The sequence below is a fragment of the Mytilus edulis genome, chromosome 9 (genome assembly GCF_963676685.1).
Source record: "Mytilus edulis chromosome 9, xbMytEdul2.2, whole genome shotgun sequence".
In the NCBI taxonomy this organism is placed as follows: Eukaryota; Metazoa; Mollusca; class Bivalvia; order Mytilida; family Mytilidae; genus Mytilus; species Mytilus edulis.
Window position 1 is genome coordinate 76590946 of NC_092352.1, and position 72089 is coordinate 76663034.

A 72089-nucleotide genomic window follows, 5' to 3' on the forward strand; every position below is an offset into this window, starting at 1 on the left:
TAACAATGTAAAAATCAGTACCAACCATAACTTTCCCAAATTGAAGAAAACTCTGTAGATTTATAGCATATTGAAACGTATGTCAAAATTACAAAAGAATTTGTTTTAGAGGAATCTCGCAATGACTAAATAAACTTTTAATGTTTTCTGTTGATATGGTTATATAATTCAATTTAGAATGTAAAGCGTCTTCTGATTGGCTGACGTTATTTTGTTATCATCCCATAGACATAATTTAGTCATGTGACCGTGACGTCATTAACGTTTTTTCATGGTTTTCTACGATTTAAAATGGAATTTAGAATTAAATTATAAGAAAAGACTGTAATATTTTTTCTGTCTTTTCGAAATAACATAACAAATGTGGTGCATACTGTTAAATAACCTGCTACGCGCGTTATTCAGTGTGCACCAATTTTTTTATGTTATTTCTTCATAGACAGAAAAAATATTACAGTCATTTCTTAAGTAACTTTGCTTTAGGTTCTTTTAAATGTGCAATTATATAATCTGTGTATTCCCTAAATCGATGTGTTTTAATTGACTTTAGACTCTGATGCATGATTTTTATTGTTCGTTGTTGTTGGTTTTTATCTATCTATCTATCTATAAGTAACTGCGAGTACTCTCAAATGGTAAGTTCATCTTAATTTGACTTCTTAATAAAATATTGATTCTTTAATTCAATCTTCACTTGTTTGTGGGGTATATAGTTTCAATATTTTGAGTATGTACCACCTTTGATACGTGTTTAGCATGACGGTAAGTTTTACTTCTGTACTCGTACTCTGAACAACAAATTTATTTATTTAGTAATTGTTCTCCTAGCAACAAAACTATTATATTTAAATTAACCATTTTATGATGTTAAAATTTAACGCAATTTTGTTCCAGATAAGAGTTGTTTCACTAACACTCTTCCGACATATTTTTTATTTATATTGTGTCATAGATAAAAGTTATTCGTTCAGTGAATGTTTGTATAATTTTTATTTTATCGAGTTAAGTCATTCAATTTATATTTTGTATTGGTATTTTTTATGTTGTAATGTAACAATAACAACGTACACACATGTTGGCGTATGAATACACAACGTCAGAGTGGGCGTGTCACCATAAAAATTGACAACATTGAAAATAAACTAATAATTTTAACCAATCAGAAGACAGTAAAAACACCTAATTTATTTATATGTGCATGATGTGTGGGTAGATTTTCTGTACAATTTTGTTTCCAAAAAAAGAATGGTAATTAGCCCACTTTTTTTTGGATTTTTTTATCATTCAGTAAAAGATTAATTTAGTTCAACACATGGTATAATTTCTTATAAACTCTATGCTGATAACATTTAAATTCGTTTGTTACAAGCCCCAGACTATTTACCAGACAGCATCCTATTTCTGTTTTGATTGCATCTTTTAACAATTCACTATAACTATTATATAAATAAAGAACTAACATAATCTGTCAAGATATAGTTGGCAGTGATTTTAGTTGTACAGTATATTATTACAGTGGTTCAAATAAGACTATGACATCACTAGAGTAAAGTCTGAGGCCACAGTGGAAAATTTATCCTGACATCATCATATCGAGTGTCACAGAATCTTAAATACCACTAAGGTCTGTTTCAACTAGATATGCTGAACCCATATTGTACATTGTATTAAAACAATGATATAACAAATTTGAACTAACCATTGCTAACAAACAATTCCTCAAAGTTGTTTAAAGATAATTGTCGTAGGTTTATGTTTCATGTTATTTTTACAATGGAAGTCAAAAAGAAAGGAAGAATGATTCACTACTGTTTCATGTTAAGGTGAAGGTTGGCACCCGTATTAACGTTTATACCAGCTGTATGTTTATGTACCTGTCTTATGTCAGAAGCCTATTGTCCAGTAGTTGTCGTTTCTTAGTGTGGTGTATATGTGTTTCTCGTTGCTCGTTTATATATAGATTAAACCGTTGATTTTCCTGATTGAATTGTTTACACTAGTCATTTTATTAAAATTGAGAAAGGAAATGGTGAATATGTCAAAGCGACAACCACCCGACCATAGAGCAAACAACAGCCGAAGGCAACCAATGGGTCTTCAATGTAGCGAGAATTCCCGCACCCGTAGGTGTCCTTCAGCTGGCCCCTAAAATATGCATAATAGTACAGTGATAATGGACGTCATACGAAACTCCGAATTATACACAAGAAACTAAAATTTAAAATCATACAAGACTAACAAAGGCCAGAGGCTCCTGACTTGGGACAGGCGCAAAATTGCGGCGGGGTTAAACATGTTTATGAGATCTCAACCCTCCCCCTATACCTCTAGCCAATGTAGAAAAGTAAAAGAATAACAATACGCACATTAAAATTCAGTTCAAGAGAAGTCCGAGTCTGATGTCAAAAGATGTAACAAAAGAAAATAAATAAAATGACAATAATACATAAATAACAACAGACTACTAGCAGTTAGCTGACATGCCAGCTCCAGACCTCAATTAAACTGATTGAAAGATTATGTCTTCATCATATGAATATCAGGTACAATCCCTCCCGTTAGGGGTTTAGTATCATACTATCATAAAATATATGAGAAGAACATAACCCGTGTCATGCCAACAACTGTTTTTTTAGAAATAAATGTGTTTAGTTCCGATGCAAAGACCCTATCAGTGAATCAATGTTAAAGCCAAAATATGCAATCTTTAATGACCTGACAACAGTATCGTAACTATATCCCCTTTTAATAAGTCTATTTAAAGGTTTTGTTAGTTTCTGAGGAGAATACTGACATTTTTGTGCTTTATAAAGAATATTTCCATAAAATTTTGGATGTGAAATACCTGAACGTATAAGATGTCTGCATGTTGAGTTATATTTACGAATTATTTCCTTATACCGGTGATAAAATTTAGTAAATGTTTTGACCAGTTTGTGATATCGAAAACCCTGGTGTAATAATTTTTCAGTAATACATAAATTTCTCTCGCTAAAATTAATACTCTCTATAGCTTGCTGTTCGGTGTAAGCCAAGGCTCAGTGTTGAAGGCCGTACTTAGACCAATAGTGTTTAGTTTTTATACATTTTGACTTGGATAAAGGAATGTCTCATTGGCCCTCATACCACATCTTCGTATTTTCAATATACCTGTCAAGAGCACTATAAAAAGGGATACCATAGTTTAAATGTTTCCTGGAGGATATAGACAAATTTAGATATAATGTGTTCATTGATACGATTACAGTTTGTTAAAACCTTCTCTGTTATCTTTAATGTGACTTAACAATTCTTTTAATAAAATGTATGTTTGTCGTTTTGAAGTTTAAAGTATTTGTACTCTGCCTCGAGTTATTTAAATCGGAAAACTACTGTACACATATAACAAAGGTTTATGATGGTGAAGATCTAGAAGTAGAAAGGTTTCATTTCAGATTCATTGAAGTAAACACAGAATAAAAAACAAAGTAAAGGAAACGTTTATCTTTATTTTGAACAGACTACACAGTTGACCTGGACGTTGTCCTTATATGGAGGACAAGGCAATGAATCACATGTCATTGTTGTCACGTAGAGCAAGTGTACATCATTGTTTCGTTTGCCTCCTTTTACATACGTTGGATTGATATCTACGCATATATATGGGGAGGGTGTGTGACTTTTTGCACTGGCAGCCAGTATGCCATTGTACTCTTCTTTCCATCCAGCATAGCATGATTTCCTACCAGGGATCATTACTGATGACGCAGTATTACTACTTCTACATAAGACACAGGGTACGTCTTCGTTATTAGAATCGGGGGCAAACTCATTACCTTGGAATGCTGTTCCGAAAATAAAGCTATTTCCTGATCCACCTTTATCACTTAGTTCAGGATTATTCGGGAGACAAAGCATATTTGAAGCGCCACCTCGATAATTGGAACCCCAGAGGTATTTTTCACCAGCAGCATAACCTGTTAAATATAAATTGTTTGAATGACTCTCTACATGTGCGATAAACTATTATATCCATCAAAACATGAAAATAGTGAACTCACATGGCATTGTGTGATTTTTAGAGGTTCTTTGATATGCTGAATCTGACTATGTATTTAAATTTTGATATGTCACTTTGATAGGTATATGTTCAATTTCATTTTATTTATTTCTTAGACTACATTCAGACATGACTGACATCTAACAAAACCAATTGTTCAGAGAACAATTGAAGGACTTTCCACCATTGAATTTAAAACCATTGATGAGAAGTCACTTCCAGTTTATTCTAGAAATTGACAATGAAGGTCGGTCGAAAACAAAACTTTACGACAAAAGAGATGATTTCATCTTTCCAAATGTGAACTTTCCATTTCTGAGTAGAAAAATTCTAGCAGCACCTGCATACGGAGTATATATCTCCCAGTTGATACGATATTCCCGTGCTTGCATTTCCTATCATTATTTTCTTGATAGGGGGTTGCTGCTCACAAGGAAGCTATTAAACCAAGAGTTCCAAATGGTGAAGTTGAAATCATCCCTTCGTAAATTTTACGGACGCCATCACAAGTTGGTTGACCGTTATGGAATAACCATTTCACAAATGATATCGGATATGTTCCTTACGTCGTAATTATAATCCCCTTACCTTTCATGAATGTCACCTACCGAATTAGACTATTTACCGGATTTGTTATCACATAAGCAACACGACGGGTGCCACATGTGGCGCAGGATCTGTTACCCTTCCGGAGCACCTGAGATTACCACTAGTTTTTGGTGGGGTTCACGTTTTTTATTCTTTAGTTTTCTATGTTTTGTCATGTGTACTATTATTTGTCTGTTTGTCTTTTTCATTTTTAGCCATGGTGTTGTCAGTTTATTTTAGATTTATGAGTTAGTCTGTCCCTTTGGTATCTTTTGTCCCTCTTTTATTCAAAATTACTACTGGCGTCAAAGGAGTAGGTCCAGTAAGACCCCTTTTTGGCCCCAACATATAGCAGTTTTACAAAATTGTTAAAATGTAAACTTTTAGTTATTTATTGGATAGTAGAATGGTTCTGCTACATAAATATGAGCTGTTTTTGACAATACAATACACATATATTGGGTACTAGCACCATTAAGTCATGCTAAATTACTGAAATCTTTTCAATTCCAGCATTTTAGTTAAATTTTAGACAGTTTCCGTGTAAAACGAAAGTGACAGCATTCGTGTTCATCCAAAATATTGAAATGGAAGTTGTATTTGATGATAATACATCACATAAATAAAGATTGAGGATGAACACGGATGCGACCACTTTCGTTTTTGACAAAAACCATCTGAAAAGTGACATTTTTTCGCATATTTGGTAGATTTTTCATATTTGAGCTTGAATCGGATTGTTTTTAATGATTAAATAAGTTAAAATCTTTCACATAAATTAATTGAATCCTATGAAATAGACACTTAAGTGTTTGAAAAGTGGTCAAAATCTTTCGTCAGATGAAACTGAAATTTGAGGCCAAAATCTGTCCTTACTGGACCTACTCCTTTAAGGTTTTTTATACTGATTTTAAAATTATATGCTTCGAATGATCTTTTTTCAGAAATAAGGGAGACAATTTGCTTCTTCCGGTTTAGAACACTTTCGGTTTCATATGAGTGATTTGATTTTTTTCACACCGATTGCATATATGGTTTCGACACTCTATTGCCGGATGTCAGAGAGAGAATTTGCTACGTTCGGTTTACAAAAGGTGATGTCCGGTTTCAAATGATAGTTTTAAGCAATATAATTCAAACACATAAATGATTTCTAGGTACTTTTCCATGAATGCTGTGCAAAACACGCTACTTCCGGTTGACAAAAAGTCCCTTCCCGTTGTTATTTTTTCAAGATAATATGTCTTCAAACCTTAGGATAAATCCTATGAATTTATCATGTACCAGTCTTAAATTATAGCAATAGTCAAAACCTGGAATGTTAAATTCTCAATTGACCTTGACCTGAATTTCATTTCCATAAGGAAAGGATCTCAAATCAATATACCCTGGTCAATTATGTATGTTCATGAGTTATCTCCAAACAAGTTATTAAAACTCTCAAGAAAAGAAAACTCATCAATTTATATTTAAGTACCAAATGTTTGCGTATGTTACTTATGTCTCAGTTTGTTCTTGGATGGTTATTTACATTGTATTTGTTTTATGCTTGAAAATTAAGGGGGAATGTTGAATAACCTACAACTTCGAAAATTTCAATAACTGCGGTAAAAACTCAAAACTGATATATTGATCTGAGATATACTATATGAACTATAGTTGTTAATTTCTGTGTCATTTTGGTCACTATGGACAGTTGTCTCATTGGCAATCATATATACCACATTTTCTTTTTTATGTCTTCAAATATATCATTATTTTTTTTCATTCAGAAAACAACATGCTCCATGATAATTTAAAAAAAACCTTACCAAAATAATCTGTGTTACTTAAAGATTTGACAAACATGGTGATGACGTCACTTTGAAGACGTCACAGTCAAAATGTATCATCAAGGCTTGCCTTATATTCACCTATTTGACAAGAAAAACATTTTTTGTCTGAAGCTCAGCCAATGTGAAAAATAATTTTAGTTAACTTTACTTTGTACCTTTCGTACCTTGTACCTTTCTTACCTTGTACCTTAATAAATATCGTACCTGAATAGACGATTTCTGTATTAACTCCAGAACAGTCACTTCTTCCCCATCGAATGTAGGTGGAACTCATGCCTAGAAAAGAAATTTTAAAATTGAAATTAATATATTCGTTTAGGTTTGTCTAAACCAAATACTAATAGTATATAATTAATAAGTATGCTGATTTCACACCATTTTATCTTAAATTTGAGAAAAAAAATCGCCACAACTGTGTGTTTCGACTACATATGAAGTTCGGTTTCAAAACGTATTTGTTGACTGTTCACCAGCGATGTTACAATACTATGATTTACTCATTTGAGTTTTGAATTGTCTTTTAGTTAAATGTTTCATGTGGTTTAAATAACCAGAATAATCAAACAAAATAATATTCTGTAAGATCTGGCTCGAAAAGCGAAAGCTGAAAATATCTTCACCGTTGAACAGTGTTTGATAGAAATGCTCTGGAAAATGATTTGATATTAAACTTGATTTTTGTTGGCCTTGATTAAATTTGTCCTTCTGTGTTCATTTTGCATTTTAGCTGTTTTTATGTCAAAGGGTGTATCTTTAAAGTAGTCTTAACTGTCAAAACACATAATCAAACTAATGTAGGATTTGCGTTCTAAAGTTATATCGTTGAGTATGCGGCGATGATTTGGTCATATTGCGGAACATCCTTTAAGGGCGGGGAAAGTATGTATGATAAGTAAACAAATGAATATGTAGTCGAATCGATAAATAAATGAATTAATTGATTGATAAAAGTACCCACTATATAAACAAATATATAGAAAGTAGCATAATGAAGCCAACCAAAATAATAGAAACATGAGAAAACTAACTCTTTATTGATTTGTCTATTACCAATACATGTACATAAAGGAACTTTTTTGGTCAAATAGCTTTCGTCGTTTTAACTGTTGTGATATGAGCGTCACTGGTCTTATGTAGACGAAACTCGCGTCTGGCGTATTAAATTATAATCCTGGTACATTTGAAAACTATTTTTCGTCTGTTTTGGTTCTTTGGTTTTCACTATTTCAAAGGTATAAGAGGACAAACGCTTTAGACGAATAAAATTTGAAGATTGTTTTAAATTTGCCATACAGTCATGTGCAAAAGAGGTGACACAATTAATAGCATGTTAACGTTGGTTACCATACCTACGACAAGTTGTGTATGAAAAACAATCGTAAAGTGTTCAAAATGTACCTATTAAACTATGTTATTTTAATTATATTTTTTATAAAACAAAGAATAAAAATGAAAGAGGACAACGACTTAATCCTTAATTATTATACTATAGAAATGTATCAACGTATCATATTGCAGATACAAATCAACCCCATAAAATTGAATACGAATCTCAAAACAATTGTCTGAGTAACTGGTATGTTACATAAATTATTTTGAAACCTCGAGTACGGTACCTCTATATAACGATTTAAAATATTTGAACATTTGAAACCCACTGTGTAGGATGATAGTTGTCCGTAACACAAGTTTATGTGGGGAATACATAGCAAACAAAACAAAAACAGGTGCAATACAATTGTCAGGTATTAATTAGATGTAATGAAAAGTTCACGATGTTTTAAGATAGGAAATACAGATAACATTGACAAAAGTGTAAACAGATGACATATCTGTAATTTTGTAATTCTTACTATCTATTAACAAATATATTTTATAATTTGTTAAGCATTATAATATTTATTAGACTAATGTCTTGTAGTCAATACTACTGAATTATCATTTAAATATGGCCATGATAATAAATTAAGTGTTTGCAAAACTTTGAATTTTTGAAATATTAAGGCTTTTTCTACCTCAGGAATATGAGATGTTTTACTGGGCTGATGATACCATCGGGGAATACAAAATCTCCCAGCATTGGCAACGAACCAGTGGTTGTAAATAAACTCATCATAGATACAAGGATTGAAATTTTGTATTTACGCCATATCTTAGATATTAAATTTACTTTGAGTATCATGCATACACTTTTATTCATGACTTTTAAGGACAATACGTGATAAATCTACACGTGTTCGTGCAGTTTTTCTAATATGGTCTGTCTTTGAAACCGTTTACATTTCTGTTTATCAGTACAAAATTTTAAAACAACACTTCATTGCACTATGTGGTTCATTTCTGTCCATGCTTAATACATGTAGATGGGAACATTTCGTTTGGTTGATATGGCACTGACATTTACCGTCACAACTCCTTTTTTTTATAAAAACAAATTATTCTTCGGATTGTGGAAACAGGGGATCATTTGAATGAATTATAAATTATAATCGACACAACAAATTGATAGAATGTTTGTATATTTCTTACCGTTTTCTTCGTCTACCTTGACAACCATTTCGTTAATGTAATCAGTTAGCTGATTGGTCAAGTTCCGTTCAAAGTCAGTAATTTGCGATTTCATGATCCTTTCTAGAGTTTTCATTTTCGCATCAAGTGTTTCAATAACAAACTCCTTGGATCTCATAGTCTCCTCTATATGTTGCATTTTTGCCTCAATTGCATCACTTACAAACTGCTTCACACGCTCGTCTGCTTTCGACATGTCCAAGGTTGCTACTAATGGAGCATTTTGATTATCAAGTAATCGAACCTCAACATTCCCACCAGTGTTTGGTGTGTTCGTTAATGCTATCCCGAACAACGTTAATCCATAAATCAAAATTTTGAACATCATTATTTTCTCCTAATTTTGATGCATGTGGTTGAATCTTTAAGAGTAACAATATCAACTTTTTATTTTTACATTTCTTCTAAATAATGTGTCTTTGTTAGTATGCCAAGTAAGTTGTGTTTCGCTTTCAAGCTTAATTACGCTTGTTTCATGCTTATTAAATGCTTTTGTTTAAAGTTTGATTAAAGCTAATTGCCTTTTAGCATGTTTAGATAAAAGTTTTAGTTTCGCAAAGATGTTTCCTTTCAATATGTATGCAATATTACGTTTTTAGAAATCCTTAATCAAAGGTCATAAAAGTACAATACTAATTGAATTAGTTAGAAAAATGCCCCTTTACGTTTCTTTTATATTTGTCAATAATTTTATACGTATCTGTTTTTCTAATATACAAATGTTTGAATAATTCAATGTTAAAACAAGCAATTCAACACTAGGACAACATACTCATGTTATTCGGAATACATTTTCATAAAATAAAATTTTTCCTTATTTTTACTGATTTTGGAAATAAATAGTTAATTAACAAATGTACCGAACTCACGAATAAATTCAAAATGGAAAGTCTCTTCAAAGCCAAAATGTATCAAACGAATGGAAAACAACTGTTCCATTCCTGTCTTGGAACAGGCAGTTCCTTCTGTAGGAAATTATGGATTAAATCTTGTTTTATAGCTAACCAAATCTCTATCTTGTATCCATGCAAGTCACATAAAATTCCATTATATTGACAACGGTGTGTAAACAAAAAAGAAACGTACATAAAAGGTAAAAATGTCAAATTACATATGCCTCGTATTATGAATTTGAAGAATCTGAAAGTAAAGCTGTTTACACCTAATTTTGGTCTTAGAATTATTCATTAGATATTGTCTTTGAACTAGCTGTCAGTAACTACGCGTGCTCTCAGATCTGTACGAATTGTCTGTTTGCTTTTGGGATGTACTTTTCCACGTCTATCTTTTGTTTTTTTCTGTTGGTCTAAATAGGAAAACATATCACATCTCCTGGTTTTATATAGAACTTGAAAAAAAACCAGTAGTATGCAACATAAAATTAATTAATAAATTATATTTAGAATCTTCTATGATTATTGTAATATATTTCACCGTGGCAAATACCAGGTTTAAATTGGTTAATGCAAAGGATATAGGTTGCTCCCATCAACAGTTGGACACAAATATTGAATGTCATTTTGGTCTTGCACACTGCTTTAGCCTCAATTATTTTTTTCATCTACTGTCAACTTATAATAACTGTATCATCCTCACAGCTATGCGTTTTTTATATAATGATTACTAGTTTTTCAAAAATATTTGATTTGTAAACCTTTTGTCACAAGTGCCATAGCATTGTCTTAAAATGGTATAAATTTAAATTATGTTGGTGGAGTAAACAGTTTTATTATAGGGATGCGGTAACAAACAACTGAACTAAGCTGTGCATTGTGTCGTTGTTAACAAATCCTTCTACTGTTGATATTTATTATACAAGTAAGATTTCTTCCTTTCTTAAAAAATTTAAATGTGGAATAAAATTTCAAACACAAACTAAGTTTTAAAGATCAACAATAGTGTCTTAAACAACAGAAAATTATAAAACAAATCTTCTTAACTGATACAAAAATTACAACATCTCTTTTATTACAAATACAATTTTTAAGAGAAGTACACTTTTAAATCATTAATAATAGATAAAAAAGAAATGGATATACGGAGTAGATTATAAAACATATTTGTATAATATAAATGAATCGTCGTTTGTTGATGTTGTTGTAGCCAAAACGACATCTTGTCATATTATTTTCTATTTATGACAATACAGAATGAGATTTATTTACATTGTTTACCGAATGCAACGCATGTGAACCTAGAGGGAACAGGTACTTCTATCGATCCAAAACTATTTTCGCCACTAGGTTGTGGTCTGGATCGTCTTAATCAAATTTTTTTTTAAATCTGTACACACAATAAGACATAACACAATATTCAACCAAACTTATACAGAAACATCTGTTAATAACAAGACACGTCTAATACGAATGCGAACTCAAACTCGAAAACAGTCATATGCGAGAATAGGTCACATTCTACTTATCGATTGAATTTTCCTCGGTGTTCAGTATTTATGCGATTTTACTTTTTCAGTACTTAGCAGACCAGACAGTGTAGATGACAACCACTATCTAAGCCGTGGTAAAACATGTGGTTAGTTAGTTTAGTCACAAACAAATCGCAAAGGTCCACGAATTCTTATAAAATTTACGGAGTGTCATATTTTATCTTTCCTACTCATAACTCTTTTGGAGAATTTTCTGCTAAAGCAGCACACTCCTGTAAAGAATTCCGTATATTGTAAATATGCACACGCATTAAAAGAGGGACGAACGATACCAAAGGGACAGTCAAACTCATAAATCTAAAACAAACTGACAACGCCATGGCTAAAAATGAAAAAGACAAACAGAAAAATAATAGTACACATGACACAACATAGAAAACTAAAGAATAAACAACACGAACCCCACCAAAAACTAGGGGTGATCTCAGGTGCTTCGGAAGGGTAAGCAGATCCTGCTCCACATGTGGCACCCGTCGTGTTGCTTATGTGATTACAAATCCGGTAAATAGTCTAATTCGGTAGGTCACATTCATGAAAGGGAAGGGGATTGTAGTTACGACGTAAGGAACATATCCGATATCATTATATTATTCCATAACGGTCAACCAACTCGTGATTGCGTCCGTAAAATTTACGAAGGGATGATTTCAACTTCACCATTTGGAACTCTTGGTTTAATAGCTTCCTTGTGAGCAGCAACCCTCTATCAAGAAAATCATGATAGGAAATGCAAGCACTGGAATATCGTATTAATTGGGAGATATATACCCCGTATGCAGGTGTCGACTAAAATATGTAAAAAAAAGATTACTACTGCCGAGAAATGGGAATTAGATAATTGGGAAGTTGAAATCGTCTCATTTGTCGTACACTATAGTTTAAAGTCGTCCATCTGCCGTTATTGAAGAAAAAGATGAAGATATGAAACACTCATTATAGTATCAGTAGTATCCTTTTAATATCTGAGATGTATGAACTGACTGAAATATGTAATTTAGTGATAGGGCATCATCAATATATCTGAAAGTAAAATTAAAGAATTTCGCTAGGTGCTTTTTCTTTTTGTCTTTTAAAAGGTTTTGAATGAATTCTGCTTCATACTGGTACACAAACAAATATATTCTGTTTTAAAATCCAGTACAATTTGATTGACTGTTTTCGAATATATATGTTTCATAAATGATTACGATTATGCTACAATTGTCCTTTGTTTCTCGAATTAGACTAAATACTGGATTTGTACTTACATGAGCAACAAGAGTGGTACCGGGATGCGATCAGCTCCAGTTTTTGGTATGATTCGTGTTGCTCAGTCTCTAGTTATGTGTAGAATATAGTATACTGTTGTATGTGTTTTCTAGTCTTTCTTCTGCCATGATTTTATCAGTGTGTTTTCGACTTGTTAAGTTGAGTTTCCATTTTGATATCTTTTGCCTCGCTTTGATGAATATCTTATATTTACAGTAATATCAGTACTGATACAGGTCTCATATTGCATAAGAATCGTTAGTAATTAGAGTTTAAAAATATATTTTTGTTTTTTGAATCATAAATATGGAAGCTTTAACTTTAAATTCTGTAAAGGATATAAGCCTCTTAGAGTCTATTCTGTACAATATTGAACAGGTCTGAGGCCTGCGGTCATTTGTGATGCGGCCTCAGACCTGTTCAGTATTTTACAGAATGGACTGTAAGAGGCTTCTTACTTAAAACATTTGTCATCACGTCGAAAAAGTAAAACAACAGAAAAAGCAAGCAAAGATTAATTTTCATCAAGTTTGAAAATTGTTTTGTGAATAAACTTTTTTTACATTGAAATATATCTTACGTGTTGGCCCCTTTAAACAGTACCTCAACTCAAGAAAGTACAGCTGAAGGTAAACAACGTGTATTGCTAAGTAAAGAATGAGACACAGGGTATACGTATCATGATTTTCGCGGGTGCAAGGGCTACTCATATTTTCCGCTTATAGTTTCCGTGAATACCTTAGCATGTGTTTGGTGTTTTAAAATGGATACAATGATAAAGTATATTCTTAATGCAAAAACGAAGAAAGAGATTTCGTTATTAGTGATTGTGTTGTTTAAAACTTTGGATTAAAATCAAATGTGTATTCAGAATCTATTCAGATACATTATTTCAGTGTGGATTACACAGAGGTTTTAGTCAAGGCAGCTAATAATGGCAAGTTTTATATATATTATATTTCTAAATGTAGTCCTCTCCTATTAGTTTTATGTTTCTTCTCGGGTTTTATTTTTTACTAGGTGAATGAGAGAACAAAATGGCATTCTTGTTGAACCATATCGAGTGCACCGCAGACGATTTTATTTGAAATATATTATTAATATATGAACAAATGAAGAGATAACAACATGCAATCAGTAATATTCTTTTGTTGGAATTTTCAAAAGATTTTTATTGTTTACCCAAACATTACCAACTGAATACTCCCCTTTTTTCTGTTTTTTTTTTTTGGTGGCTGCGAGTTAGTGTCGCTCTTTTTCGTTTATTTGTGCATTGAGTGAGTCCTTTTTGTTTTTTAAATGTTACCGAAACGTAATTTTGTCTCGATTTTCTTTTGAAAAAGGTATTTTTAAAAACGATCACTGCGAACAAAGTGCGAATCGGACACACTTTATTACTTTATTTGACAGATAAAGTGTTGAAATGTCTTCCTTTATTATGCTTCCCATATTCATCGTCGTTCATTAGCGAAGTGTTACTTTATATTCATATTTAAGTGATATTATCAGGCTTAAAAACCAAAAACTTGTAAATCAACGCCGAAATCTGAAAATTATCAAAACTAATATAGTCCCCTTGTTCATTAATGAGGTTCTAGAGTCGTCGCACTTTGTACACAGGATAAGGTTCAGTTGTTCATGACCATTATTGTATTGCGTCATGGTCTATCAAATTTTAGAAGCATTACTTTATTGCTTTTTTTCATTTTAAGGATGTTCGCTACTCTGTTAAAAAATAACAAGCTTTTTAAAAGACTATTATGAATTGATAGTATATTAATAAAGAAACTCAAAAAGTAGAAAAAAATGGAGGGTCCGTGTGCTCATTTTCAAGATATAAGCCATTGAAAATTTGGCGGGAAATAATTCTCTCTAGATTTTTCATATATCTAACATTGGCACCTTATTTGTTTCAAAAACTATGAAAAAATAACAAGAATTTTATAAAATTTTGAAAAATGGCTTCTTAAATTGTATGTAATAAAAATGTGAAAAGAAAAGTGGGGGTTAGTGGACAAATTTTTTTAATGTTAATACATGGATAAAAACAGAGGATTTCGAAAATCTGGCAAAAATTCAAAAAATAGAGGAGCAAACATCCTTAATTGTAGTTGAGAATGATGATAGGAAGAATAAGAGAAACACCAAAGGCCATTTTTGATAACTAAAAGACGGATGAGGATCTTTTGAAAAAAAATCTTAAAAGCATCAAAAACAAGACTTACAAAGCATAATCAACTTATTGAATAAGTGCTAAAAGAGGGACGAAAAATACCAAAGGGACAGTCAAACTCATAAATCGAAAATAAATCGACAACCCCTAGGCTTAAAATGAAGAAGACAAACAGACAAACAATAGTGAACAAAACATAGAAATCTAAAGAACAAGCAACACGAAACCAATTTAAAAACTAGAGGTGATCTCAGGTGCTCCGGAAGGGTAAGCAGATCCTGCTCCACATGTGGCACCCGTCCTGTTGCTAAAAGAGACAATCCAAATCAATTTGAAAGTGATTTTTTTCCTCAAGAAACCGTTTAGATGAGTGACAAAATTATTGTTTTAGAAGGTGACTTTAATGAAATGTTTTTTGTTAATTGTCATTTGTTCTTTGGTTGTATTTTTGTTGACATGATGAAAACAATTGGGGTAATTAATAGGTTTTATATTTCAGTGATTGAACTATGATTTACCTGTAAGAATCAGTTATGCTACCTTTAGCTGTCCAATATTTTTAAGAAAGAGGAGAGATATTCTTCAAATTATTGGACAGCTAAAGGTAACATAATGGTTGCTTACAGGTAAATGGTCGTCCAATCACTGAAATAAAGAACGGGTATCACAATATTAGAATGACGTCATAACAGTGTTTTAATTATTGATATACAGAAAAGACAAACAATTTAAAATACTAGTACACGAAATTAATATCTCTATTTTGAGCAGACTACGCAGAAGACTTGGACGTTGTCCTTATATGGAGGACAAGGCAATGAACCACATTTCATTGCTGTGGCGTACAATAAGTGTTCATCATTGTTTCGTTTGCCTCCTTTTACATACGTTGGATGGGCATCTACACAGATGTATGGGGAGGGGGTGTGACTGTATGCACTTGCAGCCAGTATTCCATTGTACTCTTCTTTCCATCCAGCATAGCATGTTTTCCTACCAGGGATCATTACTGATGATGCAGTATTACTACTCCTACATAAGGCACAGGGTACGTCTTCGTCGCTAGAATCAGACGCAAACTCATTACCTTGGAATTCTGTACCAAAGATAAAGCTACTACCTGATCCACTTTTATCACTTAGTTCTGGATTATTCGGGAGACAGAGCATATCTGAAGCACCGCCTCTATAGCTTGTACTCCAGTAGTATTTTTCACCAGCAGCATAACCTGTTAAAAATTAATTGTTTATTGCACTCTTTACATGTGTGATAAACTATTATTTCCACAAAAACATGAGAATAGCGAGACTAACATGACATTGTGTGCTTTTTGGTGGACTAAGTGTATACATTTTGAAGTGCCCTGTTATGTTATGCAAAAAAAACCAAACAAACTTTGGATATCGTTTTATCGGAGCTTTAAGTGGGTGGTCATCTCTTATCAATGTTCTAATAATCAGTATATGCTTCTAATTAGTTTCCTTACACAAATTAAAGAACTTGTAATAATACATTTGAAATTTGGGAATAAATTAGTTTCCAAATGGTAAAAAAACGTGCTTTTAATAGTCCATCTGCTTTGGCTGACAACGTATACTTTTCGGCACTCTTCATTTCACTTCACTTCACTTCAACACAATCTATTCAGATTTAATACGTCCACAATTTTTTTAGGCTTTATAAGGGTTGACGTTGTCGTCGTCGTCATTAGAATTTGGTGTCCAAATAATTACTTGAGTGTATGGTTTGCTATGAAATTGTATCACACGGTGACTTATATCAAATTGAAGTAAGGGATCGTTTTGAAATAAAGGACCAACAAGGTTCTAAAAAAGGGTTTTGTGGTTGCCGGACATAACCTTGAGTATTAGTCTATGATTCTCAAGTTAATTGTACCACAAGGTTCCATATCTTAATAGGAAGGTCGGGATGGACCAAAAACTAAACTTTTCTGATTCTTTTTTTCGCTTATTTTTGGACAAATTTAGATAAGGTTCAACTCACAGTATTAAAATCTTGGGGTTCTTTAATATGATGAATCTAACCGTGTATTTCGATTTTAGATTTTCGATTTATTATTTTATTGTTCCACATAAAGGTCCAGAGGCTCCAAAAGGAAACTGATTTTGATTGCACCAAGAAATGAATTCTTGAGGTTCTTTGATATGCTGAATCTCACTATGTACTTAAATTTTGATATTTCACCATGGTAGGTATATGTTCAATTTCAAGTTGTTAAAGTTCTTAGACTACATTCATCAGACAGCAAGATCCGTGTGCATCCTTGACTCTTATGATCGCATTCATCAGATTCACGTATATTTCTAAGATTTTTTTTTTTAAACACGTGCTTATTTTAAAAGTGTTTGATTATAAGATGTTGTAAAAATTCAGTTTTCAATATTATGTAAATTAATGAACTGGAGAAAAGTAAACGAGACCAAAAGTGTGCAAACAGCATATTGTGTAGTCACTGAACTCAAAAACAAAACTCTGCATAGTTTTAAGACTTCGACGAAACATGACAAACATATAATAAAACCAATTGTTCAGAGAACAATTACAGGACTTTCCACCATTGAATTTTAAAACCATTGATTTGAAGTCACTTACGGTTTACTAAAAGCTACTACTGGCGTCAATTTAAAGTTTTTTATACTGATTTCAAAATAATATGCTGTTATCAGAAATAAGGAAAATTATTTGCTTCTTCCGGTAAAGACCACTTTCGGTTTCATACAAACAAAATTTCGCACTGATTCCAAACTTATATATTCGATATACTATTACCGGTTGTAAGACAGATGATTTGCTACGTCCAGATTAAAAAAGGCGATGTCCGGATTCATATGATAGTTTAAAACAAGATAATTAAAAAGATGTATGATTTCTAGGTATTTTTCCATGACTGATGTGCAAAGCACACTACTTCCGGTTGAAAAAAGGTCCCTTCCGGTTGTCATTTTTTCAAGATAATATATCTTCAAACCGTAGGCAAAAAATCCTATGAATTTATCATGTACCAGACTGAGTATTAAATTATAGAAAAAGTCAAAATTTGGAATGTTAAATCTCAATTGACCTTGACTTGAATTTCATTTTCATAAGGGAAGGATCTCAAATCAATATATCCTTGGTCAACTATATATGTTCATGAGTTATCTCCAAACAAGTTATTTTAAACTCTCAAGAGGAGAAAACTCATCAATGTATATATAAGTACCAAATGTTTGCGTATGTTACTTATTTCACAGCATTAGCCTGTACTTGGGTGGTTATTTCAGTGTATTTGTTTTATGCTTGAAAATTGAGGGGGAATGTTGAATATCCTACAATTTTGAAAATTTCAACAACTGCGGTAAAAACTCAATACTGATATATTGATCTCAAATATACTATATAACCTATAGTTGTTAATATCTATGTCATTTTGTCTCTTCTGGAGAGTTGTTGCATTGGCAATCATATATACCACATGGCTTTTTCATATCTTCAAATATACCATCATTTTGTCATTTAGAAAAATAACATGCTCCATGATAATTTAAAAATAAATCTCACCAAATTAATCCATGTTAGTTAAAGATTTGACAAACATGCTGATGACGTCACTTTCAAGACGTCACAGTCAATTTGTGTCATAAAGGCTTGCCTTATATTCACCTATTTGACAAGACAAAACATTTTCGTCTGAATCTTAGCCAATGTGGACAATGATGACGTTAAGCAACGTTTTATTTTAGGTAACTTTACAGTGTCCGTAAGCTTCTTAATGTGACTTGTACCTTTCGTACATTGTACCTTTTGTACCTTGTACCTTAATAAATATCGTACCTGAATAGACGATTTCTGTATTAACTCCAGAACAGTCACTTCTTCCCCATCGAATGTAGGTGGAACCCTTCCCTAGAAAAGAAATTTTGAAATTGAAATTAATATATTCGTTTACGTTTTTGTAAACCAAATACTAATTGTATATGATTAATAAGTATGCTTATTTCATACCATTTTATTTTTAGAGTTGGAGGCAAAATTTGAAAAAAAAACCCTTATCAATATCGTCACAACTTTGTATTCCAACTACATAGAAAGTTCGTTTTTCAAACGTATTTGTTAACTGTTCACAAGCGATTTTACAATACTATAATTTACTCATTGGAGTTTGGAATTGACTTTTAGGATCTTGAACATGCAATTAAATGTTTCATGTGGTTTGAATAAACCAGAATAACCAAATAAAATAATATTCTCTTTAAGATCTGGCTTGAAAAATGAAAGCTGAAAATATCTACACTTTGGGCCAGTTTTTAATTAAAATGCTCTGGAAAAGGATTTACGAGTAAATATGATTTTTGTAGGCTTTGTTTAAATTTGTCCTGCTTTGTCCATTTTGCATTTTATCTGTTTTTAACGTTAAAGTGTTTATCTTTAAAGTTATATCACTAAGTAATGTGGCGCTAATTCGGTCATGCTACGGATCATTCTTTAAGGTCGGGGCAAGTATAAATGACGATTTAAAAAAAAATATATTAAGTCGAATCAATAAATGAATTGATTGAGTGATCAAGATACCCCCTAAATAAACCTATAGATAGAAGGCCACATAAAGAAGCAAAAAAAAAAAATGCGAAACGAAATTCTTAGCTTAGTATATTACTAGTACATAAAGGTACTGTTTTAGTCATATAGGTTTATGCCTGCTTTGGTAGGACAAACGCTTTAGACGAATACAATTTGAAGATTGTTTTAATTTTGCCTTACCCCGATTTTGTTTTTTGTCCATGGATTTATGAGTTTGAACAGCGGTATACTACTGTTGCCTTTATTTACACGTGCGAAAGTGGTAATACAATTAATAATAAGTTAATAATGTTAACTTTGGTTACCATACCTACTACAAGTTGTGTATGATCAACAATCGTAAAGCTTTCAAAATGTACCTATTAAACTATGTTATTTTAAAAAGGATTTTTTACAAAACATAGCGAATTGTGAAAGAGGACAAGGACTTCATCCTTTACTATTATACTATAAAAAGTATCTTTTATTTGCTTGTGGCTTTAATCAATTATATTTGAGCCCATTCCTATGCCTCAGCTATATATTTCATCAAACAAGCCATTTCTATTTTAATAAAATTTCATCTGAATTGAATTTTGTAATTATGTTGATTTGATGCAGAGAATCATAGTCTACTTTATCATCTTACATTAATATTTAAAAACTCGGAAAACCCATATCATCTTCTAGTAATTAAATGTTTTAAAATGTGCCCTTACGCCGAGATTCTGGTAAAGGTGATGAAATGATTACAATTTTCTAATAGAAATGGTTTGAGAAAAAGTCTGAGGCGATTTTCTAAATAAACTTGAAACGCTAAAAAATAAAGCTAAGGAATAGATCATGGACCAAAAAGAACATAATCTATAGCTAAATATGTGTGTCTTCTATGAAAATTTATTGTTGGTTTTTTTTTAATCTAAATTCAGGTATTTTTTTAATTTATCAATCTCTCCCATTTATGTTAGACAATAAAATAATAATGCAGAAAAAAAGAAACATAATAGAATTTCTTCGGCTTGACAGGGTCCTAATACTTAACACTTCACTGAAATATTTCTACAATGAATTTTTTCTGGAAACTTGAGGAATATTCAATTACAACCAATACTGTTTGCGTTTAATACTTAACCTATCAACGTATCAAATTGCAGATACAAATCAACACCTGAAAATTGAATAAGAATCTCAAAACAATTGTCAGTGTATCGAATATGTGCGATATATTAATTTTAAACCTCAAGGCTGGTTCGCTTATGGTTGGTACGGTATGAGATCGTTAACCCTTTATATATATCAATTTACGATTTACGAGATCTGAACATTTGTAACTACTGTATAAGATAATAATTATCCGTAACACAAGGTTTCTTTTAATTTCAACTGTGGGAAATAATTAGTAATAAAACAGGTGCTATTGTCAGGTATTAATTAAATATAATGAACTAGGAAATATAGATAACATCGACAAAAGTGTAAACAGATGGCATATCTGTAATATTGTAATTCTTACGTACTTTTCATAAATACTAATTATAATAGACATATGCGGAAAATAGATATATACCTAGGACTACACTTTAGACTTACGATTACAGGTGACAAAAACAAGGGGTCATCTAAAAATACAAAAAAAAAACACAATACAGATACAAAATAGCAAATGGTGTATCTATACAAAAAGATGTAAGCAACATGTTAAAATTTAATGTGTCTGAAGCGCTTTCTGGATTTACCATCAGGACAATTTCTTCTCGTCTGCTACACTTTTATCCCTAACAATCACTTGAATAGATTTGCCTATAAACTTTGTTTTGAAATAAACAACGTCGCGGTGAGAGATCACGGGCTGTTCCGGGATTCGAACATCCTTTTTCTTAAGCTTGTCGATCACTTCTTTTGAATAGGGACATATGGTCGGACCTCCTCCTTTATCTTGAATTGGTTTCCCCTTTTGAAATAATTGGATCAACCCCTGCATCATCAGTGCACTCTATATTACAATTTTATGAACATATTTCCTGTCTCGGAATAGGGGTTTAAGCTCATATTTCGAGCATATCAGTCCCACCCATGTTCATTGTGGATAAATATCGACACCGCGAGAAAAGAAAAAACATCAATACTTAATGATTCCTAAGATCTCTATTATGATAATTGCATGAAAAGAAAAACAACTTGGAACTCGTCTGGTTTTTTTTATGCTGTTGAAAACATAAATTGCAAAGTTGTAACTATTTAAGAACACCTATTCTTACAATTCAACTAAGTCTGGCGAACAGTCTAAAATACATTTCCGACATAGAGAAGTTAGTTGATAACTGTTTTTTTTTTTTTGGTAGGTTTTTGTTCTATTGAAACCAAAAACGTGGACAAAACTCTTCAGAAAAAATAAAAGACTTCAAAATTATACCGAACGGCCAGAGAAATTAATGAAGAATAAATATCTCAAAAACACCCTTCCTCTGTATTTCCTCATTCTTTTTAAAACAAAATAAAAGAGAGAAAATATATTTGAGCATACACATGGTAACATGCTTTATGGTTGATTGCACCTTTCCTTACTCAAAGTATTGCTGACTTGTTTTTCAGCTATTGTCCCTATCTAGCTACTGCAACGACAATTGCGATATTTTGTGTGTCTCATGTTAGATTTATTTTTAAAAATTATGTTAGTTCATTCTATCACACTTCGTACAATTACAGCAGTTTCAACTTGGATAACACCATATACAATAGTTAATGTTATATTTAAATTAACACATTACTGCAAATATATTAGAAAAAACGTTGTTTAACTACAGCACTATCGTTACATTGTTTTGATTCGACGGTTTGTTTTTTACACTTTGAGAAAGCCAAAGATTTAAATGTTACCTGTAAGTGTAATTGTGATCCTAATCGTAGGTGTGTGACAGTTTCCGCAAATGTCTATTATTAATAAGACTAAGTCTATTAGTTAACAATCTGTGTTATGAATTATCATTGATATGGTCATAAATATAAATTGACTGTTTGCATAACTTTGAACGTTTTAACTTGGCTGATGATACCCTCGGGGAATACAAAGTGGCATCGACCCAGTGGTTGTAAATAAACTCATTATATATACCACGGTTCACATATATTTCGTAAATGTTCAATTTACTTTACGTATAATGCATACACTTTTATTCAATACTTTTAAGGACACGTGAAAAATCGAGACACGTTCGTGGCGTTTTTCTAATATGGTCTGTCTTGGAAACCGTTTTATATTCCTTTTTATCAGTACAGAATCTCAAACAACACTTCATACTAAATAAATGTAGCTGCGTATATATCATTTGGTTACTATCGCACTGACATTTAACCTACCACTATTTTTACCATATGAAATATAATCTTCGATGTGGAAGTGGGTGATCACTGAATTTGAATGATTTATTGACAAATTGATATAATGCTTAATGAAGAAAACACTTGCCTATTAATGTATATTTCTTACCGTTTTCTTCGTCTATCTTGGTAACCATTTCGTTAATGTAATCAGTCAGCTGATCGGTCAAATTCCTTTCAAAATTGCTTATTTGAGATTTCATAATCCCTTCTAAAGCTTTCATTTTCGCATCAAGTGTTTCAATAACAAACTTCTTGGATCTCATAGTCTCCTCTATAGTTTTCATTTTTGCTTCGATTCCATCACTTACAAACTGCTTAACACGTTCGTCTGCTTTCGACATGTCCAAAGTGGCCATTAATGGTGCATTTTGGTTATCCAGTAACCGAACCTCTACATTCCCATCAGATTTTGATGTGGTCGTTGATGCCAGCACAAATAACGTGAATCCATAAATCAACATTCGGAACATTATCATTACCTTGATTTAGTTGCAAGTAACACTGGTGATTGAATCAATAGGAGTGACCATTAAACTTCGTATTTATACATTTCTTTCAAAATTAATTTCTTTGTTAAGATGCCAAGTATTTTGTTTTTTTCTTTCTTATTTTGAGCCATATGTTTCAGTTTAGTTTAAGTCTCTTGTTTCAATTAAAGTCAGCTGGTTTATTAATTTGGGTTTTTTTAATAGGATTTTTACTTTCGCAGATATGTTTTCTTGTAATACATGAACAACTATATGAAGAATCATGTTTAAAAACATAATAATTGGGGGTCGGACGAGTAAACAAAGGCGACACATTACATTTTCGCTTCCCAATTGCAATTGTGAACTTTTATTTCTATTTCAATGTTGCAGCACTCCAAGAGCGTCTGCATGCGGATTATTGATATCCCAGTCGATATTCCAGGGCTGATGTTTCCTATTCCATCCTAATGTCCTTGATAGAGGAAAGCTATTGATCCAAGAGTTTCAAGTGATGAAGTTAAAGTCATCACTTCGTAAGTTTTACGGACGCCATCACGAGTTAGTTGACTGTTATGAAATATCTGTTTTACAAATGAAAATGTCGTAACTAAAATCCCGTACCCTTTTCATAAAGTGACCTACCGAATTAGACTTGTTACCGGAACTGTAATAATATGAGCAACACAACATGTACCACTTCTGGAGCAGGATCTTCTTATCCCCCAAAGAGCACATGAGATCAGTATTTGATGGTGTTCGTAATGCTCAGTCGTTAGTTTTCAATGTTGTGTTCTGTGTATTTTTGTTTGTTTATTGGTCATTTCTTTTTAGCAAGGGCGTTGACAGTATATTTTCGACATATGAATTTGAATGTTCCTCTGGTATCTTTTGCTCCTCTTTTATGATTAATATGCTTAACCAGATATACCTGCACAGGTAAATATAATTAGCATTTGGCTGGAAGTACTACGCTTAAAACCGACTACTGGACACAATTTAAAAAATATGTAAATTAATGATAAATCGCAGATCCTTTGTAAAATTTATATATAAAAAAAAGGATCATGCGCTAAAAACATTTGACGGTACACCAATTGGATATTTCTGTATATATTTTTTTATCTTGACAGGGGGTCTAATCTCACACAGAATCATGAGCAAATTACTAAATCGTTTCAAGTTTAGTAGATGAATATAGCATATTTAAATCAAAATTTGGTTTTGACAAACAAAATATTTGAAGTTGGAGCTTGTTATCCTTCATTTGTCCTGTTGACTTTCATATCTGAACGATAATAAAAAAAAATTATGTTATGTATTCTTCCCTATCTGTTCTATAATGTTAACATCTTTATTTAAGAATTGAATGCTCTTTTTTGTAAATTTATTGGGGTGTAAAAGCGTTGACAGAAGTACATTTTGTATGAAGCGCGGAAGCGCTTCATACTTAAAATGTGCGCACGGTCAACGCTTTTACAACCCTATAAAGTTACAAAAAAAAGCATTCAGTACTTATAATTACATTTTTACCTTTAGGATTATGAAAACATGCCTTTTATCAAGTTTTTATTTTATTTACCTGTGCACTTTATTGAGGGACCTCGTGTCATCATGAATGAGAAGTTTTATTGAGTGATACAACTGCTTAAGGAATAACACATGATGTGCAGTTAGCCAATCAGAATAACGTATTGTAATGAAACATACATCTAATGTAATTATAAGTAAATATGTAGTGACCTTCTTGGATTAAATATGGACAAATATCGTTATTGTCGTTATTTTAAGATAAAAATATATATTTTGAGTGCAATTTCGCACAATCCTTAAATAAAATGAGAAAATCGATTACTGCAGAATACATGTCTTGGAAAATGTAATATTTGACCAACATTTGTCAAACCTTAATTACGTTACAGGTACAAAAATGATAACAAATATATGTCATAATTAAAATCTCATATGATTTGAATGATAATTTTCTACATTTACCATAGAATCATTTTATTCCATTGTTAAAATTCTCCAAAGTGTAAAACATATTTGTATAAGGTAAACGTATCTTCATTTTAGTGTGGTTTTATTGTAAGAAGTAAAATCACAAAAATACTGAAACCAGAGAAAATCTAATTGGAAAGTCCATAATCACATGGCAAAATCAAATGACAAAACGCATCATAAATGTTTCTTTTTCAATAAAACTCCAAGTACGAATGTAATTTCTGTATACTATTGCTGCTGCCTGTAATTTGTTGGTAATAATCCTCGTCTGTGCACCTGATTGAATGTTGGTTGCTTAACGTCCAGTGGCAAATATTTCATGCATATTCAGGACGAGAACAAGTTCACAATAAATACAATAGGAAGGTCTTGTCACAATAGAAGCCATCTGGGATGATGGTCGTGGTAATTTGAACTGCCACTGGAAAATGAGGGTATATTGGATAGGGACAGAAATTTTGCTTTGCATCAGGTCACGTACGGACCCTCAAAGAGTTGTTGCAGGGGTTCTTAAATTGCAAAGAGCGTGGCACTCAATTCACACGAGGCATCGGATTTAACGTCCCCATTCTGACCGGACGTGACTGCGAGCTTGATACCTCCCGCACAGTCAAGCGGACGCCCCTCTTCGGCAAGCGTTTTACTGCCGGTCGGGAGAAGACCAAGTAACCATATTTCTATTCCCCACTCACCTTCGGGGGTTCTTTGCACCTGAGTACACAAACTACGAGTTAACGAAATTTTATCATATCTATTTTCCAATTATGACATAACGGAATGAGATTTATTTACAAATTCAACCTGCAGCTTTGCCTCATATGACCCTTGAGTAAATAGGAACAGCAATTAATCATAGTGCATTACGTTTGCGTGCAATTCCAATATGCCCCAGTCACACTGTCACGTTTCAAGAGCTACGTTTTACTACGTTTTGAAAGCGTAGCGAAACGGGAATATACGTAACGAAGCGTATCGAAACGTAGTGATCATTTGTTAAAAACGGGACCTGTCCCGTATGTTTTGATAATTAACAACAAGCGTAGCGAACATTGCAACGAAGTAGAAATCTAGTTAATACGTATCAAAACGTGCTTACTACGTATCGAAACGTATAAATGCGTAGTGTAAACGTTGGTCTACACGTACCAAAGCATAGCAAAACGTGATAAAAACATAGCACAAACCTAGTAAAACCTAACTTTCAAAATAGCGGGACATATTTATTCAAAACGTAGTTGAAACGTAGCATTTTAAAAGGGAATAAAACGTAGCATTTTAAAACGGAATAAAACGTGACAGTGTGACTGGGACTTTACATTTACGCTCAATAACAATTACGTTTGCACGCATTTATTGAAATGATCAAAATTAGAATGTCGGAATAATCAGTTGTAAAATTTAATATACAATTACATCTGACAAATAATTGATTTCCTGTATGCTTTATTGTAAGATATTGATACAATGCAATATAAGTTTCTTTAACTGCAGTCCTCTTCTAGAAATTACAATAATCAAGTCGGTACAGTTTTTATTATCTCTACTTAAAAAAAGGTATAATAAGGAACAAATAACAATTCATGTGCATTATTTTACTTTAGGTATAACATGTCAGATTTTCACACCTTAGCACAGACTCATGGGTGATGGAAACTACAGTGTGTTATGCTAATCTCATACAACTAACAAATATTATGTATTAAAATCAAAATTAACAGCCATTCTCAAAATGTTTCTAGTTAACATGAATAAGCTTTAATGGACTGGTGCTTCAAAACATTTTATGTACAGTTTGTTTCCCATCCAATTGAGGCTGACTTCATACAGAAGCTTTTAATATGAATAAGAAGAAGTTATCGTTATTATTTTATCTTCACGTTTCGTTATAAAGATAACACTGTTATTAAAAACTAATTCATAGTTCGATAACTATGTCGAACGCATCTTTCCTATAGATTATTGTTTATAGAGGATACACCAGATAAAGTCTCTATTCATACCTTGACTTAAGTAAATACATTGAAAACAGTGATCGGGTCAGAAAACAGGTGTACGACAAAAGATAGGATTTCAGCTTCCCTATAGTGATACCATTTCTATATAGCAACATTCATCAGCACCTGATATGGAGTATATACATAAATCTTTCTTGATACAGTATTCGAAGGTTGTCTTTCCATTCATGATTTTCTTCATAGACAATAGCTGCTCACAGGGAACGTATAAGCAAAGAGTTGGTGAATCCGTTATTGAATATCTGCTCAATAGATGACAACTGATATGTTGCAATTGACCTCTGTTACTCTAATTTGACCAATTGAATTGAACTTTTTCCAGATGTGTACTTTTATGAGCAACACAACGGGTACCACACGTGGAGCACGATCTTTTTAGCTTTATTTGTGTGGAATAATTAGATAACACCAGTTTATGGGATGGTTCGTGTTGCTCAGTATTTAGTTTTCTTTGTTATGTTTTGTGTATTGTTATACGTCTGTTCGTCTTTTTTTCTTTTTTTTTGCCATGGCGATGTCAGTTTGTTTTCGACTCGTGAGTTTCAGTGTCCCTTTTTGGATTGAAGATCTCATATGCACAGTAATATCAATACTGATACAGGTACCTGATTGCATATTGAATCTGTGTTGCAGTCCTTAAAGTGAAAGTTGTTAACTATAAACTACTAAAAGAGATTGAGAAACGACAAAAGAAATAATATATAAGATATACGTATCTTTATTTAGAACAGACTACGCAGTAGACTTGATACGATATTCCGGGCTTGTACAATGTAGCTATTAAACCAAGAGTTCCAAATGCTAAAGTTGAAATAATCTCTTCGTGCATTTAACCGACGAGTTGGTTGACCATTATGAAATATCCGTTTCACAGACGATGGCGCGTGTGTTCTAAAGTCCCAACTTCAATCCCGTCCAAGTTAGTTATGAATTATGAATTTCTGTTACAAATTAGTATAGGGGGGACAAGGCAACGAACCGCATTTTATTGCTGTGACATATAAAATGTGTTGTTCATTGTTTCCATGTCCTTTCACATACGTTGGATTGGCATCTACACAGATGTATGAAGATGTGGCGTGATTTAGTGCACTTGAAGCGAGTATCTCATTGTACTCTTCTTTCCATCCAGCATAGCATGTTTTCCTACCAGGAATCATAACTGATGATGCTGTATTACTACTCCTACATAAGGCACATGGCACTTGGTCATTAGAACCAGTGGAGAATAGATTACTTTGGAACTCTGTTCCAAAGATAAAGCTATCTCCTGATCCAGCTTTACCACTATGTTCTGGATTATTCGGGAGACAGTGTTAAGACGTGACTTAAAATACTAATTCTATTTACTCCATCGGATGATCATTTTTGTTCCATAAGGCGTTATTACTGAAACGTTGTTTTCAAGGTTAAATTTTTTGTTCAAAAGCCTGCAGACTGAGTTTTACAACGACATATGGGCAATGATAAATTACGTGTGGTTTTATTACATCTTCTATTAAGATTTAATCCTCTGTTTTTATTAGAGTCTAAAACAAGGGAAAACAGACTCTTTGATTACTTGATTTATCTCGAACTTATATTCAAGTTAACAAAACTCATAAATCAAAATTTGAATAATTCCACTCAAACATTTTGTCGTTTTATATTTGATGAGTTTACTTTTTATATGCCGGTTTGTATATTCTTCAAATATGTTTTTCTTTATCAAAATTAATTGTTTTCACTATCAAATTCAATGGACAGGCTGGAATACAGACAAATGCACCACATATATACAAAACGGAAAGCACAGTCAACATGCACAAAGTAATACAGTAAAACCTGTATAAACCGGCCGGCTACGGGACTGTAAAAAAGGGCCGGTTTGGACAGTGAGCCGGTTTATTCAGGTTTCTGTTTTGACCGGAAGTTAATGACTTGTGACGTCCGACATTTTGCATGTAAAAGTTCTCTCTGTTTGTAAATTATATCTGATTTAAATTAAAGTACTTTCACTTCGTTTTTCATTGTTTGCATTTGCATCATAATGCTCGAGTTGTTTGGATTGTAGGACGAAAGTTTCGATTTACTCCCACGATCAATAATTTGAAATGTTGGAATGTCCGATTAAAAAGCCAGAGTATTTTTTTAAACGTAATTTCATCACTTTCGAAACGTTGTCGTACACTGTACAATATCCATTGATTGTTGTCATCCGGGTGTTTTTCATTATCAAGGTCATTTGTTTAGGGGTTCACAACAGGGAACCAAGGATTTCGAAATTACGATGTGAATTTCTTACTCCGCGATTTTAATTTGTTTATCCAAGTTAAAACGTAAGTTCAATCCAAGATATATTCGGTGTGTCTTTTTGTTTAATTGACACGTTTATAATATTTTAATTAATAATATAGCTCACTACTGTACGATTGTAGGTTCACAGTTTGACATATGACTAATTGATTATCACGAAAAGCCATAATGTATAAACAAATATGTTTTGATTGCATATCGATCATTGAAATTAATTAGACAAACCGGTTTTGACAGGTAAAAATTAATGTAATTAAGAGTATTGGGACTTCATAATTAGACCGGAATTCGGAATACACAGGGTCCGGTTTACAAAGGGTATTTTAACAAAGATTTTGAATGGAAAAAAATGGGACTTTCATTTTCTGCCGGAATGGACAGGAAACCGGTTTATTCAGGGTCCGGTTTAATCAGGTTTGACTGTAATACTCTTTAGTTTTTTTGTATGATATATTACTGTTATTTTTGTACGCAAGGCAATCTTTTTGTCTATATAAGACGCATTATATGTGTTTGAATCAATGCAATTAAAAGGCCATATGAAATAAGAAGTCCAGGCATTGAGAAATAAGAATTGTAAAAAAAATGTGATTAATCTTGGACATAGGCCATCAATGCTTTATACTACCTGAATAAACAATTTCCGTGTTCGTTCCAGAACAGTCACTTCTTCCCCATCGAATATAGGTGGAACTCTGACCTGAAATGAAATATAGTTTCTAATATTAAAGAACCTATTTCAGAAAGGTGAATGATTGAAATATTTACAAACATCAAAACAGGAAGTCATAACCATGTAAGGCGAACTGTGATACCGGAAGTGCAATCCTTCGTTTTGTAATTGATTATTTATTGAATACAAATTACACTTCAATTGAAGGTTGAATACTATCAGTATCGAACAGAAGTCAACCTACATGTACACTTAACGAGATACGTGACTTGGTATGTGAACAATACATGATGAAGCACTGGTTGCTAGTTATCGTTGCTTCGTGATCGATAATTTGGCAAGTTGTACTAACATGATTATTAGGGTACGGCCATTTGATATTCGGGGGGGGGGGGGGGGGGGAGGGGGGGGTGGCAGGAACATTTGAAAATAAATAACTCAGCCTTGATAATCTAAAAAAAGAATGGTTTGTTCTGTGGTTATTTTAAAATTAATAATCTGACTTACAATATATTGAAATAAATAACTCGGCAGGTGTTTTGACCTTTTTAGATTTATATATGCTATTCGAAAGAATGAAATGGCACCAGATTCTTCATAAAATCATCTTTTTCCAAAAGAAATTTCGGAACCACTTTCCAAATCTTTTAATACCAAAAGTATAAATATTATTTAAATATACTTGTATTGTCTGAAGATGGGTTTCATTTAATTTAAGGTCTCAGAAACACTTACCTCACTTTTATTACAGGGCTGTAACTACATTTACATTGAAGCAAATGCCACATGTAGGAAAGATCAAAATCAAAGCTTTTCTTTATATTAAAAACGACTAGTGTCTTGCAAGACGCAAGTTCTTAACTCCCTAGGACTTAGCCCGTTTTTTCGGGATCCATGATTCCTTTTTTGTTTTTAATTTTCAGTGTTATGTGTGTGGTGCCTCGGTCAACACTGAGGTTGCGAGTTCAAACTTCGCTCGTGTGGGTGCACTCGACTCCAATCTTAATTGACTAGGATTGTCAGTTTTTCTATCGAAGGTCGGTGGTGTTTTCTCTTTGCATTCCGGCTTCCTCTACCAATAAAAACTGGCCGCCACAAAATAGCCTAAATGCAGTGCTTAAAAGTGGCATTAAAACACCAAAAATAAAAAAAATAAAACATCTGTTCTGCGGTTTGTTTTTTGTTCATTGATTGCCCTTCTTATTCTCTAAATATTGCATTCGTTTATTTAGTTATTTTATTTTAAACTTGATCATGAGTTTTATTTTATTTAAGGACTGTTTACCTAATTTTAGAACTTACCTACTTTAAATTGTATCCCAGTTAGGAGCTATATCAATTTGTACTGGAAATGTTTTATAAAAACTTAGTAATATCACTGATAAGCAGTCCCTTCTTAACTTAATTTGAAAAAAATCCACATAATTTTACTGGTACAATGTATAGAACATTAAAGGTCTGCACGTCGAAACACCATTAAAGAAGCCACATACTTAACTACGTGATTTATATTTTTGCGTTGTCCTACATATTGGTCTTTTGATGTTGTCCCTAAAAACGAAAGACTTACACTGAATTAATACATTTTGCTTTAAGACCAAAATATTGTCCCAAAAAGTTAAAACAGAACATGCGTTTTAAGATTAAGAAAGGGTCTAGGAAACGCTCAGAAGCACGATTTTGTATCATTTGTTATATAGCTTCTATAGCTCCCTAATCCTTCGTAATTTTTTTAGCATCGCCCCATCACGAGTTGCATTACGTTTATGGTATAACCGTTTCACAGATGATATCGAATATGTTCCTTATGTCGTAACTACACCCCCCTTCCCTTTCACGCATGTGACCTACCGAAGTAGACTATTTACTTTATTTGTAATAACATAAGCAACACGACGGGTGCCACATGTGGCGCAGGATCTGCTTTCCCTTCCGGAGCACCTGAGATCACTCTCAGTTTCTGGGTTCGTGGTGATTGTCTAAGTCTTTAGTTTTGTATGTCATGTTTGTGTACTATTATTTGAAATTGTCTGTTTGTATTTTTCTTTTTTTTACGCCATGTCGTTGTTAGTTTATTTTCGATTTATGAGTTTGACTTTTTCTTTGGTATCTTTCACCCCTCCTGTACAGCCAAACTTTAATATCGTATATGTATACAACTCATGTATATGCAGTTTGAAATTCAAACGATCTCTTTCCGCACAGGATGATGATAAATTCTTATTAAATCGAACATAATTAGTTGAGGTCCATTGCAAACATTTTATCCACATTGTTGACAAAATCAAATTGTACTATTAACCAATAAATTATGTTGTCAAAGATGATGATCATTTAGTATACTGCAGTTATGATTTAAGCAATATATAACATAGTTGTGCTTTTTCGACTATTTACCTTTTTTAATTTTGTTTGATGTGTGCTCGTAACGGTTATTTGTTTCTTTCAGTAACGTCATCACGTCTACTTTGTTCCTATCTAATTCTTTTCTGTGGGAATTGTCTTTTTCGCCCAAATCTATTTTCACTTGTTTTAGTTCATTTCTTGTCGATTCCAAATATACCTTCCCTTTTTTAAGTTCATTTCTTGTCGATTCCAAATCTAATTTCCCTTGTTTTAGTTCATTTCTTGTCGATTCCAAATCTACTTTCCCTTGTTTTAGTTCATTTCTTGTCGATTCCAAATCTACTTTCCCTTGTTTTAGTTCATTTCTTGTCGATTCCAAATCTACTTTTCCTTGTTTAAGTTCATTTCTAGTAGGATCCAAATCTATTTTCACTTGTTTTAGTTTATTTCTTGTCGATTCCAAATCGGCTTTCACTTGTTTAAGTTCAATCCTGTCGATTCCAAATCCACTTTCACTTGTTTTAGTTCATTTCTTGTCGATTCCAATTCTACTTTCACTTTCTCGATTTCGTCTTTAGTGTTTACTATTCCCTGACCTACAGTGTTAACATATACTGCACCAAGCTAGTACATACAGTAGCAAAACAACATGATAATTCTCCATTACTGTTGTGTTTTATACATAGTATTTCTTTATAATCATCACCTTCACGGGTGACTGACATGTTTAAATATAAGAAGTTTAAATTCTGTGAGGGTCTAACTGCGGGTCTTCCTTTCTGTACCCTATAATTTTTCAAAGTCATTATCTATCTCATCTTTGTGCACCAATTATTCTCTATTCTCAGTGTTTAAACCCACAAATTATTCTCTTTTCTTAGTGTCCATACATCCATATATTCTTTTTTTGGGGGGGGAGGTCTATTTTTCTCTGTTATTATATTCTTTATTTGTTTTTCTTTATTCGCAACTTATCCACACATTTTGAATACTGTGTATACAACGGTATGGATGAAATACATAAAACTAAGTATACAAAAAGGTAATACCTTCTGTGAATATCAGATTTCATACGACGAGAACATTGTTTTATTTTAAAAATTCAGTTTCATAAACTTTTTATTTCATGAAACAAAAATCACGTATCTATCAACTGTGCCGTAAGTACTCTCAGACAGATTATTTTACTTATTCTGAAGGAAATAATTTGCATTCAAAATTGTTTATTTAAAAAATAAAGAGATGTGATAGGATTGCCAATGAGACAACTGTCCACCAAGTTGTAAATAAAGTGAATATAAGCAATTATAGAATACTGTACAGTCTTCGACAATGAGAAAACTTATACCGTATAGTTGGCTATGAAAGGCCCTATCTTAAAAATATGACACGATTCAATTAATAACAAAAGAATTTACGAAAATCAAATATGACAAACATTATTCAACTACAGGCTCCTGACTTAAGAAAGCAACATATTGGTGCAATACAAAAATAAAAGTAGAGTAAGATTGTAACAAACTAAAATTGATAGAGTTAGTATCGCTTGGTTTCAATAAAAAAAAGAATTGCAAACGTATATACAAGTATCTTTTCTTAAGGAGGGATAAATCCTACTGTGTAAAAAATCCCTCTGATTCAAACAAAAAATTCTCTAAAACTGACAATATCAAGATGTTTGATTTCTTGAATGACAGCATATTTATTACGTTTGGAGGACCCGTTTTTTCAACAAAGTATCGGCATTCCCATTGGTACCAATTGTGTCCCTCTTCCTGCCGACAATTCCTTTATTCGTATGAAGCTGAATTCAAACAGGGATTTCTTCGGAAGAAATAAAAGAAGTTAGCAATATCCTGGAACTTTAGTTTTCGCTATATAGATCACTAAATAGTTAAAAATTTTGTGACTATTTTTAATGCATATATATGTATCCCATTGAAATAGAGATAAAGGATACAACAGGTACAGTTAAGTCTAGCATCTAGCAATTGACAATGAGGGTTGCTTGATAACAAGGCCTCACGACAAAAGATATGAGTTCAGCTTCCCAATTGTGAAGTTTCCATTTCTATGTAGCAACATTCCAGGATCGCCTGAAAACGGAGTATTATATATTTCCCAATTGATACGATATTCCTGGACTTGTTTTTCCTATCATGATTTCCTTGATAGAGGGTTGCTATTCACAAGGAAGCTATTAAACCGAGAGATCCAAATGGCGAAGTTGAAATCATCCTTTCGTAAATTTTACGGCTGCCATCACGAGTTGTTTAGCCGTTATGCAGGGAATATCCGTTTCACGGATGATATTTTATATGTTAACAATGGCGTTTCTTCAAAAGAAATTATCAACTCTGAATAATACTTTTCAAGTTTTACAAATTTTCTTGAATTCCTCTTTTTTTATTATTATTATTATATGACAGAGAGTACAAATTTGCAACTTGAATTTAAGCAAACAACGATCAATCATGAAGATAAATAAAGTTATTCAATTCTAAAGTGGCAGTATACAAACCCGATACTGAAAAAAAAACCACTTGTTTGTATGTATACATGTTTATTTGTAATTGTCGTTGATTAAAGTCCAATGTCTGGACTTTATTTCAGTAAAAATTACTTAACTACTTCTGTATTATGGAAGTTATTCTTTTTTGTTGTTGTAAAACTCACATCATTCTTTTTTATTTGTATAGAAACTGCAAAAACTATGTTTTACAATACAAAATAAAAACGTATTCGATATTGTTTTTTTTTCGATTTTATTTATTTTCTCACTGTTCGACTTGGATTTAAAGTTCGAGTTTAAGTTCGAATTAAAATTTTCGGGTTACAAGTTATAATTCGAGGTTGAGCTAAATTTCGAGATTTGCTTTGAATCTGAGTAAGAATTCGAGTCAAAGTTACAGTCCGAGTTGCTGTTGAATTTACATGTCGAGTTAAACTGCAAGCTTAATCAATTTTTTAACTATCATTTCAATGCAAATATCCTAATACAACATTTGTACAACTTCACTTCAAATCTTAGAAACCCTGATTAAATTACCATTTCTGTTAGAATAATTATTATTCATCAATGGTACTGCACACCAAAGTAGCAAAATCATGTAGTACGAAATTACGAAAGTCGACAAAAAAAACTATTCTAATTTTTAAAGAAAAGACATTATAGAATCAGAAATCATTTTAGTACTTTTTACTATTTCTATCAGATTAATAACATGGAACAAATAGCATTTCATGCACTTATTTACTTAAGATAAAACATGTCAGATGTTTATACGTGAAAACAGACACCTTGTTCGTACAAACTACAGTTTGTCTAATGCTTATCTGTTACAACAGTACTCAAACCATAATCAGCTGTCTTTTTCAAAATAAATTGGTAACTTTCTTAGTTGACGTGATTAAAATCTTATTGTTGATGCTTAAAAGCATTTCATGTCAGAATGCCTTCCCACTCTGAACTATTTTTGACCAAAATCATCAAGATGCTTAATTTATTGATTGACGACGTTTTGAAGGACATGTTTTTCATTAATCAATCAGCATTCTCCTGTTTACCAATTGTGTTCGTTTTCTTGCCGACTTGTTCCTTTAATCATATGAGGCTGATTTCATGCAGAAGCTTCTTAGGAAGAATGAAAAGATGATATCCGTATATTCTATCTTCACTGTTTGCTATATAGACGATAGCCTATCACTAAAAACTCATCTATTCTATGGGACTTTAATACAAGGAAACACCAGAAAGTCTGGTTCAAAATCTTTACTTCATTTCGCGGTCTTTTTAATAGCTAACTATGACGTTTGGGCTTTGTTCATTGTTGAAGGCAGTACGGTGACCTATAGTTGTTAATTTCTGGGTCATATGGTCTCTTGTGAAGAGTTGCCTCATTGGCATCCATACCACATCTCCTTTTTATATAAAACACATTCATCGAAAATAAAGATAAGTTAAGAACAAAACTTTTTTTTTACCACAAAAGAAACTATATCAGCTGTCCAATTGTTAAAAAAAGAGGGACGAAAGATACCAAAGGAACAGCCAAACTCATAAATCTAAAACAAACTGACAACGCCATGGCTAAAAATGAAAAAGACAAACAGAAAAACAATAGTACACATGACACAACATAGAAAACTAAAGAATAAACAACACGAACCCCACCAAAAACTAGGGGTGATCTCAGGTGCTCCAGAAGGGTAAGCAGATCCTGCTCCACATGTGGCACCCGTCGTGTTGCTTATGTGATTACAAATCCGTTAAATAGTCTAATTCGGTAGGTCACATTCATGAAATTCATCCGATATCATTTGTGAAAGTGACTTTAACGGTTATTCCATAACGGTCAACCAACTCATGATGGCGTCCGTAAAATTTACGAAGGGATGATTTCAACTTCGCCATTTGTAACTCTTGGTTTAATAGCTTCCTTGTGAGCAGTAACCCTCTATCAAGAAACTCATGATAGGAAATGCAAGCATGGGAATATCGTATCAATTGGGAGATATATACCCCGTATGCAGGTGCTGCTGGAATGTTGCTACTTAGAAATGGAAAGTTCACAATTGGAAAGCTGAAATCGTCTCTTTTGTCGTAAAGTTTTGTTTTCAACCGACCCTCATTGTCAATTTCTAGATGTAAGTCAAGTCCAATTCGATGGTATAGATGTGTTCCACATAGTCACCAAATTTTGAATTGTTTAGTGAAAGAACGTCATCTATGTAGCGGAAAGTAGAGTTAAAGGATATTGCTAACTTCTTATCTTTCTTCCTAAGAAGTTCCTGCATGAAGTCAGCCTCATGATAATAAAGAAACAAGTCGGCAAGTATTGGGGCACAGTTTGTTCCCATTGGGATGCCGACAGTCTGTTGAAAAACACATCCTCCGAACGTTACAAATATGTTGTCAATCAAGAAATCAAGCATCTTGATAATATCGGTTTCAGAGAATTTTTTGTTTGAATCAGAGTGATTCTTTACAAAGTATGATTTATCCCTCCCTAAGACAAGATACCTGTATCTATGTTGGCCATTCTTTTTTATGAAGCAAAGTAATACCAACTCTTTCAATTTGTCTTTTAGTTTGGAATGTGGAATACTTGTGTAAAGAGTAGAAAAGTCAAATGTTTTAACCTTCAATTTATATGTACATTTAGCAATCCAGCAGCACCTGTATACGGGGTATATATCTTCCAATTGATACGATATTCCCGTGCTTGCATTTCCCCTCATGATTTTCTTGATAGAGGGCTGTTACTCACAAGGAAGCTATTAAACCAAGAGTTCAAAATGGTGAAGTTGAAATCATCACTTCGTCAATTTTACGCACACCATCACGAGTTGGTTGACCGTTATGGAATAACCGTTTCACAAATAATATCGGAAATGTTCCTTACGTCGTAACTACAATCCCCTTCCCTTTCATGAATGTGACTTACTGAATTAGACTATTTACCGGATTAGTTATTAAATAAGCAACACGACGGGTGCCACATGTGGAGAAAGATCTGCTTACCCTTCCAGAGCACTTGAGATCCCCCTAGTTTTTGGTAGGGTTCGAAATGTTTATTCTTTAGTTTTCTATGTTGTGTCATGTGTACTTTAGTTTGTCTGTTTGTCTTTTTCATCTTTAGCCATGTCGTTGTCAGTTTATTTACGACTTATGAGTATGACCGGCTCTCTGGTATTTTTCGTACCCCTTTTTTAGCAACATTCTAGCGGTGCCTACTATGAAGTATATCACAATCTAGATACAATATTTGAAGCTTGTATTTTTGCTATGATGTTCTTGATAGAGGACAGCTGATCAAAGGGATATTATAAAACAAAGAGTTCATGCCGGTGAACTTTTTATTTGTAATGATATATATAAAGAAAAGACAAAAACTAAAATATTAGTATCTTTTATTTAGAACAGACTACGCAGTAGACTTGGACGTTATCCTTATATGGAGGACAAGGTAATGAACCACATCTCATCGATGTGGCATATAACAAGTGTTCATCTTTGTTTTGTTGTCCCCCTTTCACATACGTTGGATTGGCATCTACACAGATGTAAGGAGATGGGGCGTGACTGTATGCACTTGAAGCGAGTATCCCATTGTACTCTTCTTTCCATCCAGCATAGCATGTTTTCCTACCAGGAATCATAACTGATGATGCTGTATTACTACTCCTACATAAGACACAGGGTACGTCGTTGCTATTTGAATCAGAGGCAAACTGATTACCTTCGAACTCTGTTCCAAAGATAAAGCTATTTCCTGATCCACTTTTATCACTTAGTTCTGGATTATTCGGGAGACAGAGCATATTTGAAGCACCGCCTCTATAACCAGAAGTGTAATGTTTTTCACCGGCAGCATAACCTGTGAAATACCAATGGTTTATATAACTTTATACATGAGAAATAATCATATCCTTCAAAATATAAAGTGAAACTTACATGACATTGTGTACTTTTTAGTGGACTTAGTATAAGCATTTTAAAGTGCCGTGTCATGTTTGCCACCAAAAATACACAAAACGGCGAACATTGTTTCATAGCAGCTTTTAATAAGTGTTCGTTCTACTACATATTTGAACATGCTTTTAACTAGCCTCCTTACATTAATTGAGAAACGTGTAATAAAGCATGTAAAAAATTGGAATTAATTAGTTAGAAAATGGTAAAAGAACGTGTTTTCGATTGTCCATCTAAGTTGGCTGACAGTTATGCCTTTTCGGCACTCCACACTTGACTTGACTTCACTTTAACGCAATCTTCTCAGTTTGTATTCAACTGCAAAATTGATGAGGTTTTAAATGGTATGACGTTGTCGTCGTTGTTCGTAGAAATTTGGTTTTCAGACAATCACTTGAGTATAAGTGTATGATTTGCTATGAAATTGTATCACACGGTTTCTTACATCAAATGGAAGTTTGGGATTCATTTTGGAGTTGTGACCCTTATTGTTTAAGAATAAGGAGTCTAAAACAAGGATTTTTCTAGTTGCCTGAAAATAACTTGAGTATAATTCTATGCATCTCTAGTTAGTTTACCACAAGGTTCCATATCATTAAGGAAGTTTGGGATTGATATTGGGAGTTAACCGTGTTGGAAAAAGGGACCTAAAATTAAAAAAATCTGATAGTTTGTAAACATTGATTATTTCTGGACTAAATTCAATGGTGTTTAAATTCCAAATCTAATAGTCTTGGTGTCCCTTAATATGTTGAATCTAATCAATATTCTGTTTATTAATAAATTGGAGAAAAGTAAGCGAGGTCAAACGTCTACCTACATTTAAAGGGGCACTAGCTGTCAAATTCATCTTCACCGCTTTCACTCAAATTCTCATATTTGATTTAAAACAATGTGAAACAATTATCCGAATTATAATGGGCTCGATAATATGTAGTTTTGTTTTGTATGTATTTTAGTGTAGACGCCATTTAACTAACTATCGAGTTGACCTCCAAAGACCATCCGATGGTTAAGTAAGCGATTTTTTTTTTTTTGGATTGAGTCAGTCATTAAAATGATTTACCTTTGTTTTACGCTCAATGCTGGCATTCTTTTCTTTGAATAACAGAATACGACCAATTCATGCTTTATTCATCTTTAGCTCAGGGGTTAAATTGAAGTTCACCTGAATACAGATTCAGTGAGATGGATTTATTCACTTGCAAGTGAATATTTCATCATCAATGTTTCTTAGCTTTTTTTTGCCAAAATTGAATATTTAACAATATTTAACTTTCATTAGCGATTGAACCAAAAAAAAATCATATTCTAGCAAGTGCTTCTTTAAGACTTAGATAAACATGACAAACATATAACAAAGCGGGTATAAAAACCAATTGTTCAGAGGACAAATGAAGGTCTTTCCATCATTGAATATTTAAACATTGATAAGAAGTCACTTCCGGTTTACTAAATATAAAGAAGAAGATGTGATATAGTTGCCAAAGAGACAACTCTTCACAAGAGAACACAACAATTAACAATTATAGGTCACCGTACGGCCTTCAACAATGAGCAAAGGAAAAAGTTACTACTATCGTCCAGTTATATGTTTCTTTATACTAATTTAAAAATTATATGGTCTGCATGTACTTTTTCAGAAATAAGAGAAATAATTTGCTACTTCCAGTCGTATAAGAAAGCTTTACACATTACTTCCAAATATATATCCAGTTTCGATTTACTATTACTGGAAATAAGAGAGATAATTTGGTACGTTAGGTCTATAAAAGATCACGTCCGGTTTAAATTGAAAAAGCATGATGATTTAAAATATATCTATAGTTTCTAGGTATTATCATGAAAGATGTACAAAACACGCTCCTTCCAGTTGACACTAAGTCACTTCCGTCTGATATTTTCAAGGTAGGAAGTCTTCAAACTAATGCTAAAAATTTACATGTCCAAAAGTACAAATATGGAAAACAATTTTATCATAATTTATAATAATTTGTGAGGAAAAGCGAAAGCAATCTAAATTCAAATAAGGGTCATGACATTGACTTCAAATTTCGTTTCTTTCAGAAAACTTTACATAATAGGCGAAATGTTGTAGTTGACAAATGGCATGAGTGTGTCTCTTTTTGTAGAAAGTCGTTTATACATGTTATATGTTCGTTTTAATACCGGAGTATTAAGATTATGAATACTGCTGAAAGTTTGCTCATATTTCATCATCATAAAAAAATGTGTGCTTATGCTCCTTACATGTTAGCATAAGCTTGTACTCGGATAGTTATTTAGATCATTAAATCACATACATTTATAGCAAGACGTGTGTAATCGAAGGAAGACACATAAGTTAAGACTACCGATATGAACTGCATCATTATATTTGTTGCTAGATTCCCCCACTATAGTCCGAGCTTGATTTTTTTTTGTTGCTTTTTATTGACGCTTGCAAGCGAATCAATGAATGTGTTTGTAGATAGATGTTTTTGTGTTCTGTTAAATTGTTTCTTTTAAAATAGTTACACGATGATGATTGCTGTACCCACATTTTGACTATTTTATTTATTATGTCTGTTTAGTTCACGCATCATTGAAAATATAACGGAATTAAATGAGACTGTCATCAAAGTGAGAGGGTTAGCTCTATAACATGTATAAAACCAGGTTTAATCCAACGTTTTCTACATAGAGAATGCCTATACCAAGTCAGGAATATAACAGTTGTTATCCCTTTGTTTGGTGTGTTTGAACTCTTGATTTTGCCACTTGATTAGGATTTATATCTAGAAATTGACTATGAGGGTCGGTTGAAAACAAAATTTTACGACAAAAGAGATGATTTCAGCTTCTCAATAGTAAAGCATTGGGAAGCTGTTATCATCACTTTGTAAATTTTACGGACGTCATCACGAGTTGGTTGACCGTTATGAAATATCTGTTATAGATGATATCGGATATGTTCCTTTATGACGTAACTAAAATCCCATTCCCTTTTCACGAATGTGACCTACCGATTTAGACTGTTTCCTTTATTTGTGACATTTTTACCTATTGTGTCTGTGTATTTTGTTCACGCATCATTGTCAATATTATTAAATTTGATGCGACTGTCGTAGAAGCGAGCGGTTTAGCGCTATAAAACCATTTTTCTACAGTTGCAAATGCCTGTACCAAGTCAAGCATATGACAGTTCTTGTCCATTCGTTTTTAAAGTGTTTTGTTATTTGATTTTGCCATGTAATTATGGACTTTCCGATTAGATTTTCCTCTAAGTTCAGTATTCAGGCCAAATTAAATAGACTTAAACATCTATCTCATCGTTCTGGTTATGTAAAAGCCATAAACCATAAGCATTATTTTCAGTTTGTAATAGTTGCTGTACATTTAGTGTCCATCTATCCATTTGTAGGTGTTGGCATTTTGAAATCATGATTTAAAGATTTTTAAAAGTTCATATCAACGATAAATTTAATCTTGGAAATCGGAAATATAAATATTGTCATTAAATGTTTTAAGTGCGGACCAATGAATTTTAAAATGAGAGGGAACGACTATTTAACTTCAAAAGGGGAGGCGTTAAGATGTGTTCCCAAAACCAAATTCTGGTACCGAAATTGATGAGAAAAATATTTTGTTCAAACAGAGTTGGTATTATTTTTTATCATTAAAAAGAATGGCGAAGGTAGATACAAGTATCTTGTCTTGGGGAGGGATAAATCCTACTTTGAAAATAATTACTCTTATTCAAACAACAATTCTCTGAAACTGACACTATCACGATGCTTGATTTTTTTGATTGACAACATATGTGTTACGTTTAAAGGACCTGTTATTCTACAGACTGTTGGAATTCCAATGGGAACCAGTTGTGTCCCTCTTTTTGCCGACTTGTTTCTTTGTTATTATGAGGGAGACTTCATATAAGAAGTTAGTAATATTCTTTAACTTTTCGTTCCGCTAAATAGATGATATTCTCTCTCAAAAAAAAATAATTGATGACTATGTTTAACGAATCTATCCAATTTAACAAGCGATAAAGAATACTACAGATACAGTTAAGTCTTCCTCATATCATGACTTACATCTAGAAATGGACAATGAGGGTCGGTTGAAAACAAATCTTTACGAATAAAAGAGATGATTTCAGCTGACCATATGGGAACTTTCCATTATTATGTAACAACATTCCAGCAGCGCCTGCATACGAAGTATATATCTCCCACTGGATACTATATTCCCGGGCTTGTATTTCCTATCATGATTCCCTTGAAAGAGAATTGCTGCTCACAAGAAACTATGAAACCAAGAGTTCCAAATGGTGAAGCTGAAATCATTCCATCATAAATTTTACGGATGTCTTCACGAGTTGGTTGACCGTTATAGAATAACCGTTTCACAGAATGATGCTATCGTATATGATCCTTCTGTTGTTACTACAATACACTTCCCTTTCCAAGAATGTGACCTACCGGATTAGATAATTTACCGGATTTGTAATAACATAAACAACACGACGGGTGCCATATGTGGAGCAGGAACTACTTACCCTTCCGGAGCACCTGTGATCACCTCCAGTTTTTGGTGGGGTTCGTGTTGCTTAGTCTTTAGTTTTCTATGTTGTGTCTTCTGTACTATTATTTGTCTGTTTGTCTTTTTATTTTTAGCCATGGCGTTGTCCGTTTAATCTTAAACTATGAGTTTGACTGTCCCTCTGGTATATTTCGTCCCTCTTTTATGGCGTTTAATTTTGAACAAAACAATTTGATTTATAGTGTTGAAAGTCTAAATAAAATTGCGTTATTGACTTGACGTTGCTGAACCTATCTACGTACTTGCTCACAGTTGATAGTCGTGCAAAAAAATACACACACATAACAAATGCAAAACTACCCCATGATACAAAAATCATTTATCCCGTTTCGTTTTAGAAGCTTTTTGAAGCAGAGGCGAATGAACACTCCAAATGGTTGTGCTTATATGATAAATGCATATATATCCTATTGACAAGCAACGATCCTATCGTTGTTTAACTAGGCTAACATATTTTCAAAGTCATGGATCCTCACCGGAAACATGAACCATTATTGATGCGTCTCGTGGAAGTAGCGTAAAATAGTTATCAACAATTTCTAACATTCGGGAACGTTTGTTGCGGCAACATAAATTCAATATTCCTACAGTATCAATACTTTATGCATTCAATGATTTCATATGCCGACATGGTTGTAGATAGAAAGAAGTCGCAGAGCAAAAACCAAAAATTAAATAAAATTTGTGGAAATACACGTGTTTTTTTTTTCTCCAAAAGATGTAAAACCTAAAACATCAGGATACAGTTATATCATGTGATGTCCAATTTGTTTTAAAAAATTATTTGATTTATTTCGTGCTTTGTATTCTGAACTTAAAATGTTCATAATCAGATGCGTGTTTCTTGTTTTTTTTAAATGAATTTCCGCTTTTGAGGAATATTTATTTTTGTAATCCATTTTTGTTACCGCTTACAACTGTTTTTATTCTAAATATTTACTTTTAAGTAACAGCAGCTGTTCATTTCATTTTGTTTCGTGTCTAATAGTTTTGTTTCGTTCTGTTCCGGTTTTATTCCGTTCTGCAATTTACAAGTAATCCTCTTTTCGCCTAATTCTATCTTAAAGGGGCACTAGCTACATTTTGTACTAGATACATAAGAAAAATACATTTTGTACTAGATACATAAATATAAATAAATAATATATGAGTTTGTTTGTTCAATCATTAATGAAAGTGAAATACATTGTAGTTGGACATCAAAGGTCAACTCGATAGTTAATTAGATGATGTCTAGACTAAATTACACACGAAACGAAGCTACATATCTTGCCTATGCCCAGTAAATTGATTATTTTAGACTTTTTATTGTTTGGATAAATGTTTTACATTGTTATAAATCAATAAGAGAATTTGAGTCAAATTAGTGAACAAGAATTTTGAAAAAAATCAAATATCATTTTTTCTAAAAACATAATATAATCAAATCTGCACGTTAAGTTTAGTTTAGTTTCAGTACTTTTAAAGTTTGATCAAATATCTTAACTATAAAATTGAAAAAACAATTTTGAGGAGTTTAGAATACTAATCATTTGGTCAGATTTTTAAAATTCCAAAAATCTAAAATTTGAAAACGTTTTAAATTTTTGAATTGATCAGTGTTATACAAACCTTAGACACTATGATTAATAATAACATTTAACAATGTTTTATATGTAACTTTATAGGGCCTGTAAGCTTTATAGTGTACATTTTGCCTTTTGTATTTTGTACTTTAGTTGTTTAATAAATATCGTACCTGAATAGACAACTTCTGTATTAACTCCAGAACAATCACTTCTTCCCCATCGTATGTAGGTGGAACTCATCCCTAAAAAAGAAATTTTGAATTAAATATAAATATATTTGTTTACGTAGTAGAGGGACATTTCTAAACAAAATATAATAGTATCATGCATCATCAAAATGCTTATTTCATACCATTTAACTGAGAGACAAAAAACAAAACCAAAAAAACAATTATAAAAATCGCAGTAGCTGTGTTCAAACTACTTTAGAAGTTCTCCATCAAAATGTATATGTTGACTGTACAAAAGGAATGGTCCAATTTAATTATTTACTCGTTTGAATTTTGAATTGACTATTTTTATTGATCATGAACATGCAACGGAATATTTAATGAGGTTTCAATAACCATGATCAAATAAGATCATATTGATTTATTTATTCTCTTTTGAGATCTTGCTTGAAAAACTTAGGTTGAATACATCTGCATTTCGAAACAGTGTTTATTTAATATGCTTTAAAAGATAGAATATTTAAAGAATAGTTTTGAATGGGTTTGCCTTTGCATTTTGCCTGCTTTTATGTCTGATTGTTAATCTTTGAAATATCCACACACGTTTACTCTAAGTGTACATTAGAATATGGATTTGAGTCAAAGAGTTATAACACTAAGTATCAATGCGCTGATATGGTCATACTGTGGAACATCCTTACAGATCGGGGAAAGTAAAACATCAAGTAAAATAGAATTTCGTGTAGAGAATCAAAGTCTTATTTATTATCTAAGTTTGATATTTAAAAACTTGTAAAATCCATATCATCTTCTTGTCATTAAATGCTCTAAATAAAAATGTCCTCTTACACTGAGGCCCTGGTTAAAAAGATTCCAAGATTATATGGGGAATATGTAGCAACAAAACAGTTGATTTACAATTGTCAGGTATTGATTAGATGTAATGAAAAGTGCAATATGTATTAAGATAGGAAATACAGATAACAACGACAAAAGTGTAAACGGAAGACATATCTGTAATTTTGTAATTCTTACTAACTATCTGTTCAATCATCTATACTATGAAACGAGAAGACCTCATTTTGTGTGTCGCTTCTCTTCCTTCCATAATAAATGAACAATAATGCCTTTGTGTCCTATAGGTACCATGGATAGTCGCATTTGTCATCCATTCTTATGATTATTTAGATTTGGTTGTTTTTGGAGGAAAATAAAGTCTTCCGGGTATCGTTTTCGTCATCGGAAGAACTTTTAAGTTATAAACCAGACTTTCGTTAAAGACAGTTTTCATAAGTACTTGGAAACAGGACAATTATTTTTCGCGTTTATCTGCATGTATACTATCATCTTACAACACTTATCTATAGAGACTCTCTTTATGATATATCAGTGACCGCCGTGCAAAATACACTTGGAATTGATAGTAAATAGTTACAACTGTTATACAATTATGTGTATGTTCATAGTTTAGTATACAGAAAACGTGAAAATAATTGAAATTGTCAGAAAACAAAAAAATGACGGACTTTAGAAAAAAAGAGTGGGCAAAAAAACATCGTCCTGTCACCCATGTACCTATGACATTTTATATATTTTTCCTGGAATTCTCCAGCCATGAATTCTTTTACAAAAATTCATCAAACAACAGTTTACATACTTCCAACCACGCTCTAAATTCCCACGATTTTGCGGGTGTGTTCTAGTATTTTATAATTTGTGAAGCATTACATAAAGAATAATACATATCATCCCGAGACACCAGTATCAGCCCAAGGGCCTTTAGGCCCGAAGGAAAGGATGATATTGGTCGAAGTTGATACGGCATGTGATACGGATTTTGCCATGTTTTATACCCTTTATCATATATTTCAACAGGAGAGTATTATATTATATGAACTGTTTTCTGATCATAGCAATGGGTTACCTTCAGTTCTACTTTTGTCTTGTTTTTAAAAAGCCTTAACAGAACTGCTCAATTACTTATCCGGCGAAAAACCTGGGTTACCTTACAATGTGCGTGCTGTTGTTTTAAAAATATTTTGTTTATTGTATATTTTTGTGTGTTTTGTATTTTTTATAGTTGCATTTAGTGTGCCAAAAAATATGCATATTCAAAACTTCTGTATTTACTACTAAATATATGATAAAATAATTTATTATACTCGTAGTTAACACTTCTGAATTATCATCGATATGGTCATAGTTATTAATTAATTGTTTTCAGAACTTTGAATTTTTGAAATATTAAGGCTACCTCAGGAAACAAGATTTTTACTGGGCTGATGTTACCCTCAAGGAATGCATCTCCACCAGCATTGGCATCGACCCAGTGGTTCATCATTGATACCAGGATTAAATTTTGTGTTTACGCCGTTTGTTATATATTCAATTCACTTTAAGTATCATGCATAAACTTTTATTCGTGACTTTTAAAATCTCGACAAGTTCGTGCCGTCTTTCTCATATGGTCTGTCTTGGAAACCGTTGCATTTCTGTTGAACAGAACAAAATTTCAATCAACACTTCAGTGCACTATGTGGTTTGTTTCAATGTAATATGCATGCTAAAACATGAAGATTTGTATATCTCGATTGGTTGCTGTCGCACTGATATTTAACCACACAACTCCTTTTTTCAGATAAAATATAACTTGAAAGTGTTGAATTGTTGATAATTTGAATGAATTATAAATTATAATTTACACAAAAAATTGATCAAATGTTTTATGAAGAAAATTAGCCTTGCCAATATATTTTTCTTACCGTTTTCTTGGTCTACCTTGACAACCATTTTGTTGATGTAATCAGTTAACTGATTGGTCAAGTTCCGTTCAAAATTAGTAATTTGCGATTTCATAATCCCTTCTAAAGTTTTCATTTTCGCATCAAGTGTATCAATAACAAACTTCTTGGATCTCATAGTCTCCTCTATAGTTTTCATTTTCATTTCAATTGCATCACTTACAAACTGCTTCACACGCTCGTCTGCTTTCGACATGTCCAAGGTTGCTACTAAAGGAGCATTTTGATTATCGAGTAATCGAACATCTACATTTCCATTAGAATTAGGTGTGGCCGTTGAAGACAGCACAAATAATGAGAATCCATAAATCAACATTTTCAACATTTTTAGTTTTTCGTGTTTGAACTGCATGGACCACATTTGACTGAATTGTTCGAATTGATAATATGTACATTTAGCCTGACATTTGTTCTAAAATTATAATTGTTCTAAGTATAACAAGTACTTTGTTTTTTCCGGCTTGGAAGATCAAATGAAGTTAATTGTATGTTTACAAGAGGATATATCCTTTGCCAGGAAGAGATTCGCGTGACATATACGTAGGTCTTTCAACTTTGCTAAGTATTTATTAGAGTTTTTCAAGTACATGACCACTTTCCTTCCATTTATATTCGAAATTTAATTAAATCTCCACTGATAATTCTTTTTCAGTCGAAACGCGCGTCTAGTGTACAAAACTACAACGAAATGGCTAAAATCATAAAAGATACAAACAGCAAAACACGAAAACCAACAAAAAAACTGGGGTGATCCGAGGTGCCCCGGAAGGGTAATCAGATCATGTTCCACATGTGTCAACAATTGCGTTGCTCATGTAATTACACACCCGTTAATCAATCTCATTCGGTCCTTCACATTCGGGGAAAAGGGGACGAGATTGTAATAACGACATTATGAACATATCCTATATCATCTGTGAACGGGAATCTATACTGACCAAGCAACTCGTGATGGCGTCTAAAAAATTAACGGAGAGTCAATTCCAACTTCACCACTTGGAGCTCTTTGATTTAATAGCTTCTTTTTGAGCAACAGCCTCCTTATCAAGGAAACACCAGTCCAGGAATATCGTTCCAAGTGTGAGATATATACTCGATATGCAGGCGCTGTTGAAATGTTGCTAAAACTAACAAAAAGTAGAAAGAAGTTTTATCAGATCCTTGTGGTCAAAGCTTGGACACAGGATCAAATTTTTTAGTTTTTACTGAGATCGGTTAATACTCATTTAATGTTTATACACTTAGTCATATTTGGTATACATTTGGAAATGTTAATCACAAGAATTTTGCAATATAAGATAAGCGGGCCACCTCAGGAGTAACATATGATGAAAAATCGATACACGTTTGTATCTTTCGTCCCTCTTTTGTAAAGTTGAATTTCAAATTATCCCTCTGTTTACAATATAATTCACTTAATTTTCTTATTATGCTAACTCAATTCCACAAATGTATAAGATATTGTTATAAGATATATCTTGATACACATTTTATAATCAGTTGAAGACTTTCATATGATAAGTCACAGAATGTATAACAAAGCTGTAATACGACAGCCATACCTGTGAAGCTATTTATATGACTGCCATAAGCGTACATATATTCATATTTTAAATAATGATTAAAAGTGATAAAATTAACTATAAATTTAATAATAAGTATGACAATAATAATTATAACCATTCTTATTTTTCAAAACTATGTTATTCTTTTTTCGCTATAATAAACATAAGATAATATAGACAACAAAATCAGGGCTGATGATTTATTTAAATGTATAGTATGTTTGTATCCATATTAAAATTCCAGAACTTTGTGTTCATATTTTAGCATACATTAGATGGTATCTATTTGAGACTACTTCGAAGATGTAGTACATCGGGTGACCGCCTAACGAAAGGCTTATGCAAATATGTTACTAAACCATTCAATAAAAGAACATATACGTAATCATGAGTGAAAAAGGAGTCTACATATTACGTCACAGGAGATCCAAATTTTGATTGATGAAGGGGACAATATAACGTTTGTGTTATTTATCAGACTGAGAAACAACTATAACTGCCAAAATGAGAGCATATTAGAGGCTACATGCATGTTCAGAGATAAATACGACTAATGACACGGGTCACAGTAGAACTGTAGAAGAAATTAGAAAAGTGGATGTGTTACGTGAGCAGTGATAAGAAGAAACAATATATGAAAATAATTAAACACGACGGACTGTTGTTGGTCCCCTCCAGTCTCATCAGTAGAAGAAATGGTAACGTGGAAAATAGGGAAAACTCCAATTACTTGAATTGTTGACTGTATCGATACTTGCGAAATTACTGCATTTGGGGAATAAGAAATATGTACTTCCCTTTACTTGATCGGAAAAGTAAAAAAGTTGTCATCTGCAGGTTTTAGCATTAATCAATATATTTTTTTCGCAAGAAAACATGACAAATCAATTGATTGTGTAGCATCCATCAATACATTTTTCAGATTTATTTATGACGGCAATACAATCTGTTTTGTTCATATTTCAAACATTTTGGTTCTCTCCTTTGAATTATTTAGCATTTAGTCTTTAAGGACAACCGGTATGGGTTTTGTTCATTGTTGAAGGCATAATGTTGACATAAATTTCCTTATAATAATGTCATTTGATATGTGATTTGCAGTTGTCTCATCGGCAATCAAACCATATATTTACGTTTTACAAAGGTATGTGTACTCTTGTGATCTACTAGAATACGGTTATCGTAAAAAAGTCATTTGCAAATATTAGAGGTATCAAGGTTGACTTAACTTTCTAAAGAAGTTCAAGAAAATTTCAAACGGAAAGTTATAGCATACTTTTAATTCTAATGCAATTATTTTGTAACAATTGTTTTGATTGGATGACAGCAAGCGTAAAATTCTCTATCTCCTTGTCTGTAACTAAGGAAGCCGACATTTTGAATTTCGAAATGTATTGACATGTTATTTCTACAATAATAAACAATAAACTCACTTCTTGCGTCTAAAAATCTTCTTTTTATCAAATTTTATTACATTCTGAAGCGGCACAAGTAGCCAGAAAACGCCCGTTGTTTATGTTTGACGCCGGAAGCATACCTATGACGTCACGTAGTGTAGGGACCAAAGAAGATAACATTTTTCGCGGATTTTTTTTTAATGAAGATTTTACACTGAAATTATGATTGAAATTTAATTATGAACTTGTTTTGCATTAGAATAGAGATAACTGTATTGTATTTGAAGCTTTGCGGACGTCCATCGGTAGTTTTACTGTCGCAAATACCCGTTTACCTGTCTCCGCTCCGCGTCGCCAGGTAAACTAAATTTGCGACAGTAAAACTACCGATGGACGTCCTTAAAGCTTCAAATACATTACAGTTATCTCTTAAATCAAATGGTATAATCAATAACTCAGAATCACCAAACGAATGGAAAACAACCGTCATATTCCTGATTTAGTAAAGTTATTTCCTAGAAAACCGCAATCCTTTTTAAGATATTACCAAAATAAAATAGTATAGTTGTCTTTATTTCCATTACAATGAGGTATATAACGTAACCAGAACTGATTTCATGCATGTTGTTTCCCCTTTTAGTATAAAATTTCATTCTAGTATGACGACCTATTATCGTCAACCAGAATAATTACAATATATCTACATTTAGCGCAAACACAGAATAACACAAAATTACCCGTTACGACCAACTTATTTATTCTGCCAGATATTCTCAATTTTCGACATCAAAATCCCCAGTTTACGAAGGTCAAAATTGAGATACAATATATTTATCTCTATTCTACAGCAAAATAAACAAATCAGTCATTTCAATTTATTTTTCAAGGTAAAATTCCGCGAAATGATGTTATTGTATTGGCATCGCAACGAAATAAGGTGACGTCACGAGTATGTTTCCGTGAACAAAAAATCAAAAGTAAATACCATGCGTTTTAAAGCTTCTTGTACGCCTTAAAACGAATAAAGTTACATTGGAAGAATCAATTACGCTCAGGGTAAAATAATCGAATATAAAGCCAAACTCATGGTTAAATGAAAACAAATCTACGGCTGCCATAAATTATTTCTTAAGCATAACACGCCATATAAAGACACATTGGTCGTGCGTGCGAGAAACAGTTTATTTCATGCGTATATTTTAGGCTCCATTTCAGTTTGATGATATTTAGACTAACGGTGATCTTTAAAAATTTAATCAATTTTATACGATTAAAGTCATAAGAAACCTCAAATTAAAAAAATTAATGCATATGTTTTTTTATAACTCAATGTATAGTTTTCATTATATGTATATGTTACAGGGAATTTGTAAAATCAGGGATTTTGTAAAATCACTGGACTAATCAGTGATTGTGTAAAATCACTTACAGTTTCAGTGGTTTTTTAAAATCCCTGAAATTGTTAGGGATTTTACAAAATCACTGAAAATAGAGCTAGGGATTTTGTAAAATCCCTGATTACAATAAAGTATAACATGCTATTAGAAATGTGTTTTTCTTAATATAAAGATAGACCAAATGCATGATCACTAATGATTTAGAAATATATTTGTTTAATAAATCAAGACATAAATAATATTTTTAAAACATCTTCATCTGATGAATATCGTTTTTAACAATTTTTTCAAATCTCCACATTGAAGAACGTCATACCTTCATTTATCAACAAAATATTTACTTTATTTGGATTAAAAGAGTTGAGAAATTTTAGAAACTTATTCAAAGTTATCCCACTTTGAGATAGAATACATAATTATGTCTGATAAAACTTTGTTTATTTTTGCTTGGTTAGATTAACCTATTCATAAACATGCAAGTACAAAACAAAGTATTATTACCAATATTTTCTGTTGTCTTTTTTTATTATTATTTTGTGAATATAAATGTTATTTTGTAGGCAGCAAATTAATAATACAACACTTATTTGCTATTTATATATCAATTTCCATGCAGCAATAAGATGCTTTTGATCTGATATGCATGTAATATTTGCCACTGGATCACATACCCTAACCAACTCAATTTCTTATACCTAACATATGTGTTTTTCTTCTCTAATGACAGCAATCAACCTAATGTTCAGTTTTTATATTTGATTTGAAAAAATTGATAGAATTGGTTTCATTTTCTACAGTAATTATACAGAAAAACTATAATAAACAGTAACTTTCTTTCAAACACGGTAGTGATAAGAGCTTGTTTTGTCTTCTTTCTGTGGCTCATTGACAAAATATTCCAAAATGTTTATCATATTTTCCCTGGTTCCATATGTTGCACTTTAATTTTACCTCAATTAATTGAAGTAACTTTTGTGTGTATGTTTGCTCTTGATTTCAAGACATTTGTGTCTGAGCCATTGTTCTACAGTATGTCAGTTGTTTTGTGCATGAAAACCGCTCACTTAATATTAAAATAAAGACTAGATTAACCTCAAACTTATTGAGAGTTACTGTTGTAGTCTTTTTTTCACAGAAATTCTTAATACAAATGAATGAATGTATTTTACATATTCCCTGAATTTAATCAGTGAATCTGTAAAAAAGATCTTAATCATTTCAGGGATTTTGTAAAATCACTAGTCAAAATCAGGGATTTTATAAAATCACTAATCAGTTCAGTGATTTTACAAATTCCCTGAAATTTCAGTGATTTTACAAAATCACTGATTTCACAAATTCCCTGTAACATATACATATACATTTTTTTTAAAGAAAATTCTTTAATTTGCCCATATTTAAAGAAGTTTACTTTATTTTAATTCCCCCGACATATTTTCCGTATGCGAAAGTGACCTCAGTGTGACCCATCTCGTAAAAATCCGGTGATCGCAATACGCATGGATGTCCTTAAAATAAATTATTGTCTGATTGTACATGTTAAACACGTGCTCAATATCCATGCTTTTTTGTTGATTGTTGACAACCAGTTGACAATCGTTAAACTTCGGCTTCAAAACACGAACTTTAATTACCTGCCATATTTTCACAACAACACTGACCGATTGAAAAATAATTACGATTATACGAAATTTATAAGAAAAAATGATAAAATCGTGCACAGAAGACTTAGTTTATGATGTTTGTATGCATTGGTTCAAGAAATGGAATAACATTATTTTTCACTGGTCACTCGTTTCATATGACTTTAAGCTGAAGAGATTTAGCGTTAATGGCTCTGGTGCTTTAAAACATTTTATGCATGTCTTCTCAATCTTGAAATTGAAATCTCATGTATTCCAGGAATATAAGTACTGATACGAGTATCATATTTTATTTTTAAACATTTTGCATTAGTGTTGCCCAAATGCCAGTCACTGTTTCCATAAAAAAAAAAAGTCGTGTGTTATTTTGGCATATCGTTTAGTATTCTATATATTCCCTTCTTGTCGCAAGTATACATCGTTATATCATTTGAAGGAACAGGTGCACTGAGATAAAATTGAAATGAGTATGTTGATTTAATACACTGTGTCTGTGTAAACGGCAATGATGCACTTAAAGACACAGTAATGATGCAGTAAATTAGGTATGGTTAATGTTATTACAATGTAGAAATCAGTACCAAACATAGCTTTCCTAGTAATGCCTACCAAATTGACGGAAACACTTCTGATTTATTGAATACTAAAACAATTGTCAAAATAACAAAATACTATGAGTATGTTTTATAGGAACAGTGACCCTAAATGAGTAAATAAACTTATAGCGTTTTGTGTTGATATGGTTATGTCCCTTTGCCAATCATACCACGTCTTATTATATAATACCTGTCTAGTGCACTACAAACATGGATATCATAGTTAATATATTTCACGGAAGTTATGGAAAAAAATAGACTGCATGTGTTCATTGCTAAGATACCAATACACCTCATCGCTATTTGTCCTCAAGTACTGGACATCACAAAGGTTCCTGTAAAATGTTGACGTCATAATACAAAATGTATGAAGACACTATGAAAAAGGGATTGTTGTATGATGTCAATAGTTCGAGCGGGACCGATTCTGGGGTCAGCCGGGATTAGCGATAAGGTGTTTTGTTTAACCATCTTTGTAACCTTAAATGTGACTTATTAATTCTTTTAATAAAATGGTTTTCGCCAATTAGTTGGACACTATCTATTTCCTAAAGTTACTATTATTTATATACATTTGTATGTTGTTATGAAGTCAGCCAGTTTGGCTTTTTGTCATTGTGTTTTCTGTACCCTGATTTTAATGTTTAAAGTATTAGTACTCCTTCTTTGAGTTATTTTAACCGGAAAACTCCAGGTTGCACATCATTCATACATATATGGAAACGTTTGTGAAGGTAAAGTTTTAGTAGTAAAAATAATTTATTTCAGAGTAATTTAAATAAATGTAGATTAAAAAAAAGTAAAAAAAACGTATATCTTTATTTTGAACAGACTACGCAGTAGACTTGGATGTTGTCCTTATAGGGTGGACAAGGCAATGAACCGCATTTCATCGCTGTTGCGTACAACAAGTTTTCATCGTTACTTCGTTTACCTCCGTTTACATACGTTGGATGGGCATCTACACAAAGATACGGTGAGGGTGCATGATTATTTGCGCTGGAGGCCAAAATGCCATTGTACTCCTCTTTCCATCCAGCATAGCATGATTTCCTACCAGGGATCATTACTGATGACGATGTGTTACCACTTCTACATAAGGCACAGGGTACGTCTTCGTCATTGGAATCAGAGGCAAATTGATTACCTTCGAATTCTGTACCAAAGATAAAGCTACGCCCTGATCCACTTTTATCACTAAATTCTGGATTATTTGTGAGACAGAGCATATTTGATGCACCACCTGCATTATTGTATTTTTCACCACCAGCATAACCTGTAAAGATATAATGACAAAATGCGATATACTGACACATAATTACACCTTTCCTAACTGTACAGGTTACATTTCAATACAAAAGCAACCACACAAGTTAATGCAGCCTAAAACACTTTTCGTTTTTCTATGTATAAAATAAAGGTCATTATAAGATAAAAACAACGAAACAACACAAATATTGAACTGCAACAAATACAAAGGTTAACATTCATAGACACGGATTTTGTTAAACAACTGCCATATTCCTGACTTGATACAGGACATTTAATGATAAAATATAAAGTAAAACCTGGTTGTATGGCTTGCCAAACCTCATTTCTATATGTTTATGATAACAATTATATAGCTTAAACACATCGTTACAGGAATACAATACAAACGAAGGCAAGGTCTATCAAAATAGTGGCATTAATTAATTTAGGAGTGTCAAAAAGTTTCGGTGGAAGAACCTGATATTGATGATTTCAAATCTGTTCACACTTTTGGTGGTTCCACCCTATAAAACATTTTGCCTCATAATCTCAATAATAAAACATTCACACACTCACAACAGAATGCGAATATATTAAAATTTTATTCAGACTCTTTTGGATCATATTTGAGTAACAACAAATAATGTAAATTGGACCAGCTTTGATACGGCAATTGCACTTCGAAATTTACGAGATAACACTTTGATGATTACGTATATCGTCGATTTATCGGAATTAACTGTACACCCCTTTTGTGGACCTCTGTCTGTATTGTTATGAGTTTCAATCTATATCTGCATTCAGAAAAGATCCAACAACATCTGATACACAAATTTTATAACACTTTTATAATTGGTTGATATATTGGCTCTCAATAATGACGGCGTCAAAACGTACATTAAGGATTTACTTAGGTGAAATTAAATAAATCAAGAATATAAAATTGACACTTAAAGCTGGAAAAGCATTGGTTGAGAAATAAAAATATTGATAGGTCATGGAGCTCCCTTTCGAGATATTTGATATTTAAAATATGGCGGGAAAAGGCTGACTCGGACTTTACCTTATATTTGCATTGGTATTATTTCGGTCTCAAATCAAAAGAAAGAAAATTAACAATCTGCTATAATTTTGGTAAATGGCCTTTTATGAGCAATTTAATCGTATGTGAAAAAATAAATGGGTGTTATGGGGCTAAATATTTTACATTGTATTTTATGGAAAAACACCAAGCAGTCCGAACATTTGACACAAATGTCAAAACCTCACCTAAGTACATCCTTAAGGAGATTTATCTTGCTGAACTGACTTTAAAAAAAGCTAATAATAAAAACGAACACTGTCCGTTCCTCGATATTGATATTTATATCTTTAACGGGAAGCCTTATACCAAATATTTACGATATAAAAGATAATTTTTCATTTCCTATTGTTAATTATACATTTTTAGATGGTGATGTTTCTTTGTCTTATAGTGTTTATCTATCTCTGTATTACTAAAATCTTAAAACACCTGAGTTTTCGATATCATAAACTTGTCAAAACATTAATACTGCAGTCTCACTAGGCTACGATCGCAATACGATCTGTAAAAAAGGCAGATCGTGTAGATCGCATTAAGGTAGTAATACGATCGTGGTTAGGTCTTCAAGAACGTGATTAGCGGGGCCAACTTTGAACATGTTCAAAACAATCGTGGTGCGGTCATGCCGAAATCGGGTCGTAGTAGAAGCGTAGTGAGAGCGCAGTAAGGTCGTGATAAGATCGAGTGATTCTATTCGGAGAGACTGTGCTACGATCTCACAGCGACGTTATTACTACGACCATTACGTTTTCACCGCGACCCATCTACCCTTCAAATACGACTAAAAAACGTTTACACCACGCTGTTCAAAACCATAATACGATTCTAGCACGCCCATGCCGTCCTCATCAAGCTGGCCGTACGATCTGACTACGTTCATACTACGACCATCATGCGCATGGTCATTTTCACATGAAATACTAGTATATAAAAGCTCACCAGGTTTTGTTTATATATAATTTTGACCTCTTGTCCTTTTTCTCGAACGGCTCAAACATGCTTGAAACATCCCTACTATCGTTAACTAAAACATCGTCATTTGAGCTTGATGGACCAGCAATAGGTTGTGATTAATATCAGAGTTCCCTCTACCTCTACATCTACTCCTACCACCACGCCTATGTGTTCTGGTAGATTTTGGTGTCATGACTGTGTTGTTTCCGAGAAATCTTCATATTAAAATCAAAAATATAAGGAATGGAACAGTATTTTTATGGAACACGATGTTGACGTTATTGCTGATAACTTAGTTAAATCGCGGTATGAAAGTAGTATTATCGTGGTAAGAACGTGCTATTATCGCAGTATAAGCGTGGTCAGATCGTGTTTTAATCGGATAACTCGAAGTGAGAACGTGATGAGCGTAGTAAAATTATGATAATCGAAGAAAAAGCGTGGTGAGAACGTGGTATAATCGTAACGGGGTCGTTGTAGAAGCATCATCGTGAAATCAACGAAAATTAACTTTTTCATGCCGCTCATATCGGGACCTCACCACGATCTTTATTCATTTAAGATCACAGTGAGCGTGGTGCAATCGTGATCTAGTTGGACTGGGGCTTAAACGTTATCATTGTTCAAGGAAATAATTCGTAAATATAAATCTTCGTGCATATATCTCATACGTTCAGGAATTTCACAATCCATCTTTATTGTTAATTTGGATATATCATACAAAGCACAACACTGTCGTTATTCACCCCCAAAGCTATCAAACTCTTCAAACAGACTTATTCAAAAGGGTTATAGTTCCGACATTATTGTCATGTTAATAAAGATGGCATTTTTGAAATAAATAGTGATTCACTATAGGGTTTATACATCCAATAAACACGTTTATTTTAAAACCAGATGTTGGAATGACCCAGGTTATGTTCTTCTCGTAAAATTTATAATGGTATGATTCTAAACCCGTAACGGCAGATGTGGTGCTTGATTTTCATATGATGAAGACACAATTTTGCAATCTGTTTAGTTTAGTCTGGAACTGGTATGTCAGTAACTGATAGTAGTCCTTTGTTAACTTGTGTATCATAGTCAGTTTGTATAGTTTCTTGTATTACCAATTCTTACGTCGAACTTCTTTTAAACTGGGTTTTACTGTTTGTATTGTAATGTTCTGTGTTTGTTTATTCAACATTGCCTAAAGGTTTAGGGGACGATTGAGATATCACACAAAATAGTGAAAATTTTCCCTGGCCAAGGTTAGGGGCTTGTGACTTTTGTTATTTTTGTACGTTTTGTTTTGAACTTGGTATATTTGTATGTTTGTGAGTTTAAAAGAGTGACGTTGATTTTCGCTGACTGTGCACATATTTGTTTAGGAGCCAACCGAAGCCCGCCTCTTGGTGCGGGATTTTCTGTCTATTTTAAAGATCATTTGATGACATATGGCTGATTTTTGGTCGGGTTGTTGTGATCTCGACCCATAATGAATAGAGAAAAATGAGCAAAATAATTAAAAATGGAGAACACTGTATGTGCCTATCTAAAGACATTATCGTCTTATTCGTCTTATTTGTCGTCTGTTAAAGTTTGTCAGTTTGTCCGTCGCTAAATGTTTGCTAACAGGCCGTTGGTTTCCCCGATTTTTTGTTTAAATTTTGACATGTTGGAGCTTTTTATGACTCAGTTTACGGTATGGGTTTTCTTCATTGTTAAAAGCCATAGTGTGACTTATAGTTGCTTACATAAATGTTAATTAGACTATATACTTTGACCTTATATGGTTTTCCAAATTGTGTGTTTAATAGATGGAGAGTTGTCTCATATCACATATTCTTATATCTATATAGCATGTCTGGTTGATAGTTGTTTAATTAGAAGTCATACCAAATCTGCTTATTTTCAAATAATTATTATAAAATATCAATCCATTTGCCGATGATCAATTTGTAAGATTAAGTAAATAAAAAAGAATCTTGTATCTGTTTTAAAAAAATTAAGTGGAATAGAATAACTAGAGGCTCAAAGGAGCCTGTGTTTCTCACCTGATATTTTTATTTGGAATTGATGCATAAATCAATACAAACGTTATACGTTTGCTTTAGTTTTATAGATATAAGGCAATAACTGCATGTTGCCCCTATGTTCTATTTTTAGCCATGGGTTCCATAATGGTTGTCAGACCGGGTCATCGCACACATTTTTTTTTAACTACATGCCCCTATAATGATTGTGGCCTAGTATGGTTAAATTTGGCGTTTTTGTTACAGAAGAGAAGATTTTTGTAAAAGGTTACAAACAAGAATGTGTCCATAGTATACGGATGCCCCTATAATTTTCAGATGGACCGTGAAAATTGGGTAAAATCTCTAATTTGGCATTAAAATTAAGAAGGTCAAATCATAGGAAACATGTGTACCAAGTTTCAAGTTGAATGGACTTCAAGTTCATCAAAAACTACCTCGACCAAAAACTTTAACCTCAAGCGGGGCGACCGGACAAACTGACGAATCGACGAACGGACGAACGAACGAACGAACGCACAGACCAATAAACATAATGTCCATAAATGGGGCAAAACAATTACAAAAGAAATGTTAAAAACTTACTATAAAGGGAAATAACTGCTAAATTGGTCAGTAGATCATTTTGTTCATGTTTAAAAGAGGGACGAAAGATACCAAAGGGACAGTCAAATCATAAATCTAAAAGAAACTGACAACGCCATGGCTAAAAATGAAAAAGACAAACAAACAACAGCACACACGACACAACATAGAAAACTAAAGAATAAACAACACGAACCCCACCAAAAAACTTATTTATAGATCTTACTTTGCTAGATATAGGAAGATGCGGTGTGAGTGTCAATGAGAGCTGTGCATTATTGCTGTAGGATAAAAGATACTAACCGAAAACTGCAAAATTTTCTTAAAATTACCAATTCAGGGTCTGCAACATGACAACGGGTTATCTGATTTGTCTGAAAACTTCATAACGAATAAATTTTAACTTGTAACTCTTTTTCCTTATGTCAAATTTTCTCCTTATGCTTTGGTTTTAGAGATATAAGCCAAAAACTGCATTGAACCCCTATGTTCTATTTTTAGCCATGTCGGCCATCTTAGTACATGAGCGGGGTATTCTGTCACATTTTCAAGACTAGGTACCCCATAATGATTGTGGCGAAGTATGGTTAAATTTGGCCTAGTAGTTTTAGAGGAGAAGATTTGTGTAAAAGTTTACGGACGACGTCGACAGACGACGGACGACAAATGATAAGAATAGCTCACTTTGCCAAGGGCTAATAAAATTTTACTGTATGCAAAAATGTATAGATGGGAAAGAAAATCGCTTGTTTTGATGCCGCTACTAGAACTAATTGTGGAAACAAAAAAAGCTGATATTTGTTTTTGTTTTTTTGTTGTCTATTTTCAATACTGTTATATCTTCTGCTGATTATATATACATTTAACCCATGTCCTGTCTTTTGTTATATTGTACCTGAATAAACGAGTTCTGTATTATCTCCAGAACAGTTATCTCTTCCCCATCGAATATATGTTGAACTCCTACCTGGAAAAGAAATTTTGAATACAAAAGTACTATTAACCCTCTTGCTGCCAGGTGTTTTTCAAGGTAGCATTTCATAAGCCAGAAAATGATACCGCTCTACGTTTGTGACGTGACATGCCAAACAACGACGTCATTCGATATATGACGTCATGTCGTAATGAGCGTTACATTAAAAGCCACCGTTGAAACATATTACACTTTTTAATTTTCGCTTTTTTTTATTTTGAAAGAGGTACAGCAATGATGAGAATTTTGCATAAATTAAAACATGGACATATGTGTCCCTCCGGCAGCAAGAGGATTAAGGTTAAGGATGTAGGCTTCTCTGTTTTAAAAGTTTTAAAAGCCTGTTTTAAATTGATTGATAGTATATAAATAGAGGTCGTAAAAACAAACAAAAAACAAGGGTTCGTGTGCTTGTTTTCGAGATATAAGCCTACAAAAAATTGTAATGATTCTCTCTAGATTTTTATATTTTAAACATTGACCATTTTTTCGTTTTAAAATTATGAAGAATTAATAAGGATTTTATATAAGATTTTCAAATATGGCTTTTTAAACTATAAGTATTAAATATGAAAAGAAAAGTAGGAGTTATTTGGCAATTTTTTTAAATTACAATCCAGACAAGAATTGTGGCCCGCTCGCACTCTCTTATACTTAAGTTCAGCGAAAAGCGTCCAAACTATAATGTAGAAAAAGTCGCCTCATTAAAAACACAAGTGTGTGTAAAGTTGAATAATCTATGGTGAACTACCCTTACCAAAATCTGCAGCGTGAGAATGCACAAATTTTACACTATCACATAGAAACTGCATGAGACAACATTTTTCATGAATAATTAAAAACTTACTCAGTAGATTTTGGATATCACGTGCGTGTTGCGCCTTTTCCGCCACCATATCTTTTTGTAAGTTGTCAATCACTTCTGTTTGATGTGTGTAATTTTTCTCCATCATGTTCAGTGAAATCATTGAACTGGTTAATTCCTTTTTTAAAGTGTCAACCAGCCCTCCTTGTTGCGTGTATTTGGTTTGTAAATCGGTCAGTGAACTTGTAACAGATTGTAAATTCTGGCTCACAGTTAGTAACGTGGACTCGAGATGCGCCAGTCGGTTACCAATCACATCAGGATCATTCAGAAGAAGTCGGCGATATTGATCATTATCAGCATCTTGCCCTCCAAACACGAACAATAATCCAAAAACAAAAACAAAGGCACTTAACATATTGCAGACAATGTAATTATCTGACGACTGTAGCTTTACATTGATAAGATAAAAACCGAGGTCACAGGGTTTTTATATTAAGGCATTATGACATTAATACCTAAGACTAAAGGACTTTCAAATTGAATCTTCCCTGTAGTTCGGAAGTTTTGTTGTTTAACCTTTTATTGATTTTATATTAAAATGTTAACCCATCTGCACAATTAATTATAAGGATAACAGGTTCGAATATGAAATGACGATAAACGAAACAAATAAGTTCATAAATACATTCTAACGTACTGCCATATAATGAAAAGCTGATAAAACCAAAAAGAAACGAACGAAAACTTAAAATAAAGACAACAGTAGTATACCAATGTTCAAAGGACATTAATCAATTGAGAGAAAACAGGTTCGGGTCACAAATGTAAACTTAATCCGAAGGAAACACATCTATAAGAGGAAAACAAAGGAACTAAAGGAACATTGACGTGCAAAAATACCCACCAATACACATATAATTGAACAACTACCATATTTCTGTCTTGGTACAGGACATTTTATTTACATTTCTTTCTGCTATAAAGATGATTTTCTCTCACTTAGTAATCCAACATTTGGTGACAAAGTTAATCCTTCGAATTTGGGATATACAATGTAGGATACAACAGATGCAGTTATATCTGACTTAAATCTTGACTAACATCTAGAAATTGACAATGAGGGTCAGTTGAAAATAAAACTTTATGACAAGCGATATTGCTTCAGCTTCCTAATTGTGAACTTCCCATCTTTATGGAGCAACATTCTAGCAGCTCCTGTTTATTGAGTTGTTACCTCCCGGTTGATACGATATTCCGGGTTTGTAAATCCTATTACGATTTCCTTGATAGAGGGTTGCTGCTCATAAGGAAGCTATTCAACCAAGAGTTCCAAGTGTTGAAGTTGAAATTATACGGATGCCATCACGAGTTTGTTGACCGTTATGAAACATCCGTTCACAGATGATCGCGGGAATGCCCAATTGTCGTAACTCCAATCCCGTCTACTTTCCCCGAATATAATCTACCGAATAAGCCTTATACCGGTTTTGTACTAATATGAGCACCCCGATGGATGCAAGCTGTGGAGCAGTATCTGATTATCCTTATGGAGCACCTAATATCACCCTAGTGATTGGTAAGGTTCGTGTTGCTCAGTCATGTTTTAGCGTTGGCATTTTCTTTCAACTATGAGTCTCACAGCGACGTTATTACTACGACCATTACGTTTTCACCGCGACCCATCTACCCTTCAAATACGACTATACAACGTTTACACCACGCTGTTCAAAACCATAATACGATTCTAGCACGCCCATGCCGTCCTCATCAAGCTGGTCTTACGATCTGACTACGTTCATACTACGACCATCATGCGCATGGTCATTTTCACATGAAATACTAGTATATAAAAGCTCACCAGGTTTTGTTTATATATAATTTTGACCTCTTGTCCTTTTTCTCGAACGGCTCAAACATGCTTGAAACATCCCCACTATCGTTAACTAAAACATCGTCATTTGAGCTTGATGGACCAGCAATAGGTTGTGATTCAGGTTGGTTTGGTCGGTCCGACATTTCTACTGGATCATGATTCGTTAATATCAGAGTTCCCTCTACCTCTACATCTACTCCTACCACCACGCCTATGTGTTCTAGTAGATTTTGGTGTCATGACTGTGTTGTTTCCGAGAAATCTTCATACTAAAATCAAAAATATAAGAAATAGAACAGTATTTTTATGGAACACGATTTTGACGTTATTGCTGATAACTTAGTTAAATCGCGGTATGAAAGTAGTGTTATCGTGGTAAGAACGTGCTATTATCGCAGTATAAGCGTGGTCAGATCGTGTTGCAATCGGATAACTCGAAGTGAGAACGTGATGAGCGTAGTAAAATTATGATAATCGAAGAAAAAGCGTGGTGAGAACGTGGTATAATCGTAGCGGGGTCGTTGTAGAAGCATCATCGTAAAATCAACGAAAATTGACATTTTCATGCCGCTCATATCGGGACCTCACCACGATCTTTATTCATTTAAGATCACAGTGAGCGTGGTGCGATCGTGATCTAGTTGGACTGGGGCTTAAACGTTATCATTGTTCGTAAATATAAATCTTCGTGCATATATCTCATACGTTCAGGAATTTCACAATCCATCTTTATTGTTAATTTGGATATATCATACAAAGCACAACACTGTCGTTATTCACCCCAAAGCTATCAAACTCTTCAAATAGACTTATTCAAAAGGGTTATAGTTCCGACATTATTGTCATGTTAATAAAGATGGCATTTTTGAAATAAATAGTGATTCACTATTATAGGGTTTATACATCCAATAAACACGTTTATTTTAAAACCAGATGTTGGAATGACCCAGGTTATGTTCTTCTCGTAAAATTTATAATGGTATGATTCTAAACCCGTAACGGCAGAGGTGGTGCTTGATTTTCATATGATGAAGACACAATTTTGCAATCTGTTTAGTTTAGTCTGGAACTGGTATGTCAGTAACTGATAGTAGTCCTTTGTTAACTTGTGTATCATAGTCAGTTTGTATAGTTTCTTGTATTACCAAATCTTACGTCGAACTTCTTTTAAACTGGGTTTTACTGTTTGTATTGTAATGTTCTGTGTTTGTTTATTCAACATTGCCTAAAGGTTTAGGGGACGATTGAGATGTCACACAAAATAGTGAAAATTTTCCCTGGCCAAGGTTAGGGGCTTGTGACTTTTGTTATTTTTGTACGTTTTGTTTTGAACTTGGTATATTTGTATGTTTGTGAGTTTAAAAGAGTGACGTTGATTTTCGCTGACTGTGCACATATTTGTTTAGGAGCCAACCGAAGCCCGCCTCTTGGTGCGGGATTTTCTGTCTATTTTAAAGATCATTTGATGACATATGGCTGATTTTTGGTCGGGTTGTTGTGATCTCGACACATAATGAATAGAGAAAAATGAGCAAAATAATTAAAAATGGAGAACACTGTATGTGCCTATCTAAAGACATTATCGTCTTATTCGTCTTATTCGTCGTCTGTTAAAGTTTGACAGTTTGTCCGTCGCTAAATGTTTGCTAACAGGCCGTTGGTTTCCCGATTTTTTTTTTTTAATTTTGACATGTTGGAGCTTTTTATAACTCAGTTTACGGTATGGGTTTTTTTCATTGTTAAAAGCCATAGTGTGACTTATAGTTGCTTACATAAATGTTATTTAGACTATATACTTTGACCTTATATGGTTTTCCAAATTGTGTGTTTAATAGATGGAGAGTTGTCTCATATCACATATTCTTATATCTATATAGCATGTCTGGTTGGTAGTTGTTTAATTAGAAGTCATACCAAATCTGCTTATTTTCAAATAATTATTATAAAATATCAATCCATTTGCCGATGATCAATTTGTAAGATTAAGTAAATAAAAAAGTATCTTGTATCTGTTTTAAAAAAATTAAGTAGAATAGAATAACTAGAGGCTCCAAGGAGCCTGTGTTTCTCACCTGATATTTTTATTTGGAATTGATGCATAAATCAATACAAACGTTATACGTTTGCTTTAGTTTTATAGATATAAGGCAATAACTGCATTTTGCCCCTATGTTCTATTTTTAGCCATGGGTGCCATAATGGTTGTCAGACGGAGTCATCGCACACATTTTTTTTAACTACATGAACCCTATAATGATTGTGGCCTAGTATGGTTAAGTTTGGCGTTTTTGTTACAGAAGAGAAGATTTTTGTAAAAGGTTACAAACAAGAATGTGTCCATAGTATACGGATGCCCCAACCCCTATAATTTTCAGGTGGACCGTGAAAATTTGGTAAAATCTCTTATTTGGCATTAAAATTAAGAAGGTCAAATCATAGTAAACATGCGTACCAAGTTTCAAGTTGAATGGACTTCAAGTTCATCAAAAACTACCTCGACCAAAAACTTTAACCTCAAGCGGGGCGACCGGACAAACTGACGAATCGACGAACGGACTAACGAACGAACGAACGCACAGACCAAAAAACATAATGTCCATAAATGGGGCAAAACAATTACAAAAGAAATGTTAAAAACTTACTATAAAGGGAAATAACTGCTAAATTGGTCAGTAGACCATTTTGTTCATGTTTAAAAGAGGGACGAAAGATACCAAACGGACAGTCAAACTCATAAATCTAAAAGAAACTGACAACGCCATGGCTAAAAATGAAAAAGACAAACAAACAACAGCACACACGACACAACATAGAAAACTAAAGAATAAACAACACGAACCCCACCAAAAAACTTATTTATAGATCTTACTTTGCTAGATATAGGAAGATGCGGTGTCAGTGTCAATGAGAGCTGTGCATTATTGCTGTAGGATAAAAGATAATAACCGAAAACTGCAAAATTTTCTTAAAATTACCAATTCAGGGTCAGCAACATAACAACGGGTTATCTGATTTGTCTGAAAACTTCCTAACGAATAAATTTTAACTTGTAACTCTTTTTCCTTATGTCAAATTTTCTCCTTATGCTTTGGTTTTAGAGATATAAGCCAAAAACTTAATTGAACCCCTATGTTCTATTTTTAGCCATGTCGGCCATCTTAGTACATGAGCGGGGTATTCTGTCACATTTTCAAGACTAGATACCCTATAATGATTGTGGCCAAGTATGGTTAAATTTGGCCTAGTAGTTTTAGAGGAGAAGATTTGTGTAAAAGTTAACGGACGACGTCGACAGACGACGGACGACAAATGATAAGAATAGCTCACTTTGCCCAGGGCTAATAAAATTTTACTGTATGCAAAAATGTATAGAAGGGAAAGAAAATCGCTTGTTTTGATGCCGCTACTAGAACTAATTGTGGAAACAAAAAAAGCTGATATTTGTTTTTGTTTTTTTGTTGTCTATTTTCAATACTGTTATATCTTCTGCTGATTATATATACATTTAACCCATGTCCTGTCTTTTGTTATATTGTACCTGAATAAACGAGTTCTGTATTATCTCCAGAACAGTTATCTCTTCCCCATCGAATATATGTTGAACTCCTACCTGGAAAAGAAATTTTGAATACAAAAGTACTATTAACCCTCTTGCTGCCAGGTGTTTTTCAGGGTAGCATTTCATATGCCAGAAAATGATACCGCTCTACGTTTGTGACGTGACATGCCAAACAATGACGTCATTCGATATATGACGTCATGTCGTAATGAGCGTTACATTAAAAGCCACCGTTGAAACATATTACACTTTTTAATTTTCGCTTTTTTTTTATTTTGAAAGAGGTACAGCAATGATGAGAATTTTGCATAAATTAAAACATGGACATATGTGTCCCTCCGGCAGCAAGAGGATTAAGGTTAAGGATGTAGGCTTCTCTGTTTCAAAAGTTTTAAAAGCCTGTTTTAAATTGATTGATAGTATATAAATAGAGGTCGTAAAAAACAAACAAAAAACAAGAGTTCGTGTGCTTGTTTTCGAGATATAAGCCTACAAAACATTGTAATGATTCTCTCTAGATTTTTATACTTTAAACATTGACCATTTTTTCGTTTTCAAATTAGGAAGAAATAACAAGGATTTTATATAAGATTTTCAAATATAGCTTTTTAAACTATAGGTATTAAATATGAAAAGAAAAGTAGGAGTTATTTGGCAATTTTTTTAAATTACAATCCAGACAAGAATTGTGGCCCGCTCGCACTCTCTTATACTTAAGTTCAGCGAAAAGCGTCCAAACTGTAATGTAGAAAAAGTCGCCTCATTAAAAACACAAGTGTGTGTAAAGTTGATAAATCTATGGTGAACTACCCTTACCAAAATCTGCAGCGTGAGAATGCACAAATTTTACACTATCACATAGAAACTGCATGAGACAACATTTTTCATGAATAATTAAAAACTTACTCAGTAGAGTTTGGATATCACGTGCGTGTTGCGCCTTTTCCGCCACCATATCTTTTTGTAAGTTGTCAATCACTTCTGTTTGATGTGTGTAATTTTTCTCCATCATGTTCAGTGAAATCATTGAACTGGTTAATTCCTTTTTTAAAGTGTCAACCAGCCCTCCTTGTTGCGTGTATTTGGTTTGTAAATCGGTCAGTGAACTTGTAACAGATTGTAAATTCTGGCTCACAGTTAGTAACGTGGACTCGAGATGCGCCAGTCGGTTACCAATCACATCAGGATCATTCAGAAGAAGTCGGCGATATTGATCATTATCAGCATCTTGCCCTCCAAACACGAACAATAATCCAAAAACAAAAACAAAGGCACTTAACATATTGCAGACAATGTAATTATCTGACGACTAGCTTTACATTGATAAGATAAAAACCAAGGTCACAGGGTTTTTATATTAAGGCATTATGACATTAATACCTAAGACTAAAGGACTTTCAAATTGAATTTTCCCTGTAGTTCGGAAGTTTTGTTGTTTAACCTTTTATTGATTTTATATTAAAATGTTAACCCATATGCTCAATTAATTATAAGGATAACAGGTTCGAATATGAAATGACGATAAACGAAACAAATAAGTTCATAAATACATTCTAACGTACTGCCATATAATGAAAAGCTGATAAAACCAAAAAGAAACGAACGAAAACTTAAAATAAAGACAACAGTAGTATACCAATGTTCAAAGGACATTAATCAATTGAGAGAAAACAGGTTCGGGTCACAAATGTAAACTTAATCCGAAGGAAACACATCTATAAGAGGAAAACAAAGGAACTAAAGGAACATTGAAGTGCAAAAATACCCACCAATACACATAGAATTGAACAACTACCATATTTCTGTCTTGGTACAGGACATTTTATTTACATTTCTTTCTGCTATAAAGATGATTTTCTCTCACTTAATAATCCAAAATTTGGTGACAAAGTTAAGCCTTCGAATTTGGGATATACAATGTAGGGTACAACAGATGCAGTTATATCTGACTTAAATCTTGACTTACATCTAGAAATTGACAATGAGGGTCAGTTTAAAATAAAACTTTATGACAAGCGATATTGCTTCAGCTTCCTAATTGTGAACTTCCCATCTTTATGGAGCAACATTCTAGCAGCTCCTGTTTATTGAGTTGTTACCTCCCGGTTGATACGATATTCCGGGTTTGTAAATCCTATTACGATTTCCTTGATAGAGGGTTGCTGCTCATAAGGAAGCTATTTAACCAAGAGTTCTAAGTGTTGAAGTTGAAATTATACGGATGCCATCACGAGTTTGTTGACCGTCATGAAACATCCGTTCACAGATGATCGCGGGAATGCCCAATTGTCGTAACTACAATCCCGTCTACTTTTCCCGAATATAACCTACCGAATAAGCCTTATACCGGTTTTGTACTAATATGAGCACCACGATGGATGCAAGATGTGGAGCAGTATCTGATTATCCTTACGGAGCACCTAATATCACCCTAGTGATTGGTAAGGTTCGTGTTGCTCAGTCATGTTTTAGTGTTGGCATTTTCTTTCGACTATGAGTTTGAATGTTATTTTGTTATCCTTCGCCTCTCTTTTAGATCTTTGATTATCAGACTTATACCGATTGTGAGTTAAATAATGAGTTACTGCATTGCAAATGTCTCATGCAAAACAGGAAAGTTAAAACCTTACTTTATTGATTTATAATAAGAACTCAAGAAACTTTTGGAATATGAAAGAATTTTTATTTAGAGCAAACAACACAGTTCACCTGCACATTATCTGTGTATGGAGGGCATGGTATCGACCCACAGTGCAGGTTTGACACGTACAGGTAATGTTCGTCGTTACTTCTTTGACCCCCATTCACATAGATTGGGTGAGTATCAACACATATATAAGGTGATGGGTTGTGACTGTAGGCACTGGCCGATAGAACACCGTTGTATTCTTCTTTCCAACCAGCATAACAAGTTTTTCGTCCTGGAAACATCACTGTTGAAGACGTGTTGGTACTCCTACACAAGGCACATGATACATCTTCATTCAACGCACCCGATATCAGGTAATTTTCTTCAAATTCGGTTCCATAAATACGACTACTACCTGAGGCTGTTTTATTACTGAGTTCTGGATTATCAGGGAGGCACAGCATGTTTGAAGCTCCGCCTTTATAACTTGAACTGTATGAATACTTTTCTCCTGCAGCATAACCTTAATATACGAATATATGCATTTTATAATTGAATTAAAATGAACGAAATATATATTGATTCTACGATTAATATCTGGTATCATAATTGTACTTTTAAATTACTAAAATAACCACTGATAAAATAACCACTGATAGATAATCATAAAAATATATCATCGTTTCTGTATGTAACTGCGCGTAGGGAAATCAACCGTTTGAGAATGTGCGAGTATTAAAAAAACTTACTGGCTCGGTCTTGCACTCAGATAACAAGATTCATAGGAATTCTTTGCTAGATAAAATTGAAAATGGAAATAAGGAATGTGTCAAAGAGACAGCAACCCGACCAAACATGTCGAAATAGTTACATCTATAGATTGAAGTACATAAATGTAGGGTAATAAACAAATATTTATCTTGTATAAAAATTATGAAAAAATCATATCTTGAAAGTGGAAATGTTTATTGATATGAGACAGATAAATTTTAGTAAACTGCATCTATTTCAAACTAAAAAAGGATTTTGAGAATTATTTAATTACATATCTTTTAAATATTTTATTAGTTAATATGAATTATATGAAATTTTCAATTGAACAATAAATTAAACTTAAAATCATAAGAAATAATTAAGTAAACTCCATAACATCCAAGCTGGAAACTGCGTGAGCACAAATGAGCACACCCATACTAACAATGAGTGAGCACAGGTTTAAGACAATAATATGCACATCATGTTATTCTCTTTATGTATTGCCGAATTAATGCAGTAACATATACAGTTTATTTAGAATCGTCTGGGTCAACTACAAATTACAAGTATAGAGTAAAGACTGAACGGGGAGGCATATGCTACTTGGGATGTGTAAAGTCTGACTGAACAGCTACAGTCAACACTGACTATAGCTGTTCAGTATCAATTAATATCAAAAATCAGCATCATTATCCATCAGACCCAGTTCAACTCAACGCTGATCAAGTCCTCCAAAGAATGAAAGAAAGACGTTGTGTAAATTACCTC

General features: G+C 33.0%; 5 protein-coding genes across 5 annotated transcripts in view; all 5 read right to left on the reverse strand.

Annotated features, from left to right (window-relative positions):
- Positions 1-3480: 3480 nt before the first annotated feature.
- Positions 3481-9428, reverse strand: LOC139489068 (uncharacterized). The gene is made up of 3 exons (XM_071275180.1): positions 8992-9428; positions 6667-6738; positions 3481-3956 (listed from the first exon to the last, which is right to left on the reverse strand). The coding sequence occupies exons 1-3, from the start codon at positions 9356-9358 to the stop codon at positions 3487-3489; spliced, it is 909 nt and encodes a 302-aa protein (XP_071131281.1). The 5' UTR covers positions 9359-9428; the 3' UTR covers positions 3481-3486.
- A 6212-nt stretch (positions 9429-15640) lies between these two features.
- On the reverse strand, positions 15641-23308 carry LOC139490189 (uncharacterized). The gene is made up of 3 exons (XM_071277039.1): positions 22945-23308; positions 18732-18803; positions 15641-16125 (listed from the first exon to the last, which is right to left on the reverse strand). Exons 1-3 carry the CDS (start codon positions 23306-23308, stop codon positions 15656-15658), a joined length of 906 nt encoding a protein of 301 aa, XP_071133140.1. The 3' UTR covers positions 15641-15655.
- Positions 23309-38534: 15226 nt separating this feature from the next.
- On the reverse strand, positions 38535-48691 carry LOC139489069 (uncharacterized). The gene is made up of 3 exons (XM_071275181.1): positions 48198-48691; positions 45436-45507; positions 38535-39018 (listed from the first exon to the last, which is right to left on the reverse strand). The coding sequence occupies exons 1-3, from the start codon at positions 48595-48597 to the stop codon at positions 38552-38554; spliced, it is 939 nt and encodes a 312-aa protein (XP_071131282.1). The 5' UTR covers positions 48598-48691; the 3' UTR covers positions 38535-38551.
- Positions 48692-53926: 5235 nt separating this feature from the next.
- Positions 53927-62919, reverse strand: LOC139490190 (uncharacterized). The gene is made up of 4 exons (XM_071277040.1): positions 62544-62919; positions 61619-61690; positions 55769-56110; positions 53927-53937 (listed from the first exon to the last, which is right to left on the reverse strand). Exons 1-4 carry the CDS (start codon positions 62917-62919, stop codon positions 53927-53929), a joined length of 801 nt encoding a protein of 266 aa, XP_071133141.1.
- A 7686-nt stretch (positions 62920-70605) lies between these two features.
- Positions 70606-72089, reverse strand: part of LOC139490444 (uncharacterized) — a 7520-nt gene continuing 6036 nt past the window's right edge. Inside the window, exon 3 of the mRNA XM_071277233.1 lies at positions 70606-71088. Coding sequence (XP_071133334.1) covers positions 70619-71088 — 470 coding nt within the window. The 3' untranslated portion in view covers positions 70606-70618. The remainder of the gene's footprint in view (positions 71089-72089) is intronic.

What these genes read in the sequence shown, in the direction of transcription:
- LOC139490190 (XM_071277040.1), bottom strand. Translation starts at nt 62,919, where the DNA reads ATGTTAAGTGCCTTTGTTTTTGTTTTTGGATTATTGTTCGTGTTTGGA. An exon ending in TGATATCCAAAATCTACTGA is followed by an intron (nt 61,691 to 62,543) that starts GTAAGTTTTTAA and finishes TTTCTTTTCCAG; the next exon opens with GTAGGAGTTCAACATATATT. An exon ending in TACAGAACTCGTTTATTCAG is followed by an intron (nt 56,111 to 61,618) that starts GTACAATATAAC and finishes ATATCTTTACAG; the next exon opens with GTTATGCTGGTGGTGAAAAA.
- LOC139490189 (XM_071277039.1), bottom strand. Translation starts at nt 23,308, where the DNA reads ATGTTCCGAATGTTGATTTATGGATTCACGTTATTTGTGCTGGCATCA. An exon ending in CAAGATAGACGAAGAAAACG is followed by an intron (nt 18,804 to 22,944) that starts GTAAGAAATATA and finishes TTTCTTTTCTAG; the next exon opens with GGAAGGGTTCCACCTACATT. An exon ending in TACAGAAATCGTCTATTCAG is followed by an intron (nt 16,126 to 18,731) that starts GTACGATATTTA and finishes AATTTTTAACAG; the next exon opens with GTTATGCTGCTGGTGAAAAA.
- LOC139489069 (XM_071275181.1), bottom strand. Translation starts at nt 48,597, where the DNA reads ATGTGGTCCATGCAGTTCAAACACGAAAAACTAAAAATGTTGAAAATG. An exon ending in CAAGGTAGACCAAGAAAACG is followed by an intron (nt 45,508 to 48,197) that starts GTAAGAAAAATA and finishes TTTCTTTTTTAG; the next exon opens with GGATGAGTTCCACCTACATA. An exon ending in TACAGAAGTTGTCTATTCAG is followed by an intron (nt 39,019 to 45,435) that starts GTACGATATTTA and finishes GGTATTTCACAG; the next exon opens with GTTATGCTGCCGGTGAAAAA.
- LOC139489068 (XM_071275180.1), bottom strand. Translation starts at nt 9,358, where the DNA reads ATGATGTTCAAAATTTTGATTTATGGATTAACGTTGTTCGGGATAGCA. An exon ending in CAAGGTAGACGAAGAAAACG is followed by an intron (nt 6,739 to 8,991) that starts GTAAGAAATATA and finishes TTTCTTTTCTAG; the next exon opens with GCATGAGTTCCACCTACATT. An exon ending in TACAGAAATCGTCTATTCAG is followed by an intron (nt 3,957 to 6,666) that starts GTACGATATTTA and finishes TATATTTAACAG; the next exon opens with GTTATGCTGCTGGTGAAAAA.